At 45.8% G+C, this 69,923-nt stretch overlaps 19 non-coding genes across 19 annotated transcripts; all 19 read left to right on the forward strand.

The window, feature by feature from the left end:
* The first annotated feature begins 10,093 nt into the window (after window positions 1–10,093).
* trnav-cac (transfer RNA valine (anticodon CAC)) lies at window positions 10,094–10,165 on the forward strand. The gene has a single exon. It is a non-coding gene; the product is annotated as a tRNA-Val (tRNA).
* Window positions 10,166–12,308: 2,143 nt separating this feature from the next.
* trnag-ccc (transfer RNA glycine (anticodon CCC)) lies at window positions 12,309–12,379 on the forward strand. Its single transcript has one exon. It is a non-coding gene; the product is annotated as a tRNA-Gly (tRNA).
* A 2,143-nt stretch (window positions 12,380–14,522) lies between these two features.
* On the forward strand, window positions 14,523–14,593 carry trnag-ccc (transfer RNA glycine (anticodon CCC)). The gene has a single exon. It is a non-coding gene; the product is annotated as a tRNA-Gly (tRNA).
* Window positions 14,594–15,548: 955 nt separating this feature from the next.
* On the forward strand, window positions 15,549–15,620 carry trnae-uuc (transfer RNA glutamic acid (anticodon UUC)). The gene has a single exon. It is a non-coding gene; the product is annotated as a tRNA-Glu (tRNA).
* A 1,116-nt stretch (window positions 15,621–16,736) lies between these two features.
* On the forward strand, window positions 16,737–16,807 carry trnag-ucc (transfer RNA glycine (anticodon UCC)). Its single transcript has one exon. It is a non-coding gene; the product is annotated as a tRNA-Gly (tRNA).
* A 2,143-nt stretch (window positions 16,808–18,950) lies between these two features.
* trnag-ucc (transfer RNA glycine (anticodon UCC)) lies at window positions 18,951–19,021 on the forward strand. Its single transcript has one exon. It is a non-coding gene; the product is annotated as a tRNA-Gly (tRNA).
* A 4,358-nt stretch (window positions 19,022–23,379) lies between these two features.
* Window positions 23,380–23,450, forward strand: trnag-ucc (transfer RNA glycine (anticodon UCC)). Its single transcript has one exon. It is a non-coding gene; the product is annotated as a tRNA-Gly (tRNA).
* Window positions 23,451–25,587: 2,137 nt separating this feature from the next.
* trnag-ucc (transfer RNA glycine (anticodon UCC)) lies at window positions 25,588–25,658 on the forward strand. Its single transcript has one exon. It is a non-coding gene; the product is annotated as a tRNA-Gly (tRNA).
* Window positions 25,659–27,801: 2,143 nt separating this feature from the next.
* On the forward strand, window positions 27,802–27,872 carry trnag-ccc (transfer RNA glycine (anticodon CCC)). The gene has a single exon. It is a non-coding gene; the product is annotated as a tRNA-Gly (tRNA).
* A 2,143-nt stretch (window positions 27,873–30,015) lies between these two features.
* trnag-ccc (transfer RNA glycine (anticodon CCC)) lies at window positions 30,016–30,086 on the forward strand. The gene has a single exon. It is a non-coding gene; the product is annotated as a tRNA-Gly (tRNA).
* A 954-nt stretch (window positions 30,087–31,040) lies between these two features.
* On the forward strand, window positions 31,041–31,112 carry trnae-uuc (transfer RNA glutamic acid (anticodon UUC)). The gene has a single exon. It is a non-coding gene; the product is annotated as a tRNA-Glu (tRNA).
* A 1,116-nt stretch (window positions 31,113–32,228) lies between these two features.
* On the forward strand, window positions 32,229–32,299 carry trnag-ccc (transfer RNA glycine (anticodon CCC)). Its single transcript has one exon. It is a non-coding gene; the product is annotated as a tRNA-Gly (tRNA).
* A 2,144-nt stretch (window positions 32,300–34,443) lies between these two features.
* On the forward strand, window positions 34,444–34,514 carry trnag-ccc (transfer RNA glycine (anticodon CCC)). The gene has a single exon. It is a non-coding gene; the product is annotated as a tRNA-Gly (tRNA).
* A 2,142-nt stretch (window positions 34,515–36,656) lies between these two features.
* Window positions 36,657–36,727, forward strand: trnag-ccc (transfer RNA glycine (anticodon CCC)). The gene has a single exon. It is a non-coding gene; the product is annotated as a tRNA-Gly (tRNA).
* A 2,132-nt stretch (window positions 36,728–38,859) lies between these two features.
* On the forward strand, window positions 38,860–38,930 carry trnag-ccc (transfer RNA glycine (anticodon CCC)). The gene has a single exon. It is a non-coding gene; the product is annotated as a tRNA-Gly (tRNA).
* A 944-nt stretch (window positions 38,931–39,874) lies between these two features.
* On the forward strand, window positions 39,875–39,946 carry trnae-uuc (transfer RNA glutamic acid (anticodon UUC)). Its single transcript has one exon. It is a non-coding gene; the product is annotated as a tRNA-Glu (tRNA).
* Window positions 39,947–41,062: 1,116 nt separating this feature from the next.
* On the forward strand, window positions 41,063–41,133 carry trnag-ccc (transfer RNA glycine (anticodon CCC)). The gene has a single exon. It is a non-coding gene; the product is annotated as a tRNA-Gly (tRNA).
* A 2,132-nt stretch (window positions 41,134–43,265) lies between these two features.
* Window positions 43,266–43,336, forward strand: trnae-cuc (transfer RNA glutamic acid (anticodon CUC)). The gene has a single exon. It is a non-coding gene; the product is annotated as a tRNA-Glu (tRNA).
* Window positions 43,337–45,466: 2,130 nt separating this feature from the next.
* On the forward strand, window positions 45,467–45,537 carry trnag-ccc (transfer RNA glycine (anticodon CCC)). The gene has a single exon. It is a non-coding gene; the product is annotated as a tRNA-Gly (tRNA).
* The last annotated feature ends 24,386 nt before the right edge of the window (window positions 45,538–69,923 follow it).

Raw genomic sequence — 69,923 nt, forward strand, 5'->3', positions numbered from 1 at the left:
GAGTTGAATGCGATGGACCGTGCTTTTAGCATAGCACGGATATTGCCATTTACCCATGGTTTCTGGTAGGGAAATGTTCGTAAAACAATCCTCGGAACAACTTCGTCTATGCACTTGTTTATGAAACTAATGACTGAATCTGTATATGTGTTGATGTCATTGTCCAAGGCATTCCGGAACATATCCCAGTCAGTGGAATCAAAGCAGTCTTGTAACATAGCGTCTGATTGATACGACCAGCGTTGTCGAGATCTCATCACAGGCTTTTCCTGTTTCAGTTTCTGCCTATAGGTGGGTAGCAGCAGGATGGAGTTGTGATTTGATTTGTCGAAGGGAGGGCGGGGGAGGGCCTTGTATCTATCCCGGAATGGAGTGTAAATGTGATCTAGTGTGTTCTTGGCTCGAGTTGGGCAGGTGATATGCTGATGGTATTTCGGCAGTACTTTCCTCAGCTTGGCTTTGTTGAAATCGCCAGCCACGATGAATGCAGCCTCTGGATGGGAACTTTCAAGCCTGCTAATGATCCCATACAGCTCGTTTAGTACCCTATTTGCGTTGGCCTAGTGGTGGAATATACACCACTGTAATTATCACGGATGAGAACTCTCTCGGGAGGTAGAATGGTCGGCATTTGATCATCAGGTGTTCAAGATCGGGTGAACAAGAAGATGTAAGTAGTTCCACGTTGGAACACCAAGAATTGTTGATCATAAAGCATACTCCACCCCCTCTATTCCTCCCTGAGTCTTTTGTTTGGTCTAGCCGGTGAATGTTGAATCCCTCTGGTTGAATGGCCGAAGCTGGTGTCGATGGATCAAGCCAATCTCAGTAAAAATCAAGACATTGCAGTTCTTAATGTCTCGCTGTAAGGTGAGCCTCCCTCCTTCGTCCAGCTTATTGTCCAGTGACTGCACATCCGCCAGGAGAATAATCGGAGGGGGGGGTGGTGTTCACGTCGCATCAGCTTCACTAATGCACCTGCTCGTCTGCCCCGCTTGCACCGTCGTCGCGTCCTGATCACAGGAATGAAGTCAGGTAAGCAGGTGGGAGGGTTGATGGTAGTAGCAGCAGAATCACAGTTCGAAAAATCGGGGGTAAGTCCTATATCTCCGGACGATCTTATATCCAGAAGTGATTGACTGTCGTAGCAGACAAGTGAAGAAACAGTACTGACAGAATTGTTTAATAATAACAATAAAATAATTAATAAAGTGGAAAATTGTGGATGAGTTCGTAAAACAGCGGCTACCCTCATGAACCATACAGGTCGTTTAAACAGTAGAATATTTTTTTAAAAACAACTAAACTATTAATAATAAAACTAGAATGCTAAATACTAAACAGTAGAATACAAAAAACAGCCAGGTTGTGGTCAATGGGTCAGTTTCTGTGTGTTAGGACAGGTGTTGGTCTCTGTGTCAGTTTCTGTGTGTTCGGTCAGGTTTTCGCCAGAGGGTCAATTTTTGGTTGCTCTGTCAGGTGGTGATCAGTAAGTCAGATTCAGTGTTTTCAGTAAGTTTATGGTCAGTGTTCAAGTTTCTGTGGGTTCCATCAGTGTGTAGTCAGTGGGTCAGTTTTTGTTCGTTCGGTCAAGTTGCTTCAATGGTTCAGTGTCTGAGTGTTCGGTCAGGATTTGTTCAGTTCGTCAGTTTATCTGTGTTTGGCCAGGTTGTGGTCAATGGGTCAGTTTCGGTGTGTTGGGTCAGGTTTTGGTATGAAGTCCCTTTTCTGTGAGCTCGGACAGGTTCTGGTCAGTGAGTCAGTTTCAGTTTTTTTCATTCAGGTTGTGGTCAGTGGGTCAGTTTCAGTGTTTGTTCAGTCAGGTTGTGGTCCATGGGTCAGTTTATTTGTGTTCGGTCAGATTGTGCTCAGTGGGACATTATCAGTGCTTTCGGTCAGGTTATGTCAGTGGGTCAGCCTCTGTGTGATCGGTCAGCTTGTGTTCAGTGGGTCCGATTCTGTTTGCTCGGACTGGTTGTGGTCAGTAGTTAAGTTTATGTGTGTTCGGTAAGGATTTGGTCAGTGTGTCAATTTCTGAGTCTTCGGTCAGTTTGTGGTCAGTGGGTCAGTTTCTGTGTGTTCGTTCAGGTTGTGGTCAGTGTGCCAATTTCTGTGTGATCGGTCAGTTGTGGTCAGTGGATCAGTTATTTTGTGGTTGGTCAGGATCTGTTCAGTGGGTCCGTTTCTGTGTGCTAGATCAGGTTGTGGTCAGTGGGTTTATTTCTGTGTGTTTGTTCAGGTTGTGGTCATTGTGTCAGTGTCTGTGTGTTTTGTCAGGTTGTGGTCAGTCGTCATTTTCTATGTGTTCACTCAGGTCTAGGTCACTGAGTCAATTTTTGTGTGTTCAGTCAGGTTAAGATCAGTGTGACAGTTTCTGCATGTTCGGTCAGGTTGTTGGCAGTGTGTCATTTTCTGTGTGTTTCATCAGGTTGTGGTCAGTGGGTGAGTTTGTGTGTGTTTGGTCAGGTTGTGGTCAGTGGGTCAGTTACTGTGTGCTCGGTCAGGTTTTGGTCAGTGTGTCAGATTCTATGAGTTCGTTCAGGAGGTGTTCAGTGGGTCAGTTTCTGTGTGTTCAGTCAGGTTGTGGTCAGTGGATCAATTTCTGTCGATATCTTCCGTTTGTGGTCAGTGGGACAGATTCTGTGTGTTCAGTCATGTAATTGTCAGTGTTCCAGGTCATGTGTGTTCGGTCAGGATTTGTTCAGTTGATGACTTTCTGTGTGTTTGGCCAGGTTGTGGCCAATGGGTCAGTTTCAGTGTGCTCGGTGAGATAGTGGTCAGTGTGTGAGATTCAGTGTTTGTTCAGTCAGGTTGTGGTCAACGGGTCAGTGTCTGTGTGCTTGGGCATTTTGAGTTATGTGGGTCAGTTTCTGTGTGTTTGGTCAGGATTTGGTCCGTGGGTCAATTTCTGGTTCTCAGTAAGTATGTGGACCGTGGGTCAGTTTATGTGTGCTCGGAAAGGTGGTGATCAGTGGGTCAGTTTCTGTGTTTTCGGGCAGTAAGTGAACAGTGGGTCAGTTTCTGTCTGTTCAGTCATGATGTTGTCAGTGGATCAGTTTCTGTGGGTTCCGTCAGTGTGTGGTCAGTCGGACATTTTCTGTATGCTCGTTCAAGTTATTGTCATTGGGTCAGTTTCTGTGTGTTCGGTCCGTATTTGTTCAGCTGGCCACTTTCTGAGTGTTTGGCCAGGTTGTGGTCAATGGTTCAGTTTTGTTGTGTACAGTCAGGTAGTGTTCAGTGGGTCAGTTCCTGTGTGTGCATTCATGTTAATTTCAGTGGGTTAGTTTCTGTGTGTTCGTTCATGTTGTGGTCAATGGGGAAGTTTCTGTGTGTTCGGTCAGGTTGTCGCAAGTGGGTCAATTTTTGTTTGCTCGGTCAGGTTGTGGTCAGTTAGTCAGTTTCAGTGTGTTCAGTCAGTTTATGGTCAGTGGATACGTTTCTGTGGGTTCCATCAGTGTGTGGTCAGTGGGTCAGTTTCTGTTTGTTTGGTAAAGTTGTTTCTGTGGTTCAGTTTCTGTGTGTTCGGTCAGGATGTGTTCAGTTGGTCAGTTTCTGTGTTTTCGGCCAGGTTGTCGTCAATGGGTAAGTTTGGTTGTGTTGGGTCAGGTTTTGGTAGGAAGGACCTTTTCTGTGAGCTCGGTAAGGTTGTGGTCAGTGGGTTATTTAGAGTTTTTGTTCATTCAGTTTGTGGTCAGTGGGTCAGTTTCAGTGTTTGTTCAGTCACGTTGTGTTCCATGGGTCAGTTTCTGTGTGTTCGGTCAGTTTGTGCTCAGTGTGACATTATCAGTGCATTCGGTCAGGTTGTGGTCAGTGGGTCATTTCCTGCGTGATCGATCAGGTTGTGTTCAGTGGGTCAGCTTCTGTGTGTTCGGTCAGTTTGTGGTCTGTGGGTCCGGTTATGTATGCTCGGTCCGGTTGTGGTCAGTGGGTCAGCTTCTGTGTGTTCGGTCAGGATTTGGTCAGTGGGTCTGTTTCTGTGTGTTTGGCCAAGATGTAGTCAGTGGGTCAGTTTATGTGTGTTCAGTCAGGATTTGTTCACTGCGTCAGTTTCTGTGTGTTCGTTAAGGTACTGGTCAGCGTGGCAGTTTCTGTGTGATCGGTCAGTTGTGGTCAGTGGGTCAGTTTCTATGTGTTAGGTCAGGATGTGTTCAGTGGGTCAGTTTTGGCGTGCTAGATAAGATTGTCGTCAGTGGGTCCCTTTCTGTGTGTTTGTTCAGGTTGTGGTCATTGTGTCAGTTTATGTGTCTTTTGTCAGGATGTGGTCAGTGGGTCATTTTCTGTATGTTCAGTCAGGACTTGGTCACTGTGTCAGTTTTTGCGTGTTCAGTCAGGGTGAGGTCAGGTTGACATTTTCTGTGTTTTCGGTCAGGTTGTGGGCAGTGTGTCAGTTTCTGTGTGTTCAGTCAGGTTGTGGTCAGTGGGTCCGTTTCTGTGTGTATTTTCAGAATGTTGTCAGTGGGTCAGTTTCTGTGTGTTCGGCCAGGATTTGTTCAGTGGGTCAGATTCTATGTGCTCTGCCAGGTTCTGGTCAGTGGGACAGTTTCTGTGTGCTCAGTCTGGCTGTGGTATATGGGCCAGTTTCTCTGTGTTCCATCAGGTTGGGGTTAGTGGATCAGTTTCTGTGTGTTCGGTCAGTTTGTGGTCATTGGTCAGTTTGTGTGTTTCGGCCAGGTTGTGTTCATGAGTCAGTTTCTGTGTCTTCAGCCAGGTTTTTGTCAGTGTGTCAGTTTCTGTGTGTTCGGTCAGTTTGTGGTCAGTTGCTCAGTTTCTGTGTGGTCGATCAGGTTGTGGTCAGTGGGTCCGTTTCTGTGTGTTTGGTCAGGTTGTGGTCAGTGAGTCAGGATCTGTGTGTTCGGTAAGGTTGTGGTCAGTGGGTGAGTTTGTGTGTGTTTGGTCAGGTTGTGGTCACTGGGTCAGTTACTGTGTGCTCGGTCAGATTTTTGTCAGTGGGTCATATTCTGTGAGTTCGTTCAGAATGTGCTAATTGGGTCAGTTTCTGTGTGTTCAGTCAGGTTGTGGTCAGTGGAACAATTTCTGTCGATTCCTTCAGTTTGTGGTCAGTGGGCCAGTTTCTGTGTGTTCAGTCAAGTTTTTGTTAGTGTTCCAGTTTCTGTGTGTTCGGTCAGGATTTGCTCAGTGTGTCAGTTCCTATGTACTCAGTCAGGTTGTGTTCAATGGGTCAATTTCTGTCTGTTCGGAGAGGATCTGGTCAGTGGGTCAGTTTCTGTGTGTATCGTCAAAACGTTGTCAGTGGGTCAGTTTCTGTGTGTTCGGCCAGGATTTGTACAGTGGGTCAGATTCTATGTGTTCTGTCATGTTCTGGTCAGTGGGACAGTTTCTGTGTGCTCAGTCTGGCTGTGGTATGTGGGCCAGTTTATCTGTGTTCCATCAGGTTGTGGTTAGTGGGTCAGTTTCTGTTTGTTCGGTCAGTTTGTGGTCATTGGTCAGTTTGTGTGTGTTCGGCCAGGTTGTGTTCATGAGTGAGTTTCTGTGTCTTCAGCCAGGTTGTTGTCAGTGGGTCAGTATCTGTGTGTTTTGACAGGTGCTGGTCTATGGGTCACTTTGTGCGTGTTTGGTCAGGTTGTCGCCAGTGGGTCAATTCCTGTGTGTTCATTCAAGTTGTGGTCAGTGTGTCAGTTTCTGTGTGCTCAGTCAGGAGTTGGTCATTGTATCAGTTTCTGTGTGTTCGGTCAGGTTGTGGTCAATGGGTCAGTTTCTGTTTGTTCACTCAGGTTGTGGTTATTTTGTCAGTTTCGGTGTGTTCAGTCAGGTTGTTGTCAGTGGGTTAGTTTCTCTGTGTTGGGACAGGCTGTGGTCAATGGGTCAGTTTCTGTATTGTGAGTCAGGATTTGGTCAGTGTTTCAGTTTCTGTCTGATCGGTCAGGATGTGTTCCATGCGTAAGTTTCTGTGTGTGTGGTCAAACTGTTATCAGTGGGTCACTTACTGTGTGCTTGGACAGGTGGTGGTTAGTGGGTCAGGTTCTGTGTGTTCGGAGAGGCGGTGATCAGTAAGTCAGTTTCTGTGTGTTCTGTCAGGTTGTGGTCAGTGAATCATTATCTGTGTGTTTGCTCAGGTTGTGGTCATTTGGTCGCTTTCTGTGTGTTCGGTCAGGGTCTGGTCAGTGCGTCAGTTTCTCTGTGCACCGTCAGGTTGTTGTCAGTGGTTCAGTTTTGGTGTACTCGGTGAGGTTGTGGTCACTTGGTCACTTTAGGTGTTTGGGTCAGATTGTGGTCAATGGGCCAGTGTTTGTCTGTTCGGACAAGTTGTTTTTAGTGTGTCAATTTCCATGTGTTTGGTCCGAATATGGTCAGTTGGTCAGTTTCTGTGTGTTCAGTCAATTTGTGGTCAGCGGATCAGTTTCTGTCGGTTCCATCATTGTGTGGTCAATAGGTCAGTTTCTGTCTGTTCCGTCAAGTTGTTGTCGGATGTTCAGATTCTGTGTGTTCTGTCAGGATTTGTTCATTTGGTCAGTTGCTGTGTGTTTGGCCAGGTTGCGGTCAATGGGTCGGTTTTTGTGTTCGGTCAGGTTGTGCTAGGAAGGTCAGTTTTTGTGTGCTTGGTCATGTTATGGTCAGTGGTTCAGTTTCAGTGTTTTTTCGGTCAGGTTGTGGTCAATGTGTCAGTTTCTGTTTGTTCGGTCAGGTTGTCGTCAGTTTGTCACATTCTGTGTGTTTGGTCAGGTTGTGGTCAGTGGGTCTGTTTCTGTGTTCTCGGTCAGATTGTGCCCAGTGGGTTTGTTTATGTGTGTTCGGTCAGGCTGTGGTCAGTGGATATATTTCTGTCAGTTTCGTCAGTGTGTGGTCCGTGGATCAGTTTCTGTGTGTTCAGTCAAGTTGTCAGGATTTTATCAGTTGGTCAGTTTCTGTGTGTTTGTAGAGGTTGTGGTCAATGGGTCGGTTACTCTGTGTTCGCTCAGGTTGTGGTTTGAAGGTCAGTTTTTGTGTGCTCTATCGTGTTTTGATCAGTGGGTCAGTTTCAGTGTTTTTTCGGTCAGGTTGTGGTCAATGGGTCAGTTTCTGTGTGTTCGGTCATGTTCTGGTCAGTGAGTCAGTTTCTCTGTGCACCGTCAGGTTGTATCAGTGGTTCAGTTTTGGTGTACTCGGTCAGGTTGTGGTCATTTGGTCACTGTGAGTGTATTGGGTCAGATTGTGGTCAATGGGTCAGTGTTTCTCTGTTCGGACAAATTGTGGTCAGTGTGTCAATTTCTGTGTGTTTGGTCCAAATATGGTCAGTTAGTCAGTTTCTGTGTGTTCAGTCAGTTTGTGGTCAGCGGATCAGTTTCTGCGGGTTCCGTCATTGTGTGGTCAGTGGGTCAGTTTCTGTCTGTTCCGTCAAGTTGTTGTCCAATGTTCATTTTCTGTGTGTTCTGTCAGGATTTGTTCATTTAGTCAGTTGCTGTGTGTTTGGCCAGGTTTCGGTGAATGGGTCGGTTTCTGTGTGTTCGGTCAGCTTGTGGTAGGTAGGTCAGTTTCTGTGTGCTTGGTCATGTTATGGTCAGTGGGTCAGTTTCAGTGTTTTTTCGGTCAGGTTGTGGTCAATGTGTCAGTTTCTGTTTGTTCGGTCAGGTTGTCATCAGTTTGTCAGATTGTGTGTGTTTGGTCAGGTTGTGGTCAGTGGGTCAGTTTCTGTGTGCTCAATCAGTTTGTGCCCACTGGGTTTGTTTATGGGTGTTCGGTCAGGTTGTGGTCAGTGGATAATTTTCTGTCAGTTCTGTCAGTGTGTGGTCCGTGGATCAATTGCTGTGTGTTCAGCCAAGTTGTCAGGATTTGTTCAGTTGGTCAGGTTGTGGTCAATGGGTCGGTTGCTTTGTGTTCACTCAGGTTGTGGTTGGAAGGTCAGTTTCTGTGTGCTCTCTCATGTTTTGGTCAGTGGGTCAGTTTCAGTGATTGTTCAGTCAGGTTGTGGTCAATGGGTCAGTTTCTGTCCGTTCGGTCAGGTTTTGGTCAGTGGATCATATCCTGTGTTTTCGGTCTGGATATGTCAGTGTGTGATACTCTGCATGTTCGGTCAGGTTGTGGTCAGTTACTCAGTCTGGTTGAGTTCGGTCAGTATGTGGTCAGTGGGCCAGTTTCTGTTTGTTCGATCAGGTTGTGGTCAGTGGGTCAGTTTGTGTGTGATTGGTCAGTTTGTGGTCAGTTGCTCAGTTACTGCGTGCTCTCTCAGGTTGTGCTCATTGGGTCAGTTTCACTGTGTTCGTTCAGTATTTGTTCAGTGTGTCAGTTTCTGTGTGCTCGTTCAGGTTGTGGTCATTGTGTCAGGTTCCGTGTTTTCTGTCAGGTTGTGGTCAGTGGGTCAGTTTCTGTGTGATCAGCCAGGTTGTTGACAGTGGGTCAGGTACTTTGTGTTTGGTCATGTTGTGGTCAGTCGGTCAGTTTCTGTGTCTTCGCTCAGGTCATGGCCAGAAGGTCAGTTTCGGCATGTTTTGTCAGGTTGTGGTCAGTGGCTCAGTCTGGTTCAGTTCGGTCAGGTTGTGGTCAATGGGCCAGTTTCTATTTGTTCTGTCATGTGTTGTCAGTGGGTCAGTTTCTGTGTGTTCAGTCAGATTGTGGTCAGTGGGTCAGTTTCGATGTCTTAGGTCAGTTTGTGGTCAGTGTGAGAGTTTCAGTGTTTGTTCCAACAGGTTTTAGTCAATGGGTCAGTTTCTGTGTGTTCTTTCAGATTGTGATCATTTGGTCACTTTCTTTGTGATCGGTCAGCTTGTGGTCAGTGGGTCAGAAGCAAATAGATTTCAGGTGGACGCCTACCCGCACTTGATGCTGTGGGTTCCTGAACATGTCCTTTGTGATCCCGCCTAAAAAATGTCATCTTGTACGAAAAGTTTGCCTGGCGTGGAAGTGACCTGAATTTCAAAGAAGCAAGGAGGAAAGACTGCATTGATCTGCTTGCTGGCAGGACGCTTTTCGCAGTTTCCATGGTGGTATAGTGGTTCGGATTCGGCGCTTTCACCACCGCGACCCGAATTCGATTACCCGGTCAGGAAAATAGTGCGTTTTCTGGCAGTTTAAAATGCCAGCAATCAAAGCCCCCGCGCGAAACAATGCATCAACTTTTCAGCTTTCCACACCGCTGCTGTTGCCTCAACAGTCAGCAGCGCATCATTCGGTACCGAGGTGCAACATTTACTTGCCTTGCCTTCTGTAAAATGCCTGCTGTTTCAAAGTCAGCAGGAAATGACATTGGGAACAAGACACTTGAAATGCCCACATTGATGTGTACCTCACAGTGTCAGAACATTCACGGTTATTATCCGCCTTCCATGTATTATTTTGCCGAATTCATCTCCCTAACAAAGTTAGCTGATCACAGCACGGCTATCAGTCAACTCATTGCCAGTGTGAAGAATGCCACATTAGCTACGTGTGCAAGATTCGAATGACAGAGTACCTGGGCCGTGATAACTTATCCTGATATTCATGAGGCCTTAACATTCGCTGCATAAGACAATTCTACCTCTGGTTACCATCCCTCCTGCCATTGGAAAGCGTTTGTCTTTATTTCCTCTATCAAAAGCCATTGTAATTTTGCAAGCCTTTATTAAATTTCCTCTTAGCCTCCAGAGGAAAGCAATTCCAGCTTGTCCACACCATCAACATAACTGAAGTCGCTTGTCCCTCGGGCCACACTGTAAGACGTCAAACGAGTTCTGTATGTCGGGGAGTCAAGGGTTATGGGGAGCGGGCGGAAATGTTGCGTTGTGTCGAAGATCTCATCAGCCACGAAATTATTAAATGGCGGGGCTCGAGGGGCCGAATGGCCCAATCCTGCTCCTATTTATTCTTTTGGGGAAGGTTAGTTTCTTAATTATGTAATTTTTGAGCAGCTAAACAACGTTGGAAGGAAACTGCCACGGCACCTAGAAAAGTGCAAAATCTTAGCTCTGCCGTGAGCTCATGCACCTGAGAGGTTAACCCTGTAATTCTCTGTCCACAGATCTTCCAGGACCTTCGAAGTGTTTCCAGCATTCAGTCAACAATTCCAGATGCAGTATCTGCTGCATTTTGCTTTTTATGTTAACGCAGTGTCCCCGCTTGTATTAACAAAAGCCAAAAATAAATTGTAGCTACCAGAAAATGGAATTTGTTAACTCGGCGTGCATTGGTGGTTCAGGGGTAGAATTCTCGCCTCACACGCGGGTGACCCGGCGTTCGATTCCCGGCCAATGCAGGTTAACATTTTAAACAATTCATTTCATAGCAAACACATCACTTGAGCATAAATAATATATTAGCTGTATCTGTGCAACTGGATCAAGGGTATGAATGTTCTGCTCCTGTTCCTGTGCAACAGCTTTCTAGGGGCTGAATGGCATCCTGTTCCTATGTAACAGGCTCGATTCTTACTCTGACAGACATTACATTGCTCACTTCCTCGTTAGTATAGTTGTGAGTATCCCCACCTGTCACGCGGGAGACCGGGGTGAAATTCCCCGACGGGGAGGAATTTTAACATCCCCAATTTTAAACCTTTGGGCAGCACCTTAACGTGCTCCTTGGAAAAGATCAACAGCGAAAAATTGAACCTAAAATAATTTTAAACGGTGAGGAACTGTATAAAAAGCTCCTGCATCAATTCCTCGTTAGCATAGTGTTCTCCTTCTGTTTGTCTTTTGTGCGGGGCACTGCGGAACGAGAGAGGACAGGGAAATGCAGATAACAGCGGGAGAAAGCGCGTCTGAGCTTTCAAGGGGACAGCACTGGCACGATTGGCCGAATGGCCTCATACTGTACTGCAAGCTTCCATGAATCATATGGATATCTGAGACATACCCACACAAAGTGAGCACACATCTGTGTTCGTGTATGTGTTTGAGTCTTTGTCTCAAGCAGTGCATTACTATTTCCTCTGTGTTGTCCTTGATATTTTGGTGCTGATTATTCAATATCCCGACGACTTTTCTCTGACTGTGTATCACTGAGAAAAGCACAGAAGCAAATAGATTTCAGGTGGACGCCTACCCGCAATTGATGCTGTGGTTTCTTGAACATGTCGTTTGTGATCTCGCCTAAAAAATGATATCTTGTACGAAAAGTTTGCCTGGTGCGATAGTGACCTGAATTTCAAAGCAGCAAGGAGGAAAGACTGCATTGTTCTGCTTGCTGGCAGGATGCTTTCCGCAGCTTCCCTGGTGGTCTAGTGGTTAGGATTCGGCCCTTTCACCGCTGCGGCCCGGGTTCGATTCCCGGTCAGGGAACCACTGCTTTTTCTGGCTGTTTGAAATGCCAGCAATCAAAGCACCCGCGCGAAACAATGCTTGCACCTCATCAACCTTTCAACTTTCCACGCTGCTGTTGCCTCAACAGTCAGCAGCGCAACATTCGGTACCGAGGTGCAACATTCACTTCCTTGCCTTCTGTGAAATGCCTGCTGTTGCAAAGTCAGCAGGAAATGACATTGGGAACAAGACACCTTAAATGCCCACATTTATGTGTACCTCACAGTGTCAGAACAGTCACGGTTATTATCCGCCTTCCATGTATTATTTTGCCGACTGCATCTCCCTAACAAAGTTAGCTGATCACAGCACGGCTATCAGTCAACTCATTGCCAGTGTGAAGAATGCCACATTAGCTACGTGTGCAAGACTCGAATGACAGAGTACCTGGGCCGTGATAACTTATCCTGATATTCATGAGGCCTTAACATTCGCTGCATAAGACAATTCTACCTCTGGTTACCATCCCTCCTGCCATTGGAAAGCGGTTGTCTTTATTTCCTCTATCAAAAGCCATTGTAATTTGGCAAGTCTTTATTAAATTTCCTCTTAGCCTCCAGAGGAAAGCAATTCCAGCTTGTCCACACCATCAACATAACTGAAGTCGCTTGTCCCTCGGGCCACACTGTAAGACGTCAAACGAGTTCTGTATGTCGGGGAGTCAAGGGTTATGGGGAGCGGGAGGAAAAGTTGCGTTGTGTCGAAGATCTCATCAGCCACGAAATTATTAAATGGCGGGGCTCGAGGGGCCGAATGGCCCAATCCTGCTCCTATTTATTCTTTTGGGGAAGGTTAGTTTCTTAATTATGTAATTTTTGAGCAGCTAAACAACGTTGGAAGGAAACTGCCACGGCACCTAGAAAAGTGCAAAATCTTAGCTCTGCCGTGAGCTCATGCACCTGAGAGGTTAACCCTGTAATTCTCTATCCACGGATCTTCCAGGACCTTCGAAGTGTTTCCAGCATTCAGTCAACAATTCCAGATGCAGTATCTGCTGCATTTAGCTTTTTATGTTAACGCAGTGTCCCCGCTTGTATTAACAAAAGCCAAAAATAAATTGTAGCTACCAGAAAATGGAATTTGTTAACTTGGCGTGCATTGGTGGTTCAGGGGTAGAATTCTCGCCTCCCACGCGGGTGACACGGGTTCGATTCCCGGCCAATGCAGGTTAACATTTTAAACAATTCATTTCATAGCAAACACATCACTTGAGCATAAATAATATATTAGCTGTATCTGTGCAACTGGATCAAGGGTATGAATGTTCTGCTCCTTTACCTGTGCAACAGCTTTCTAGGGGCTGAATGGCATCCTGTTCCTGTGTAACAGGCTCGATTCTTACTCTGACAGACATTACATTGCTCACTTCCTCGTTAGTATAATTGTGAGTATCCCCGCCTGTCACGCGGGAGACCGGGGTGAAATTCCCCGACGGGGAGGAATTTTAACATCCCCAATTTTAAACCTTTGGGCAGCACCTTAACGTGCTCCTTGGAAAAGATCAACAGCGAAAAATTGAACCTAAAATAATTTTAAACGGTGAGGAACTGTATAAAAAGCTCCTGCATCAATTCCTCGTTAGCATAGTGTTCTCCTTCTGTTTGTCTTTTGTGCGGGGCACTGCGGAACGAGAGAGGACAGGGAAATGCAGATAACAGCGGGAGGAAGCACGTCTGATCTTTCAAGGGGACAGCACTGGCACGATTGGCCGAATGGCCTCATACTGTACTGCAAGCTTCCATGAATCATATGGATATCTGAGACATACCCACACAAAGTGAGCACACATCTGTGTTCGTGTATGTGTTTGAGTCTTTGTCTCAAGCAGTGCATTACTATTTCCTCTGTGTTGTCCTTGATATTTTGGTGCTGATTATTCAATATCCCGACGACTTTTCTCTGACTGTGTATCACTGAGAAAAGCACAGAAGCAAATAGATTTCAGGTGGACGCCTACCCGCAATTGATGCTGTGGTTTCTTGAACATGTCGTTTGAGATCTCGCCTAAAAAATGACATCTTGTACGAAAAGTTTGCCTGGCGCGATGGTGACCTGAATTTCAAAGCAGCAAGGAGGAAAGACTGCATTGTTCTGCTTGCTGGCAGGATGCTTTCCGCAGCTTCCCTGGTGGTCTAGTGGTTAGGATTCGGCGCTTTCACCGCTGCGGCCTGGGTTCGATTCCCGGTCAGGGAACCACTGCTTTTTCTGGCTGTTTGAAATGCCAGCAATCAAAGCACCCGCGCGAAACAATGCTTGCAACTCATCAACCTTTCAACTTTCCACGCTGCTGTTGCCTCAACAGTGAGCAGCGCAACATTCGGTACCGAGGTGCAACATTCACTTCCTTGCCTTCTGTAAAATGCCTGCTGTTTCAAAGTCAGCAGGAAATGACATTGGGAACAAGACACCTTAAATGCCCACATTTATGTTTACCTCACACTGTCAGAACAGTCACGGTTATTATCCACCTTCCATGTATTATTTTGCCGACTGCATCTCCCTAACAAAGTTAGCTGATCACAGCACGGCTATCAGTCAACTCATTGCCAGTGTGAAGAATGCCACATTAGCTACGTGTGCAAGACTCGAATGACAGAGTACCTGGGCCGTGATAACTTATCCTGATATTCATGAGGCCTTAACATTCGCTGCATAAGACAATTCTACCTCTGGTTACCATCCCTCCTGCCATTGGAAAGCGGTTGTCTTTATTTCCTCTATCAAAAGCCATTGTAATTTGGCAAGCCTTTATTAAATTTCCTCTTAGCCTCCAGAGGAAAGCAATTCCAGCTTGTCCACACCATCAACATAACTGAAGTCGCTTGTCCCTCGGGCCACACTGTAAGACGTCAAACGAGTTCTGTATGTCGGGGAGTCAAGGGTTATGGGGAGCGGGCGGAAAAGTTGCGTTGTGTCGAAGATCTCATCAGCCACGAAATTATTAAATGGCGGGGCTCGAGGGGCCGAATGGCCCAATCCTGCTCCTATTTATTCTTTTGGGGAAGGTTAGTTTCTTAATTATGTAATTTTTGAGCAGCTAAACAACGTTGGAAGGAAACTGCCACGGCACCTAGAAAAGTGCAAAATCTTAGCTCTGCCGTGAGCTCATGCACCTGAGAGGTTAACCCTGTAATTCCCTGTCCACAGATCTTCCAGGACCTTCGAAGTGTTTCCAGCATTTAGTCAACAATTCCAGATGCAGTATCTGCTGCATTTAGCTTTTTATGTTAACGCAGTGTCCCCGCTTGTATTAACAAAAGCCAAAAATAAATTGTAGCTACCAGAAAATGGAATTTGTTAACTCGGCGTGCATTGGTGGTTCAGGGGTAGAATTCTCGCCTCCCACGCGGGTGACCCGGGTTCGATTCCCGGCCAATGAAGGTTAACATTTTAAACAAGTCATTTCATAGCAAACACATCACTTGAGCATAAATAATATATTAGCTGTATCTGTGCAACTGGATCAAGGGTATGAATGTTCTGCTCCTGTTCCTGTGCAACAGCTTTCTAGGGGCTGAATGGCATCCTGTTCCTGTGTAACAGGCTCGATTCTTACTCTGACAGACATGACATTGCTCACTTCCTCGTTAGTATAGTTGTGAGTATCCCCACCTGTCACGCGGGAGACCGGGGTGAAATTCCCCGACGGGGAGGAATTTTAACATCCCCAATTTTAAACCTTTGGGCAGCACCTTAACGTGCTCCTTGGAAAAGATCAACAGCGAAAAATTGAACCTAAAATAATTTTAAACGGTGAGGAACTGTATAAAAAGCTCCTGCATCAATTCCTCGTTAGCATAGTGTTCTCCTTCTGTTTGTCTTTTGTGCGGGGCACTGCGGAACGAGAGAGGACAGGGAAATGCAGATAACAGCGGGAGAAAGCACGTCTGATCTTTCAAGGGGACAGCACTGGCACGATTGGCCGAATGGCCTCATACTGTACTGCAAGCTTCCATGAATCATATGGATATCTGAGACATACCCACACAAAGTGAGCACACATCTGTGTTCGTGTATGTGTTTGAGTCTTTGTCTCAAGCAGTGCATTACTATTTCCTCTGTGTTGTCCTTGATATTTTGGTGCTGATTATTCAATATCCCGACGACTTTTCTCTGACTGTGTATCACTGAGAAAAGCACAGAAGCAAATAGATTTCAGGTGGACGCCTACCCGCAATTGATGCTGTGGTTTCTTGAACATGTCGTTTGTGATCTCGCCTAAAAAATGACATCTTGTACGAAAGGTTTGCCTGGCGCGATAGTGACCTGAATTTCAAAGCAGCAAGGAGGAAAGACTGCATTGTTCTGCTTGCTGGCAGGATGCTTTCCGCAGCTTCCCTGGTGGTCTAGTGGTTAGGATTCGGCGCTTTCACCGCTGCGGCCCGGGTTCGATTCCCGGTCAGGGAACCACTGCTTTTTCTGGCTGTTTGAAATGCCAGCAATCAAAGCACCCGCGCGAAACAATGCTTGCACCTCATCAACCTTTCAACTTTCCACGCTGCTGTTGCCTCAACAGTCAGCAGCGCAACATTCGGTACCGAGGTGCAACATTCACTTCCTTGCCTTCTGTGAAATGCCTGCTGTTGCAAAGTCAGCAGGAAATGACATTGGGAACAAGACACCTTAAATGCCCACATTTATGTGTACCTCACAGTGTCAGAACAGTCACGGTTATTATCCGCCTTCCATGTATTATTTTGCCGACTGCATCTCCCTAACAAAGTTAGCTGATCACAGCACGGCTATCAGTCAACTCATTGCCAGTGTGAAGAATGCCACATTAGCTACGTGTGCAAGACTCGAATGACAGAGTACCTGGGCCGTGATAACTTATCCTGATATTCATGAGGCCTTAACATTCGCTGCATAAGACAATTCTACCTCTGGTTACCATCCCTCCTGCCATTGGAAAGCGGTTGTCTTTATTTCTTCTATCAAAAGCCATTGTAATTTTGCAAGCCTTTATTAAATTTCCTCTTAGCCTCCAGAGGAAAGCAATTCCAGCTTGTCCACACCATCAACATAACTGAAGTCGCTTGTCCCTCGGGCCACACTGTAAGACGTCAAACGAGTTCTGTATGTTGGGGAGTCAAGGGTTATGGGGAGCGGGCGGAAAAGTTGCGTTGTGTCGAAGATCTCATCAGCCACGAAATTATTACATGGCGGGGCTCGAGGGGCCGAATAGCCCAATCCTGCTCCTATTTATTCTTTTGGGGAAGGTTAGTTTCTTAATTATGTAATTTTTGAGCAGCTAAACAACGTTGGAAGGAAACTGCCACGGCACCTAGAAAAGTGCAAAATCTTAGCTCTGCCGTGAGCTCATGCACCTGAGAGGTTAACCCTGTAATTCTCTGTCCACAGATCTTCCAGGACCTTCGAAGTGTTTCCAGCATTCAGTCAACAATTCCAGATGCAGTATCTGCTGCATTTAGCTTTTTATGTTAACGCAGTGTCCCCGCTTGTATTGACAAAAGCCAAAAATAAATTGTAGCTACCAGAAAATGGAATTTGTTAACTCGGCGTGCATTGGTGGTTTAGGGGTAGAATTCTCGCCTTCCACGCGGGTGACCCGGGTTCGATTCCCGGCCAATGCAGGTTAACATTTTAAACAATTCATTTCATAGCAAACACATCACTTGAGCATAAATAATATATTAGCTGTATCTGTGCAACTGGATCAAGGGTATGAATGTTCTGCTCCTGTTCCTGTGCAACAGCTTTCTAGAGGCTGTAATGGCATCCTGTTCCTGTGTAACAGGCTCGATTCTTACACTGACAGACATTACATTGCTCACTTCCTCGTTCGTATAGTTGTGAGTATCCCCACCTGTCACGCGGGAGACCGGGGTGAAATTCCCCGACGGGGAGGAATTTTAACATCCCCAATTTTAAACCTTTGGGCAGCACCTTAACGTGCTCCTTGGAAAAGATCAACAGCGAAAAATTGAACCTAAAATAATTTTAAACGGTGAGGAACTGTATAAAAAGCTCCTGCATTAATTCCTCGTTAGCATAGTGTTCTCCTTCTGTTTGTCTTTTGTGCGGGGCACTGCGGAACGAGAGAGGACAGGGAAATGCAGATAACAGCGGGAGAAAGCACTTCTGATCTTTCAAGGGGACAGCACTGGCACGATAGGCCGAATGGCCTCATACTGTACTGCAAGCTTCCATGAATCATATGGATATCTGAGACATACCCACACAAAGTGAGCACACATCTGTGTTCGTGTATGTGTTTGAGTCTTTGTCTCAAGCAGTGCATTACTATTTCCTCTGTGTTGTCCTTGATATTTTGGTGCTGATTATTCAATATCCCGACGACTTTTCTCTGACTGTGTATCACTGAGAAAAGCACAGAAGCAAATAGATTTCAGGTGGACGCCTATCCGCAATTGATGCTGTGGTTTCTTGAACATGTCGTTTGTGATCTCGCCGAAAAAATGACATCTTGTACGAAAAGTTTGCCTGGCGCGATAGTGACCTGAATTTCAAAGCAGCAAGGAGGAAAGACTGCATTGTTCTGCTTGCTGGCAGGATGCTTTCCGCAGCTTCCCTGGTGGTCTAGTGGTTAGGATTCGGCGCTTTTGCCGCTGCGGCTCGGGTTCGATTCCCGGTCAGGAAACCAGTGCTTTTTCTGGCTGTTTGAAATGCCAGCAATCAAAGCACCCGCGCGAAACAATGCTTGCACCTCATCAACCTTTCAACTTTCCACGCTGCTGTTGCCTCAACAGTCAGCAGCGCAACATTCGGTACCGAGGTGCAACATTCACTTCCTTGCCTTCTGTAAAATGCCTGCTGTTTCAAAGTCAGCAGGAAATGACATTGGGAACAAGACACCTTAAATGCCCACATTTATGTGTACCTCACAGTGTCAGAACAGTCACGGTTATTATCCACCTTCCATGTATTATTTTGCCGACTGCATCTCCCTAACAAAGTTAGCTGATCACAGCACGGCTATCAGTCAACTCATTGCCAGTGTGAAGAATGCCACATTAGCTACGTGTGCAAGACTCGAATGACAGAGTACCTGGGCTGTGATAACTTATCCTGATATTCATGAGGCCTTAACATTCGCTGCATAAGACAATTCTACCTCTGGTTACCATCCCTCCTGCCATTGGAAAGCGGTTGTCTTTATTTCCTCTATCAAAAGCCATTGTAATTTTGCAAGCCTTTATTAAATTTCCTCTTAGCCTCCAGAGGAAAGCAATTCCAGCTTGTCCACACCATCAACATAACTGAAGTCGCTTGTCCCTCGTGCCACACTGTAAGACGTCAAACGAGTACTGTATGTCGGGGAGTCAAGGGTTATGGGGAGCGGGCGGAAAAGTTGCGTTGTGTCGAAGATCTCATCAGCCACGAAATTATTAAATGGCGGGGCTCGAGGGGCCGAATGGCCCAATCCTGCTCCTATTTATTCTTTTGGGGAAGGTTAGTTTCTTAATTATGTAATTTTTGAGCAGCTAAACAACTTTGGAAGGAAACTGCCACGGCACCTAGAAAAGTGCAAAATCTTAGCTCTGCCGTGAGCTCATGCACCTGAGAGGTTAACTCTGATATCTCTGTCCACAGATCTTCCAGGACCTTCGAAGTGTTTCCAGCATTCAGTCAACAATTCCAGATGCAGTATCTGCTGCATTTAGCTTTTTATGTTAACGCAGTGTCCCCGCTTGTATTGACAAAAGCCAAAAATAAATTGTAGCTACCAGAAAATGGAATTTGTTAACTCGGCGTGCATTGGTGGTTCAGGGGTAGAATTCTCGCCTTCCACGCGGGTGACCCGGGTTCGATTCCCGGCCAATGCAGGTTAACATTTTAAACAATTCATTTCATAGCAAACACATCACTTGAGCATAAATAATATATTAGCTGTATCTGTGCAACTGGATCAAGGGTATGAATGTTCTGCTCCTGTTCCTGTGCAACAGCTTTCTAGAGGCTGAATGGCATCCTGTTCCTGTGTAACAGGCTCGATTCTTACACTGACAGACATTACATTGCTCACTTCCTCGTTCGTATAGTTGTGAGTATCCCCACCTGTCACGCGGGAGACCGGGGTGAAATTCCCCGACGGGGAGGAATTTTAACATCCCCAATTTTAAACCTTTGGGCAGCACCTTAACGTGCTCCTTGGAAAAGATCAACAGCGAAAAATTGAACCTAAAATAATTTTAAACGGTGAGGAACTGTATAAAAAGCTCCTGCATTAATTCCTCGTTAGCATAGTGTTCTCCTTCTGTTTGTCTTTTGTGCGGGGCACTGCGGAACGAGAGAGGACAGGGAAATGCAGATAACAGCGGGAGAAAGCACTTCTGATCTTTCAAGGGGACAGCACTGGCACGATTGGCCGAATGGCCTCATACTGTACTGCAAGCTTCCATGAATCATATGGATATCTGAGACATACCCACACAAAGTGAGCACACATCTGTGTTCGTGTATGTGTTTGAGTCTTTGTCTCAAGCAGTGCATTACTATTTCCTCTGTGTTGTCCTTGATATTTTGGTGCTGATTATTCAATATCCCGACGACTTTTCTCTGACTGTGTATCACTGAGAAAAGCACAGAAGCAAATAGATTTCAGGTGGACGCCTACCCGCAATTGATGCTGTGGTTTCTTGAACATGTCGTTTGTGATCTCGCCGAAAAAATGACATCTTGTACGAAAAGTTTGCCTGGCGCGATAGTGACCTGAATTTCAAAGCAGCAAGGAGGAAAGACTGCATTGTTCTGCTTGCTGGCAGGATGCTTTCCGCAGCTTCCCTGGTGGTCTAGTGGTTAGGATTCGGCGCTTTTGCCGCTGCGGCTCGGGTTCGATTCCCGGTCAGGGAACCAGTGCTTTTTCTGGCTGTTTGAAATGCCAGCAATCAAAGCACCCGCGCGAAACAATGCTTGCACCTCATCAACCTTTCAACTTTCCACGCTGCTGTTGCCTCAACAGTCAGCAGCGCAACATTCGGTACCGAGGTGCAACATTCACTTCCTTGCCTTCTGTAAAATGCCTGCTGTTTCAAAGTCAGCAGGAAATGACATTGGGAACAAGACACCTTAAATGCCCACATTTATGTGTACCTCACAGTGTCAGAACAGTCACTGTTATTATCCACCTTCCATGTATTATTTTGCCGACTGCATCTCCCTAACAAAGTTAGCTGATCACAGCACGGCTATCAGTCAACTCATTGCCAGTGTGAAGAATGCCACATTAGCTACGTGTGCAAGACTCGAATGACAGAGTACCTGGGCCGTGATAACTTATCCTGATATTCATGAGGCCTTAACATTCGCTGCATAAGACAATTCTACCTCTGGTTACCATCCCTCCTGCCATTGGAAAGCGGTTGTCTTTATTTCCTCTATCAAAAGCCATTGTAATTTTGCAAGCCTTTATTAAATTTCCTCTTAGCCTCCAGAGGAAAGCAATTCCAGCTTGTCCACACCATCAACATAACTGAAGTCGCTAGTCCCTCGGGCCACACTGTAAGACGTCAAACGAGTTCTGTATGTCGGGGAGTCAAGGGTTATGGGGAGCGGGCGGAAAAGTTGCGTTGTGTCGAAGATCTCATCAGCCACGAAATTATTAAATGGCGGGGCTCGAGGCGCCGAATGGCTAAATCCTGCTCCTATTTATTCTTTTGGGGCAGGTTAGTTTCTTAATTATGTAATTTTTGAGCAGCTAAACAACGTTGGAAGGAAACTGCCACGGCACCTAGAAAAGTGCAAAATCTTAGCTCTGCCGTGAGCTCATGCACCTGAGAGGTTAACCCTGTGATTCTCTGTCCACAGATCTTCCAGGACCTTCGAAGTGTTTCCAGCATTCAGTCAACAATTCCAGATGCAGTATCTGCTGCATTTAGCTTTTTATGTTAACGCAGTGTCCCCGCTTGTATTAACAAAAGCCAAAAATAAATTGTAGCTACCAGAAAATGGAATTTGTTAACTCGGCGTGCATTGGTGGTTCAGGGGTAGAATTCTCACCTTCCACGCGGGTGACCTGGGTTCGATTACCGGCCAATGCAGGTTAACATTTTAAACAATTCATTTAATTGCAAACACATCACTTGAGCATAAATAATATATTAGCTTTATCTGTGCAACTGGATCAAGGGTATGAATGTTCTGCTCCTGTTCCTGTGCAACAGCTTTCTAGAGGCTGAATGGCATCCTGTTCCTGTGTAACAGGCTCGATTCTTAATCTGACAGACATTACATTGCTCACTTCCTCGTTAGTATAGTTGTGAGTATCCCCACCTGTCACGCGGGAGACCGGGGTGAAATACCCCGACGGGGAGGAATTTTAACATCCCCAATTTTAAACCTTTGGGCAGCACCTTAACGTGCTCCTTGGAAAAGATCAACAGCGAAAAATTGAACCTAAAATAATTTTAAACGGTGAGGAACTGTATAAAAAGCTCCTGCATCAATTCCTCGTTAGCATAGTATTCTCCTTCTGTTTGTCTTTAGTGCGGGGCACTGCGGAACGAGAGAGGACAGGGAAATGCAGATAACAGCGGGAGAAAGCACGTCTGATCTTTCAAGGGGACAGCACTGGCACGATTGGCCGAATGGCCTCATACTGTACTGCAAGCTTCCATGAATCATATGGATATCTGAGACATACCCACACAAAGTGAGCACACATCTGTGTTCGTGTATGTGTTTGAGTCTTTGTCTCAAGCAGTGCATTACTATTTCCTTTGTGTTGTCCTTGATATTTTGGTGCTGATTATTCAATATCCCGACGACTTTTCTCTGACTGTGTATCACTGAGAAAAGCACAGAAGCAAATAGATTTCAGGTGGACGCCTACCCGCAATTGATGCTGTGGTTTCTTGAACATGTCGTTTGTGATCTCGCCTAAAAAATGACATCTTGTACGAAAAGTTTGCCTGGCGCGATAGTGACCTGAATTTCAAAGCAGCAAGGAGGAAAGACTGCATTGTTCTGCTTGCTGGCAGGATGTTTTCCGCAGCTTCCCTGGTGGTCTAGTGGTTAGGATTCGGCGCTTTCACCGCTGCGGCCCGGGTTCGATTCCCGGTCAGAAGAACCAGTGCTTTTTCTGGCTGTTTGAAATGCCAGCAATCAAAGCACCCGCGCGAAACAATGCTTGCACCTCATCAACCTTTCAACTTTCCACGCTGCTGTTGCCTCAACAGTCAGCAGCGCAACATTCGGTACCGAGGTGCAACATTCACTTCCTTGCCTTCTGTAAAATGCCTGCTGTTTCAAAGTCAGCAGGAAATGACATTGGGAACAAGACACCTTAAATGCCCACATTTATGTTTACCTCACAGTGTCAGAACAGTCACGGTTATTATCCACCTTCCATGTATTATTTTGCCGACTGCATCTCCCTAACAAACTTAGCTGATCACAGCACGGCTATCAGTCAACTCATTGCCAGTGTGAAGAATGCCACATTAGCTACGTGTGCAAGACTCGAATGACAGAGTACCTGGGCCGTGATAACTTATCCTGATATTCATGAGGCCTTAACATTCGCTGCATAAGACAATTCTACCTCTGGTTACCATCCCTCCTGCCATTGGAAAGCGGTTGTCTTTATTTCCTCTATCAAAAGCCATTGTAATTTTGCAAGCCTTTATTAAATTTCCTCTTAGCCTCCAGAGGAAAGCAATTCCAGCTTGTCCACACCATCAACATAACTGAAGTCGCTTGTCCCTCGGGCCACACTGTAAGACGTCAAACGAGTTCTGTATGTCGGGGAGTCAAGGGTTATGGGGAGCGGGCGGAAAAGTTGCGTTGTGTCGAAGATCTCATCAGCCACGAAATTATTAAATGGCGGGGCTCGAGGCGCCGAATGGCCCAATCCTGCTCCTATTTATTCTTTTGGGGAAGGTTAGTTTCTTAATTATGTAATTTTTGAGCAGCTAAACAACGTTGGAAGGAAACTGCCACGGCACCTAGAAAAGTGCAAAATCTTAGCTCTGCCGTGAGCTCATGCACCTGAGAGGTTAACCCTGTAATTCTCTGTCCACAGATCTTCCAGGACCTTCGAAGTGTTTCCAGCATTTAGTCAACAATTCCAGATGCAGTATCTGCTGCATTTAGCTTTTTATGTTAACGCAGTGTCCCCGCTTGTATTAACAAAAGCCAAAAATAAATTGTAGCTACCAGAAAATGGAATTTGTTAACTCGGCGTGCATTGGTGGTTCAGGGGTAGAATTCTCACCTTCCACGCGGGTGACCCGGGTTCGATTACCGGCCAATGCAGGTTAACATTTTAAACAATTCATTTCATTGCAAACACATCACTTGAGCATAAATAATATATTAGCTTTATCTGTGCAACTGGATCAAGGGTATGAATGTTCTGTTCTTGTGCAACAGCTTTCTAGAGGCTGAATGGCATCCTGTTCCTGTGTAACAGGCTCGATTCTTACTCTGACAGACATTACATTGCTCACTTCCTCGTTAGTATAGTTGTGAGTATCCCCACCTGTCACGCGGGAGACCGGGGTGAAATTCCCCGACGGGGAGGAATTTTAACATCCCCAATTTTAAACCTTTGGGCAGCACCTTAACGTGCTCCTTGGAAAAGATCAACAGCGAAAAATTGAACCTAAAATAATTTTAAACGGTGAGGAACTGTATAAAAAGCTCCTGCATCAATTCCTCGTTAGCATAGTATTCTCCTTCTGTTTGTCTTTAGTGCGGGGCACTGCGGAACGAGAGAGGACAGGGAAATGCAGATAACAGCGGGTGAAAGCACGTCTGATCCTTCAAGGGGACAGCACTGGCACGATTGGCCGAATGGCCTCATACTGTACTGCAAGCTTCCATGAATCATATGGATATCTGAGACATACCCACACAAAGTGAGCACACATCTGTGTTCGTGAATGTGTTTGAGTCTTTGTCTCAAGCAGTGCATTACTATTTCCTTTGTGTTGTCCTTGATATTTTGGTGCTGATTATTCAATATCCCGACGACTTTTCTCTGACTGTGTATCACTGAGAAAAGCACAGAAGCAAATAGATTTCAGGTGGACGCCTACCCGCAATTGATGCTGTGGTTTCTTGAACATGTCGTTTGTGATCTCGCCTAAAAAATGACATCTTGTACGAAAAGTTTGCCTGGCGCGATCGTGACCTGAATTTCAAAGCAGCAAGGAGGAAAGACTGCATTGTTCTGCTTGCTGGCAAGATGCTTTCCGCAGCTTCCCTGGTGGTCTAGTGGTTAGGATTCGGCGCTTTTACCGCTGCGGCTCGGGTTCGATTCCCGGTCAGGGAACCAGTGCTTTTTCTGGCTGTTTGAAATGCCAGCAATCAAAGCACCCGCGCGAAACAATGCTTGCACCTCATCAACCTTTCAACTTTCCACGCTGCTGTTGCCTCAACAGTCAGCAGCGCAACATTCGGTACCGAGGTGCAACATTCACTTCCTTGCCTTCTGTAAAATGCCTGCTGTTTCAAAGTCAGCAGGAAATGACATTGGGAACAAGACACCTTAAATGCCCACATTTATGTGTACCTCACAGTGTCAGAACAGTCACGGTTATTATCCACCTTCCATGTATTATTTTGCCGACTGCATCTCCCTAACAAAGTTAGCTGATCACAGCACGGCTATCAGTCAACTCATTGCCAGTGTGAAGAATGCCACATTAGCTACGTGTGCAAGACTCGAATGACAGAGTACCTGGGCCGTGATAACTTATCCTGATATTCATGAGGCCTTAACATTCGCTGCATAAGACAATTCTACCTCTGGTTACCATCCCTCCTGCCATTGGAAAGCGGTTGTCTTTATTTCCTCTATCAAAAGCCATTGTAATTTTGCAAGCCTTTATTAAATTTCCCCTTAGCCTCCAGAGGAAAGCAATTCCAGCTTGTCCACACCATCAACATAACTGAAGTCGCTTGTCCCTCGGGCCACACTGTAAGACGTCAAACGAGTACTGTATGTCGGGGAGTCAAGGGTTATGGGGAGCGGGCGGAAAAGTTGCGTTGTGTCGAAGATCTCATCAGCCACGAAATTATTAAATGGCGGGGCTCGAGGGGCCGAATGGCCCAATCCTGCTCCTATTTATTCTTTTGGGGAAGGTTAGTTTCTTAATTATGTAATTTTTGAGCAGCTAAACAACTTTGGAAGGAAACTGCCACGGCACCTAGAAAAGTGCAAAATCTTAGCTCTGCCGTGAGCTCATGCACCTGACAGGTTAACCCTGTAATTCTCTGTCCACAGATCTTCCAGGACCTTCGAAGTGTTTCCAGCATTCAGTCAACAATTCCAGATGCAGTATCTGCTGCATTTAGCTTTTTATGTTAACGCAGTGTCCCCGCTTGTATTGACAAAAGCCAAAAATAAATTGTAGCTACCAGAAAATGGAATTTGTTAACTCGGCGTGCATTGGTGGTTCAGGGGTAGAATTCTCGCCTTCCACGCGGGTGACCCGGGTTCGATTCCCGGCCAATGCAGGTTAACATTTTAAACAATTCATTTCATAGCAAACACATCACTTGAGCATAAATAATATATTAGCTGTATCTGTGCAACTGGATCAAGGGTATGAATGTTCTGCTCCTGTTCCTGTGCAACAGCTTTCTAGAGGCTGAATGGCATCCTGTTCCTGTGTAACAGGCTCGATTCTTACACTGACAGACATTACATTGCTCACTTCCTCGTTCGTATAGTTGTGAGTATCCCCACCTGTCACGCGGGAGACCGGGGTGAAATTCCCCGACGGGGAGGAATTTTAACATCCCCACTTTTAAACCTTTGGGCAGCACCTTAACGTGCTCCTTGGAAAAGATCAACAGCGAAAAATTGAACCTAAAATAATTTTAAACGGTGAGGAACTGTATAAAAAGCTCCTGCATTAATTCCTCGTTAGCATAGTGTTCTCCTTCTGTTTGTCTTTTGTGCGGGGCACTGCGGAACGAGAGAGGACAGGGAAATGCAGATAACAGCGGGAGAAAGCACTTCTGATCTTTCAAGGGGACAGCACTGGCACGATTGGCCGAATGGCCTCATACTGTACTGCAAGCTTCCATGAATCATATGGATATCTGAGACATACCCACACAAAGTGAGCACACATCTGTGTTCGTGTATGTGTTTGAGTCTTTGTCTCAAGCAGTGCATTACTATTTCCTTTGTGTTGTCCTTGATATTTTGGTGCTGATTATTCAATATCCCGACGACTTTTCTCTGACTGTGTATCACTGAGAAAAGCACAGAAGCAAATAGATTTCAGGTGGACGCCTACCCGCAATTGATGCTGTGGTTTCTTGAACATGTCGTTTGTGATCTCGCCTAAAAAATGACATCTTGTACGAAAAGTTAGCCTGGCGCGATAGTGACCTGAATTTCAAAGCAGCAAGGAGGAAAGACTGCATTGTTCTGCTTGCTGGCAGGATGTTTTCCGCAGCTTCCCTGGTGGTCTAGTGGTTAGGATTCGGCGCTTTCACCGCTGCGGCCCGGGTTCGATTCCCGGTCAGGCGAACCAGTGCTTGTTCTGGCTGTTTGAAATGCCAGCAATCAAAGCACCCGCGCGAAACAATGCTTGCACCTCATCAACCTTTCAACTTTCCACGCTGCTGTTGCCTCAACAGTCAGCAGCGCAACATTCGGTACCGAGGTACAACATTCGCTTCCTTGCCTTCTGTAAAATGCCTGCTGTTTCAAAGTCAGCAGGAAATGACATTGGGAACAAGACACCTTAAATGCCCACATTTATGTTTACCTCACAGTGTCAGAACAGTCACGGTTATTATCCACCTTCCATGTATTATTTTGCCGACTGCATCTCCCTAACAAAGTTAGCTGATCACAGCACGGCTATCAGTCAACTCATTGCCAGTGTGAAGAATGCCACATTAGCTACGTGTGCAAGACTCGAATGACAGAGTACCTGGGCCGTGATAACTTATCCTGATATTCATGAGGCCTTAACATTCGCTGCATAAGACAATTCTACCTCTGGTTACCATCCCTCCTGCCATTGGAAAGCGGTTGTCTTTATTTCCTCTATCAAAAGCCATTGTAATTTTGCAAGCCTTTATTAAATTTCCTCTTAGCCTCCAGAGGAAAGCAATTCCAGCTTGTCCACACCATCAACATAACTGAAGTCGCTTGTCCCTCGGGCCACACTGTAAGACGTCAAACGAGTTCTGTATGTCGGGAGTCAAGGGTTATGGGGAGCGGGCGGAAAAGTTGCGTTGTGTCGAAGATCTCATCAGCCACGAAATTATTAAATGGCGGGGCTCGAGGCGCCGAATGGCCCAATCCTGCTCCTATTTATTCTTTTGGGGAAGGTTAGTTTCTTAATTATGTAATTTTTGAGCAGCTAAACAACGTTGGAAGGAAACTGCCACGGCACCTAGAAAAGTGCAAAATCTTAGCTCTGCCGTGAGCTCATGCACCTGAGAGGTTAACCCTGTAATTCTCTGTCCACAGATCTTCCAGGACCTTCGAAGTGTTTCCAGCATTCAGTCAACAATTCCAGATGCAGTATCTGCTGCATTTAGCTTTTTATGTTAACGCAGTGTCCCCGCTTGTATTAACAAAAGCCAAAAATAAATTGTAGCTACCAGAAAATGGAATTTGTTAACTCGGCGTGCATTGGTGGTTCAGGGGTAGAATTCTCGCCTCCCACGCGGGTGACCCGGGTTCGATTACCGGCCAATGCAGGTTAACATTTTAAACAATTCATTTCATTGCAAACACATCACTTGAGCATAAATAATATATTAGCTTTATCTGTGCAACTGGATCAAGGGTATGAATGTTCTGCTCCTGTTCCTGTGCAACAGCTTTCTAGAGGCTGAATGGCATCCTGTTCCTGTGTAACAGGCTCGATTCTTACTCTGACAGACATTACATTGCTCACTTCCTCGTTAGTCTCGTTGTGAGTATCCCCGCCTGTCACGCGGGAGACCGGGGTGAAATTCCCCGACGGGGAGGAATTTTAACATCCCCAATTTTAAACCTTTGGGCAGCACCTTAACGTGCTCCTTGGAAAAGATCAACAGCGAAAAATTGAACCTAAAATAATTTTAAACGGTGAGGAACTGTATAAAAAGCTCCTGCATCAATTCCTCGTTAGCATAGTATTCTCCTTCTGTTTGTCTTTAGTGCGGGGCACTGCGGAACGAGAGAGGACAGGGAAATGCAGATAACAGCGGGAGAAAGCACGTCTGATCTTTCAAGGGGACAGCACTGGCACGATTGGCCGAATGGCCTCATACTGTACTGCAAGCTTCCATGAATCATATGGATATCTGAGACATACCCACACAAAGTGAGCACACATCTGTGTTCGTGTATGTGTTTGAGTCTTTGTCTCAAGCAGTGCATTACTATTTCCTCTGTGTTGTCCTTGATATTTTGGTGCTGATTATTCAATATCCCGACGACTTTTCTCTGACTGTGTATCACTGAGAAAAGCACAGAAGCAAATAGATTTCAGGTGGACGCCTACCCGCAATTGATGCTGTGGTTTCTTGAACATTTCGTTTGTGATCTCGCCTAAAAAATGTCATCTTGTACGAAAAGTTTGCCTGGCGCGAAAGTGACCTGAATTTCAAAGCAGCAAGGAGAAAAGGCTGCATTGTTCTGCTTGCTGGCAGTATGCTTTCCACAGCTTCCCTGGTGGTCTAGTGTTTAGAATTCGGCGCTTTCACCGACGCGGCCCGTGTTTGATTCTCGGTCAGGGAACCAGTGCTTTTTCTGGCTGTTTGAAATGCCAGCAATCAAAGCACCCGCGCGAAACAATGCTTGCACCTCATCAACCTTTCAATTTTCCACGCTGCTGTTGCCTCAACAGTCAGCAGCGCAACATTCGGTACCGAGGTGCAACATTCACTTCCTTGCCTTCTGTAAAATGCCTGCTGTTTCAAAGTCAGCAGGAAATGACATTGGGAACAAGAAACCTTAAATGCCCACGTTTATGTTTACCTCACAGTGTCAGAACAGTCACGGTTATTATCCACCTTCCATGTATTAATTTGCCTACTGCATCTCCCTAACAAAGTTAGCTGATCACAGCACGGCTATCAGTCAACTCATTGCCAGTGTGAAGAATGCCACATTAGCTACGTGTGCAAGACTCGAATGACAGAGTACCTGGGCCGTGATAACTTATCCTGATATTCATGAGGCCTTAACATTCGCTGCATAAGACAATTCTACCTCTGGTTACCATCCCTCCTGCCATTGGAAAGCGGTTGTCTTTATTTCCTCTATCAAAAGCCATTGTAATTTGGCAAGCCTTTATTAAATTTCCTCTTAGCCTCCAGAGGAAAGCAATTCCAGCTTGTCCACACCATCAACATAACTGAAGTCGCTTGTCCCTCGGGACACACTGTAAGACGTCAAACGAGTTCTGTATGTCGGGGAGTCAAGGGTTATGGGGAGCGGGCGGAAAGGTTGCGTTGTGTTGAAGATCTCATCAGCCACGAAATTATTAAATGGCGGGGCTCGAGGGGCCGAATGGCCCAATCCTGCTCCTATTTATTCTTTTGGGGAAGGTTAGTTTCTTAGTTATGTAATTTTTGAGCAGCTAAACAACGTTGGAAGGAAACTGCCACGGCACCTAGAAAAGTGCAAAATCTTAGCTCTGCCGTGAGCTCATGCACCTGAGAGGTTAACCCTGTAATTCTCTGTCCACAGATCTTCCAGGACCTTCGAATTGTTTCCAGCATTCAGTCAACAATTCCAGATGCAGTATCTGCTGCATTTAGCTTTTTATGTTAATGCAGTGTCCCCGCTTGTATTAACAAAAGCCAAAAATAAATTGTAGCTACCAGAAAATGGAATTTGTTAACTCGGCGTGCATTGGTGGTTCAGGGGTAGAATTCTCGCCTCCCACGCGGGTGACCCGGGTTCGATTCCCGGCCAATGCAGGTTAACATTTTAAACAATTCATTTCATAGCAAACACATCACTTGAGCATAAATAATATATTAGCTGGATCTGTGCAACTGGATCAAGGATATGAATGTTCTGCTCCTGTACCTGTGCAACAGCTTTCTAGGGGCTGAATGGCATCCTGTTGTGTGTAACAGGCTCGATTCTTACTCTGACAGACATTACATTGCTCACTTCCTCGTTAGTATAATTGTGAGTATCCCCACCTGTCACGCGGGAGACCGGGGTGAAATTCCCCGACGGGGAGGAATTTTAACATCCCCAATGTTAAACCTTTGGGCAGCACCTTAACGTGCTCCTTGGAAAAGATCAACAGCGAAAAATTGAACCTAAAATAATTTTAAACGGTGAGGAACTGTATAAAAAGCTCCTGCATCAATTCCTCGTTAGCATAGTGTTCTCCTTCTGTTTGTCTTTTGTGCGGGGCACTGCGGAACGAGAGAGGACAGGGAAATGCAGATAACAGCGGGAGAAAGCACGTCTGATCTTTCAAGGGGACAGCACTGGCACGATTGGCCGAATGGCCTCATACTGTACTGCAAGCTTCCATGAATCATATGGATATCTGAGACATACCCACACAAAGTGAGCACACATCTGTGTTCGTGTATGTGTTTGAGTCTTTGTCTCAAGCAGTGCATTACTATTTCCTCTGTGTTGTTCTTGATATTTTGGTGCTGATTATTCAATATCCCGACGACTTTTCTCTGACTGTGTATCACTGAGAAAAGCACAGAAACAAATAGATTTCAGGTGGACGCCTACCCGCAATTGATGCTGTGGTTTCTTGAACATGTCGTTTGTGATCTCGCCTAAAAAATGACATCTTGTACGAAAAGTTTGCCTGGCGCGATAGTGACCTGAATTTCAAAGCAGCAAGGAGGAAAGACTGCATTGTTCTGCTTGCTGGCAGGATGCTTTCCGCAGCTTCCCTGGTGGTCTAGTGGTTAGGATTCGGCGCTTTCACCGCTGCGGCCCGGGTTCGATTCCCGGTCAGGGAACCACTGCTTTTTCTGGCTGTTTGAAATGCCAGCAATCAAAGCACCCGCGCGAAACAATGCTTGCACCTCATCAACCTTTCAACTTTCCACGCTGCTGTTGCCTCAACAGTCAGCAGCGCAACATTCGGTACCGAGGTGCAACATTCACTTCCTTGCCTTCTGTGAAATGCCTGCTGTTGCAAAGTCAGCAGGAAATGACATTGGGAACAAGACACCTTAAATGCCCACATTTATGTGTACCTCACAGTGACAGAACAGTCACGGTTATTATCCGCCTTCCATGTATTATTTTGCCGACTGCATCTCCCTAACAAAGTTAGCTGATCACAGCACGGCTATCAGTCAACTCATTGCCAGTGTGAAGAATGCCACATTAGCTACGTGTGCAAGACTCGAATGACAGAGTACCTGGGCTGTGATAACTTATCCTGATATTCATGAGGCCTTAACATTCGCTGCATAAGACAATTCTACCTCTGGTTACCATCCCTCCTGCCATTGGAAAGCGGTTGTCTTTATTTCCTCTATCAAAAGCCATTGTAATTTGGCAAGCCTTTATTAAATTTCCTCTTAGCCTCCAGAGGAAAGCAATTCCAGCTTGTTCACACCATCAACATAACTGAAGTCGCTTGTCCCTCGGGACACACTGTAAGACGTCAAACGAGTTCTGTATGTCGGGGAGTCAAGGGTTATGGGGAGCGGGCGGAAAAGTTGCGTTGTGTCGAAGATCTCATCAGCCACGAAATTATTAAATGGCGGGGCTCGAAGGGCCGAATGGCCCAATCCTGCTCCTATTTATTCTTTTGGGGAAGGTTAGTTTCTTAATTATGTAATTTTTGAGCAGCTAAACAACGTTGGAAGGAAACTGCCACGGCACCTAGAAAAGTGCAAAATCATAGCTCTGCCGTGAGCTCATGCACCTGAGAGGTTAACCCTGTGATTCTCTGTCCACAGATCTTCCAGGACCTTCGAAGTGTTTCCAGCATTTAGTCAACAATTCCAGATGCAGTATCTGCTGCATTTAGCTTTTTATGTTAACGCAGTGTCCCCGCTTGTATTAACAAAAGCCAAAAATAAATTGTAGCTACCAGAAAATGGAATTTGTTAACTCGGCGTGCATTGGTGGTTCAGGGGTAGAATTCTCGCCTCCCACGCGGGTGACCCGGGTTCGATTCCCGGCCAATGCAGGTTAACATTTTAAACAATTCATTTCATAGCAAACACATCACTTGAGCATAAATAATATATTAGCTGTATCTGTGCAACTGGATCAAGGGTATGAATGTTCTGCTCCTGTTCCTGTGCAACAGCTTTCTAGGGGCTGAATGGCATCCTGTTCTCTGTGTAACAGGCTCGATTCTTACTCTGACAGACATTACATTGCTCACTTCCTCGTTAGTATAGTTGTGAGTATCCCCACCTGTCACGCGGGAGACCGGGGTGAAATTCCCCGACGGGGAGGAATTTTAACAACACCAATTTTAAACCTTTGGGCAGCACCTTAACGTGCTCCTTGGAAAAGATCAACAGCGAAAAATTGAACCTAAAATAATTTTAAACGGTGAGGAACTGTATAAAAAGCTCCTGCATCAATTCCTCGTTAGCATAGTGTTCTCCTTCTGTTTGTCTTTTGTGCGGGGCACTGCGGAACGAGAGAGGACAGGGAAATGCAGATAACAGCGGGAGAAAGCACGTCTGATCTTTCAAGGGGACAGCACTGGCACGATTGGCCGAATGGCCTCATACTGTACTGCAAGCTTCCATGAATCATATGGATATCTGAGACATACCCACACAAAGTGAGCACACATCTGTGTTCGTGTATGTGTTTGAGTCTTTGTCTCAAGCAGTGCATTACTATTTCCTCTGTGTTGTCCTTGATATTTTGGTGCTGATTATTCAATATCCCGACGACTTTTCTCTGACTGTGTATCACTGAGAAAAGCACAGAAGCAAATAGATTTCAGGTGGACGCCTACCCGCAATTGATGCTGTGGTTTCTTGAACATGTCGTTTGTGATCTCGCCTAAAAAATGACATCTTGTACGAAAGGTTTGCCTGGCGCGATAGTGACCTGAATTTCAAAGCAGCAAGGAGGAAAGACTGCATTGTTCTGCTTGCTGTCAGGATGCTTTCCGCAGCTTTCCTGGTGGTCTAGTGGTTAGGATTCGGCGCTTTCACCGCTGCGGCCCGGGTTCGATTCCCGGTCAGGGAACCACTGCTTTTTCTGGCTGTTTGAAATGCCAGCAATCAAAGCACCCGCGCGAAACAATGCTTGCACCTCATCAACCTTTCAACTTTCCACGCTGCTGTTGCCTCAACAGTCAGCAGCGCAACATTCGGTACCGAGGTGCAACATTCACTTCCTTGCCTTCTGTGAAATGCCTGCTGTTGCAAAGTCAGCAGGAAATGACATTGGGAACAAGACACCTTAAATGCCCACATTTATGTGTACCTCACAGTGTCAGAACAGTCACGGTTATTATCCGCCTTCCATGTATTATTTTGCCGACTGCATCTCCCTAACAAAGTTAGCTGATCACAGCACGGCTATCAGTCAACTCATTGCCAGTGTGAAGAATGCCACATTAGCTACGTGTGCAAGACTCGAATGACAGAGTACCTGGGCTGTGATAACTTATCCTGATGTTCATGAGGCCTTAACATTCGCTGCATAAGGCAATTCTACCTCTGGTTACCATCCCTCCTGCCATTGGAAAGCGGTTGTCTTTATTTCCTCCATCAAAAGCCATTGTAATTTTGAAAGCCTTTATTAAATTTCCTCTTAGCCTCCAGAGGAAAGCAATTCCAGCTTGTCCACACCATCAACATAACTGAAGTCGCTTGTCCCTCGGGCCACACTGTAAGACGTCAAACGAGTTCTGTATGTCGGGGAGTCAAGGGTTATGGGGAGCGGGCGGAAAAGTTGCGTTGTGTCGAAGATCTCATCAGCCACGAACTTATTAAATGGCGGGGCTCGAGGGGCCGAATGGCCCAATCCTGCTCCTATTTATTCTTTTGGGGAAGGTTAGTTTCTTAATTATGTAATTTTTGAGCAGCTAAACAACGTTGGAAGGAAACTGCCACGGCACCTAGAAAAGTGCAAAATCTTAGCTCTGCCGTGAGCTCATGCACCTGAGAGGTTAACCCTGTAATTCTCTGTCCACAGATCTTCCAGGACCTTCGAATTGTTTCCAGCATTCAGTCAACAATTCCAGATGCAGTATCTGCTGCATTTAGCTTTTTATGTTAACGCAGTGTCCCCGCTTGTATTAACAAAAGCCAAAAATAAATTGTAGCTACCAGAAAATGGAATTTGTTAACTCGGCGTGCATTGGTGGTTCAGGGGTAGAATTCTCGCCTCCCACGCGGGTGACCCGGGTTCGATTCCCGGCCAATGCAGGCTAACATTTTAAACAATTCATTTCATAGCAAACACATCACTTGAGCATAAATAATATATTAGCTGTATCTGTGCAACTGGATCAAGGGTATGAATGTTCTGCTCCTGTCCCTGTGCAACAGCTTTCTAGGGGCTGAATGGCATCCTGCTGTGTGTAACAGGCTCGATTCTTACTCTGACAGACATTACATTGCTCACTTCCTCGTTAGTATAATTGTGAGTATCCCCACCTGTCACGCGGGAGACCGGGGTGAAATTCCCCGACGGGGAGGAATTTAAACATCCCCAATTTTAAACCTTTGGGCAGCACCTTAACGTGCTCCTTGGAAAAGATCAACAGCGAAAAATTGAACCTAAAATAATTTTAAACGGTGAGGAACTGTATAAAAAGCTCCTGCATTAATTCCTCGTTAGCATAGTGTTCTCCTTCTGTTTGTCTTTTGTGCGGGGCACTGCGGAACGAGAGAGGACAGGGAAATGCAGATAACAGCGGGAGAAAGCACGTCTGATCTTTCAAGGGGACAGCACTGGCACGATTGGCCGAATGGCCTCATACTGTACTGCAAGCTTCCATGAATCATATGGATATCTGAGACATACCCACACAAAGTGCGCACACATCTGTGTTCGTGTATGTGTTTGAGTCTTTGTCTCAAGCAGTGCATTAGTATTTCCTCTGTGTTTTCCTTGATATTTTGGTGCTGATTATTCAATATCCCGACGACTTTTCTCTGACTGTGTATCACTGAGAAAAGCACAGAAGCAAATAGATTTCAGGTGGACGCCTACCCGCAATTGATGCTGTGGTTTCTTGAACATGTCGTTTGTGATCTCGCCTAAAAAATGACATCTTGTACGAAAGGTTTGCCTGGCGCGATAGTGACCTGAATTTCAAAGCAGCAAGGAGGAAAGACTGCATTGTTCTGCTTGCTGGCAGGATGCTTTCCGCAGCTTCCCTGGTGGTCGAGTGGTTAGGATACGGCGTTTTCACCGCTGCGGCCCGGGCTGGATTCCCGGTCAGGGAACCACTGCTTTTTCTGGCTGTTTGAAATGCCAGCAATCAAAGCACCCGCGCGAAACAATGCTTGCACCTCATCAACCTTTCAACTTTCCACGCTGCTGTTGCCTCAACAGTCAGCAGCGCAACATTCGGTACCTAGGTGCAACATTCACTTCCTTGCCTTCTGTGAAATGCCTGCTGTTGCAAAGTCAGCAGGAAATGACATTGGGAACAAGACACCTTAAATGCCCACATTTATGTGTACCTCACAGTGTCAGAACAGTCACGGTTATTATCCGCCTTCCATGTATTATTTTGCCGACTGCATCTCCCTAACAAAGTTAGCTGATCACAGCACGGCTATCAGTCAACTCATTGCCAGTGTGAAGAATGCCACATTAGCTACGTGTGCAAGACTCGAATGACAGAGTACCTGGGCTGTCATAACTTATCCTGATGTTCATGAGGCCTTAACATTCGCTGCATAAGGCAATTCTACCTCTGGTTACCATCCCTCCTGCCATTGGAAAGCGGTTGTCTTTATTTCCTCCATCAAAAGCCATTGTAATTTTGCAAGCCTTTATTAAATTTCCTCTTAGCCTCCAGAGGAAAGCAATTCCAGCTTGTCCACACCATCAACATAACTGAAGTCGCTTGTCCCTCGGGCCACACTGTAAGACGTCAAACGAGTTCTGTATGTCGGGGAGTCAAGGGTTATGGGGAGCGGGCGGAAAAGTTGCGTTGTGTCGAAGATCTCATCAGCCACGAACTTATTAAATGGCGGGGCTCGAGGGGCCGAATGGCCCAATCCTGCTCCTATTTATTCTTTTGGGGAAGGTTAGTTTCTTAATTATGTAATTTTTGAGCAGCTAAACAACGTTGGAAGGAAACTCCCACGGCACCTAGAAAAGTGCAAAATCTTAGCTCTGCCGTGAGCTCATGCACCTGAGAGGTTAACCCTGTAATTCTCTGTCCACAGATCTTCCAGGACCTTCGAAGTGTTTCCATCATTTAGTCAACAATTCCAGATGCAGTATCTGCTGCATTTAGCTTTTTATGTTAACGCAGTGTCCCCGCTTGTATTAACAAAAGCCAAAAATAAATTGTAGCTACCAGAAAATGGAATTTGTTAACTCGGCGTGCATTGGTAGTTCAGTGGTAGAATTCTCGCCTCCCACGCGGGTGACCCGGGTTCGATTCCCGGCCAATGCAGGTTAACATTTTAAACAATTCATTTCATAGCAAACACATCACTTGAGCATAAATAATATATTAGCTGTATCTGTGCAACTGGATCAAGGGTATGAATGTTCTGCTCCTGTTCCTGTGCAACAGCTTTCTCGGGGCTGAATGGCATCCTGTTCCTGTGTAACAGGCTCGATTCTTACTCTGACAGACCATTACATTGCTCACTTCCTTGTGAGTATCCCCACCTGTCACGCAGGAGACCGGGGTGAAATTCCCCGACGGGGAGGAATTTTAACATCCCCAATTTTAAGCCTTTGGGCAGCACCTTAACGTGCTCCTTGGAAAAGATCAACAGCGAAAAATTGAACCTAAAATAATTTTAAACGGTGAGGAACTGTATAAAAAGCTCCTGCATCAATTCCTCGTCAGCATAGTGTTCTCCTTCTGTTTGTCTTTTGTGCGGGGCACTGCGGAACGAGAGAGGACAGGGAAATGCAGATAACAGCGGGAGAAAGCACGTCTGATCTTTCAAGGGGACAGCACTGGCACGATTGGCCGAATGGCCTCATACTGTACTGCAAGCTTTCATGAATCATATGGATATCTGAGACATACCCACACAAAGTGAGCACACATCTGTGTTCGTGTATGTGTTTGAGTCTTTGTCTCAAGCAGTGCATTACTATTTCCTCTGTGTTGTCCTTGATATTTTGGTGCTGATTATTCAATATCCCGACGACTTTTCTCTGACTGTGTATCACTGAGAAAAGCACAGAAGCAAATATATTTCAGGTGGACGCCTACCCGCAATTGATGCTGTGGTTTCTTGAACATGTCGTTTGTGATCTCGCCTAAAAAATGACATCTTGTACGAAAAGTTTGCCTGGCGCGATAGTGACCTGAATTTCAAAGCAGCAAGGAGGAAAGACTGCATTGTTCTGCTTGCTGGCAGGATGCTTTCCGCAGCTTCCCTGGTGGTCTAGTGGTTAGGATTCGGCGCTTTCACCGCCGCGGCCGGGGTTCGATTCCCGGTCAGGGAACCAGTGCTTTTTCTGGCTGTTTGAAATGCCAGCAATCAAAGCACCCGCGCGAAACAATGGTTGCACCTCATCAACCTTTCAACTTTCCACGCTGCTGTTGCCTCAACAGTCAGCAGCGCAACATTCGGTACCGAAGTGCAACATTCACTTCCTTGCCTTCTGTAAAATGCCTGCTGTTTCAAAGTCAGCAGGAAATGACATTGTGAACAAGACACCTTAAATGCCCACATTTATGTGTACCTCACAGTGTCAGAACAGTCACGGTTATTATCCGCCATCCATGTATTATTTTGCCGACTGCATCTCCCTAACAAGGTTAGCTGATCACAGCACGGCTATCAGTCAACTCATTGCCAGTGTGAAGAATGCCACATTAGCTACGTGTGCAAGACTCGAATGACAGAGTACCTGGGCCGTGATAACTTATCTTGATATTCATGAGGCCTTAACATTCGCTGCATAAGACAATTCTACCTCTGGTTACCATCCCTCCTGCCATTGGAAAGCGGTTGTCTTTATTTCCTCTATCAAAAGCCATTGTAATTTTGCAAGCCTTTATTAAATTTCCCCTTAGCCTCCAGAGGAAAGCAATTCCAGCTTGTCCACACCATCAACATAACTGAAGTCGCTTGTCCCTCGGGCCACACTGTAAGACGTCAAACGAGTTCTGTATGTCGGGGAGTCAAGGGTTATGGGGAGCGGGCGGAAAAGTTGCGTTGTGTCGAAGATCTCATCAGCCACGAACTTATTAAATGGCGGGGCTCGAGGGGCCGAATGGCCCAATTCTGCTCCTATTTATTCTTTTGGGGAAGGTTAGTTTCTTAATTATGTAATTTTTGATCAGCTAAACAACGTTGGAAGGAAACTCCCACGGCACCTAGAAAAGTGCAAAATCTTAGCTCTGCCGTGAGCTCATGCACCTGAGAGGTTAACCCTGTGATTCTCTGTCCACAGATCTTCCAGGACCTTCGAAGTGTTTCCAGCATTTAGTCAACAATTCCAGATGCAGTATCTGCTGCATTTAGCTTTTTATGTTAACGCAGTGTCCCCGCTTGTATTAACAAAAGCCAAAAATAAATTGTAGCTACCAGAAAATGGAATTTGTTAACTCGGCGTGCATTGGTGGTTCAGTGGTAGAATTCTCGCCTCCCACGCGGGTGACCCGGGTTCGATTCCCGGCCAATGCAGGTTAACATTTTAAACAATTCATTTCATAGCAAACACATCACTTGAGCATAAATAATATATTAGCTGTATCTGTGCAACTGGATCAAGGGTATGAATGTTCTGCTCCTGTTCCTGTGCAACAGCTTTCTCGGGGCTGAATGGCATCCTGTTCCTGTGTAACAGGCTCGATTCTTACTCTGACAGACCATTACATTGCTCACTTCCTTGTGAGTATCCCCACCTGTCACGCGGGAGACCGGGGTGAAATTCCCCGACGGGGAGGAATTTTAACATCCCCAATTTTAAGCCTTTGGGCAGCACCTTAACGTGCTCCTTGGAAAAGATCAACAGCGAAAAATTGAACCTAAAATAATTTTAAACGGTGAGGAACTGTATAAAAAGCTCCTGCATCAATTCCTCGTCAGCATAGTGTTCTCCTTCTGTTTGTCTTTTGTGCGGGGCACTGCGGAACGAGAGAGGACAGGGAAATGCAGATAACAGCGGGAGAAAGCACGTCTGATCTTTCAAGGGGACAGCACTGGCACGATTGGCCGAATGGCCTCATACTGTACTGCAAGCTTTCATGAATCATATGGATATCTGAGACATACCCACACAAAGTGAGCACACATCTGTGTTCGTGTATGTGTTTGAGTCTTTGTCTCAAGCAGTGCATTACTATTTCCTCTGTGTTGTCCTTGATATTTTGGTGCTGATTATTCAATATCCCGACGACTTTTCTCTGACTGTGTATCACTGAGAAAAGCACAGAAGCAAATATATTTCTGGTGGACGCCTACCCGCAATTGATGCTGTGGTTTCTTGAACATGTCGTTTGTGATCTCGCCTAAAAAATGACATCTTGTACGAAAAGTTTGCCTGGCGCGATAGTGACCTGAATTTCAAAGCAGCAAGGAGGAAAGACTGCATTGTTCTGCTTGCTGGCAGGATGCTTTCCGCAGCTTCCCTGGTGGTCTAGTGGTTAGGATTCGGCGCTTTCACCGCTGCGGCCCGGGTTCGATTCCCGGTCAGGGAACCAGTGCTTTTTCTGGCTGTTTGAAATGCCAGCAATCAAAGCACCCGCGCGAAACAATGGTTGCACCTCATCAACCTTTCAACTTTCCACGCTGCTGTTGCCTCAACAGTCAGCAGCGCAACATTCGGTACCGAAGTGCAACATTCACTTCCTTGCCTTCTGTAAAATGCCTGCTGTTTCAAAGTCAGCAGGAAATGACATTGGGAACAAGACACCTTAAATGCCCACATTTATGTGTACCTCACAGTGTCAGAACAGTCACGGTTATTATCCGCCTTCCATGTATTATTTTGCCGACTGCATCTCCCTAACAAGGTTAGCTGATCACAGCACGGCTATCAGTCAACTCATTGCCAGTGTGAAGAATGCCACATTAGCTACGTGTGCAAGACTCGAATGACAGAGTACCTGGGCCGTGATAACTTATCCTGATATTCATGAGGCCTTAGCATTCGCTGCATAAGACAATTCTACCTCTGGTTACCATCCCTCCTGCCATTGGAAAGCGGTTGTCTTTATTTCCTCTATCAAAAGCCATTGTAATTTTGCAAGCCTTTATTAAATTTCCCCTTAGTCTCCAGAGGAAAGCAATTCCAGCTTGTCCACACCATCAACATAACTGAAGTCGCTTGTCCCTCGGGCCACACTGTAAGACGTCAAACGAGTTCTGTATGTCGGGGAGTCAAGGGTTATGGGGAGCGGGCGGAAAAGTTGCGTTGTGTCGAAGATCTCATCAGCCACGAACTTATTAAATGGCGGGGCTCGAGGGGCCGAATGGCCCAATTCTGCTCCTATTTATTCTTTTGGGGAAGGTTAGTTTCTTAATTATGTAATTTTTGATCAGCTAAACAACGTTGGAAGGAAACTCCCACGGCACCTAGAAAAGTGCAAAATCTTAGCTCTGCCGTGAGCTCATGCACCTGAGAGGTTAACCCTGTAATTCTCTGTCCACAGATCTTCCAGGACCTTCGAAGTGTTTCCAGCATTTAGTCAACAATTCCAGATGCAGTATCTGCTGCATTTAGCTTTTTATGTTAACGCAGTGTCCCCGCTTGTATTAACAAAAGCCAAAAATAAATTGTAGCTACCAGAAAATGGAATTTGTTAACTCGGCGTGCATTGGTGGTTCAGGGGTAGAATTCTCGCCTCCCACGCGGGTGACCCGGGTTCGATTCCCGGCCAATGCAGGTTAACATTTTAAACAATTCATTTCATAGCAAACACATCACTTGAGCATAAATAATATATTAGCTGTATCTGTGCAACTGGATCAAGGGTATGAATGTTCTGCTCCTGTTCCTGTGCAACAGCTTTCTCGGGGCTGAATGGCATCCTGTTCCTGTGTAACAGGCTCGATTCTTACTCTGACAGACCATTACATTGCTCACTTCCTTGTGAGTATCCCCACCTGTCACGCGGGAGACCGGGGTGAAATTCCCCGACGGGGAGGAATTTTAACATCCCCAATTTTAAGCCTTTGGGCAGCACCTTAACGTGCTCCTTGGAAAAGATCAACAGCGAAAAATTGAACCTAAAATAATTTTAAACGGTGAGGAACTGTATAAAAAGCTCCTGCATCAATTCCTCGTCAGCATAGTGTTCTCCTTCTGTTTGTCTTTTGTGCGGGGCACTGCGGAACGAGAGAGGACAGGGAAATGCAGATAACAGCGGGAGAAAGCACGTCTGATCTTTCAAGGGGACAGCACTGGCACGATTGGCCGAATGGCCTCATACTGTACTGCAAGCTTTCATGAATCATATGGATATCTGAGACATACCCACACAAAGTGAGCACACATCTGTGTTCGTGTATGTGTTTGAGTCTTTGTCTCAAGCAGTGCATTACTATTTCCTCTGTGTTGTCCTTGATATTTTGGTGCTGATTATTCAATATCCCGACGACTTTTCTCTGACTGTGTATCACTGAGAAAAGCACAGAAGCAAATATATTTCAGGTGGACGCCTACCCGCAATTGATGCTGTGGTTTCTTGAACATGTCGTTTGTGATCTCGCCTAAAAAATGACATCTTGTACGAAAAGTTTGCCTGGCGCGATAGTGACCTGAATTTCAAAGCAGCAAGGAGGAAAGACTGCATTGTTCTGCTTGCTGGCAGGATGCTTTCCGCAGCTTCCCTGGTGGTCTAGTGGTTAGGATTCGGCGCTTTCACCGCCGCGGCCGGGGTTCGATTCCCGGTCAGGGAACCAGTGCTTTTTCTGGCTGTTTGAAATGCCAGCAATCAAAGCACCCGCGCGAAACAATGGTTGCACCTCATCAACCTTTCAACTTTCCACGCTGCTGTTGCCTCAACAGTCAGCAGCGCAACATTCGGTACCGAAGTGCAACATTCACTTCCTTGCCTTCTGTAAAATGCCTGCTGTTTCAAAGTCAGCAGGAAATGACATTGGGAACAAGACACCTTAAATGCCCACATTTATGTGTACCTCACAGTGTCAGAACAGTCACGGTTATTATCCGCCTTCCATGTATTATTTTGCCGACTGCATCTCCCTAACAAGGTTAGCTGATCACAGCACGGCTATCAGTCAACTCATTGCCAGTGTGAAGAATGCCACATTAGCTACGTGTGCAAGACTCGAATGACAGAGTACCTGGGCCGTGATAACTTATCCTGATATTCATGAGGCCTTAGCATTCGCTGCATAAGACAATTCTACCTCTGGTTACCATCCCTCCTGCCATTGGAAAGCGGTTGTCTTTATTTCCTCTATCAAAAGCCATTGTAATTTTGCAAGCCTTTATTAAATTTCCCCTTAGTCTCCAGAGGAAAGCAATTCCAGCTTGTCCACACCATCAACATAACTGAAGTCGCTTGTCCCTCGGGCCACACTGTAAGACGTCAAACGAGTTCTGTATGTCGGGGAGTCAAGGGTTATGGGGAGCGGGCGGAAAAGTTGCGTTGTGTCGAAGATCTCATCAGCCACGAACTTATTAAATGGCGGGGCTCGAGGGGCCGAATGGCCCAATTCTGCTCCTATTTATTCTTTTGGGGAAGGTTAGTTTCTTAATTATGTAATTTTTGATCAGCTAAACAACGTTGGAAGGAAACTCCCACGGCACCTAGAAAAGTGCAAAATCATAGCTCTGCCGTGAGCTCATGCACCTGAGAGGTTAACCCTGTAATTCTCTGTCCACAGATCTTCCAGGACCTTCGAAGTGTTTCCAGCATTTAGTCAACAATTCCAGATGCAGTATCTGCTGCATTTAGCTTTTTCTGTTAACGCAGTGTCCCCGCTTGTATTAACAAAAGCCAAAAATAAATTGTAGCTACCAGAAAATGGAATTTGTTAACTCGGCGTGCATTGGTGGTTCAGGGGTAGAATTCTCGCCCCTCACGCGGGTGACCCGGGTTCGATTCCCGGCCAATGCAGGTTAACATTTTAAACAATTCATTTCATAACAAACACATCACTTGAGCATAAATAATATATCAGCTGTATCTGTGCAACTGGATCAAGGGTATGAATGTTCTGCTCCTGTTCCTGTGCAACAGCTTTCTCGGGGCTGAATGGCATCCTGTTCCTGTGTAACAGGCTCGATTCTTACTCTGACAGACATTACATTGCTCACTTCCTTGTGAGTATCCCCACCTGTCACGCGGGAGACCGGGGTGAAATTCCCCGACGGGGAGGAATTTTAACATCCCCAATTTTAAGCCTTTGGGCAGCACCTTAACGTGCTCCTTGGAAAAGATCAACAGCGAAAAATTGAACCTAAAATAATTTTAAACGGTGAGAAACTGTATAAAAAGCTCCTGCATCAATTCCTCGTTAGCATAGTGTTCTCCTTCTGTTTGTCTTTTGTGCGGGGCACTGCGGAACGAGAGAGGACAGGGAAATGCAGATAACAGCGGGAGAAAGCACGTCTGATCTTTCAAGGGGACAGCACTGGCACGATTGGCCGAATGGTCTCATACTGTACTGCAAGCTTCCATGAATCATATGGATATCTGAGACATACCCACACAAAGTGAGCACACATCTGTGTTCGTGTATGTGTTTGAGTCTTTGTCTCAAGCAGTGCATTACTATTTCCTTTGTGTTGTCCTTGATATTTTGGTGCTGATTATTCAATTTCCAGACGACTTTTCTCTGACTGTGTATCACTGAGAAAAGCACAGAAGCAAATAGATTTCAGGTGGACGCCTACCCGCAATTGATGCTGTGGTTTCTTGAACTTGTCGTTTGTGATCTCGCCTAAAAAATGACATCTTGTACGAAATGTTTGCCTGGCGCGATAGTGACCTGAATTTCAAAGCAGCAAGGAGGAAAGACTGCATTGTTCTGCTTGCTGGCAGGATGCTTTCCGCAGCTTCCCTGGTGGTCTAGTGGTTAGGATTCGGCGCTTTCACCGCCGCGGCCCGGCTTCGATTCCCGGTCAGGGAACCAGTGCTTTTTCTGGCTGTTTGAAATGCCAGCAATCAAAGCACCGCGCGAAACAATGGTTGCACCTCATCAACCTTTCAACTTTCCACGCTGCTGTTGCCTCAACAGTCAGCAGCGCAACATTCGGTACCGAGGTGCAACATTCACTTCCTTGCCTTCTGTAAAATGCCTGCTGTTTCAAAGTCAGCAGGAAATGACATTGGGAACAAGACACCTTAAATGCCCACATTTATGTGTACCTCACAGTGTCAGAACAGTCGCGGTTATTATCCGCCTTCCTTGTATTATTTTGCCGACTGCATCTCCCTAACAAGGTTAGCTGATCACAGCACGGCTATCAGTCAACTCATTGCCAGTGTGAAGAATGCCACATTAGCTACGTGTGCAAGACTCGAATGACAGAGTACCTGGGCCGTTATAACTTATCCTGATATTCATGAGGCCTTAACATTCGCTGCATAAGACATTTCTACCTTTGGTTACCATCCCTCCTGCCATTGGAAAGCGGTTGTCTTTATTTCCTCTATCAAAAGCCATTGTAATTTTGCAAGCCTTTATTAAATTTCCACTTAGCCTCCAGAGGAAAGCAATTCCAGCTTGTCCACACCATCAACATAACTGAAGTCGCTTGTCCCTCGGGCCACACTGTAAGACGTCAAACGGGTTCTGTATGTCGGGGAGTCAAGGGTTATGGGGAGCGGGCGGAAAAGTTGCGTTGTGTCGAAGATCTCATCAGCCACGAACTTATTAAATGGCGGGGCTCGAGGGGCCGAATGGCCCAATTCTGCTCCTATTTATTCTTTTGGGGAAGGTTAGTTTCTTAATTATGTAATTATTGAGCAGCTAAACAACGTTGGAAGGAAACTCCCACGGCACCTAGAAAAGTGCAAAATCTTAGCTCTGCCGTGAGCTCATGCACCTGAGAGGTTAACCCTGTGATTCTCTGTCCACAGATCTTCCAGGACCTTCGAAGTGTTTCCAGCATTTAGTCAACAATTCCAGATGCAGTATCTGCTGCATTTAGCTTTTTATGTTAACGCAGTGTCCCCGCTTGTATTAACAAAAGCCAAAAACAAATTGTAGCTACCAGAAAATGGAATTTGTTAACTCGGCGTGCATTGGTGTTTCAGCGGCAGAATTCTCGCCTCCCACGCGGGTGACCCGGGTTCGATTCCCGGCCAATGCAGGTTAACATTTTAAACAATTCATTTCATAGCAAACACATCACTTGAGCATAAATAATATATTAGCTGTATCTGTGCAACTGGATCAAGGGTATGAATGTTCTGTTCCTGTTCCTGTGCAACAGCTTTCTAGGGGCTGAATGGCATCCTGTTCCTGTGTAACAGGCTCGATTCTTACTCTGACAGACATTGCATTGCTCACTTCCTCGTTAGTCTCGTTGTGAGTATCCCCGCCTGTCACGCGGGAGACCGGGGTGAAATTCCCCGACGGGAAGGAATTTTTACATCCCCAATTTTAAACGTTTTGGCAGCAACTTAAAGCGCTCCTTGGAAAAGATCAACAGCGAAAGATTGAACCTAAAATAATTTTAAACGGTGAGGAACTGTATAAAAACCTCCTGCATCAATTCCTCGTTAGCATAGTGCTCTCCTTCTGTTTGTCTTTTGTGCGGGGCACTGCGGAACGAGAGAGGACAGGGAAATGCAGATAACAGCGGGAGAAAGCACGTCTGATCTTTCAAGTGGACAGCACTGGCACGATTGGCCGAATGGCCTCACACTGTACTGCACGCCTCCATGAATCATATGGATATCTGAGACATACTCACACAAAGTGAGCACACATCTGTGTTCGTGCATGTGTTTGAGTCTTTGTCTCAAGCAGTGCATTACTGTTTCCTCTGCATTGTCCTTGATATTTTGGTGCTGATTATTCAATATCCCGACGGCTTTTCTCTGACTCTGTATCTCTGAGAAAAGCACAGAAGCAAATAGATTTCAGGTGGACGCCTACACGCACTTAATGCTGTGGTTTCCTGAACATGTCCTTTGTGATCTCGCCTAAAAAATGTCATCTTGTACGAAAAGTTTGCCTGGCGTGAAAGAGACCTGAATTTCAAAGCATCAAGGAGGAAAGACTGCCTTGTTCTGCTTGCTGGCAGAACGTTTCACGCAGTTTCCCTGGTGGTCAAGTGGATAGGATTCGGCGCTTTCACCGCCGCGGCCCGGGTTCGATTTCCGGTCAGAGAACCAATGCGTTTTCTGGCTGTTTGAAATGCCAGCAATCAAAGCACCTGAGCAAAACAATGCTTGCACCTCATCAACCTTTCAATTTTCCACACCGCTGCTGTTGCCTCAACAGTCAGCAGCACATCATTCGGTACCGAGGTGCAGCATTCGCTTCCTTGCCTTCTGTAAAATGCCTGCTCTTTCAAAGTCCGCAGGAAATGACATTTGGAACAAGACACTTTAAATGCCCACATTTATGTGTGATGCGCTATCAATTACTCATAAAAGACGGAGAGTTGGGAGAGTAACTAAAGGCTTTTATTTGCAAAGAACAAAGCATGCCTCTCGTGGTTGACTGGGTTCCAAGAAGGCAGGGGCTGCAGGTCAATCACCTTTATACCTGGGCCTGTGGGTGGAGCCAGCCGAGACATGTTGAGGCATGAATCGGTACAACAGTGAATAACAATAACAGTGTTTTACCACATTCACCCCTTGTTTAAAATTGAGTCCGGCGGGGTGAAGTGCACTAAAGGTTCGTGTAAGTAAGTCTATCAGGTGGCCTTGTATGCCGTCCTGAACGTCGTGGTGGCGGCGGTGATGGTGCAGCATCCAACGTTGAATCTGGCGTCTCATTGAGTGGTTGGGTGGTCAATGACGGGTCCTAGGGCTGCGGCATGCCGTCTAGCGGAGTTGGGTTGTGGGTAGTGGTGGATGGCAATGGTAGTGTTTCAGGGGCACCCGAAGGTGCGAGGTCTCGTATGCAGACTGTGTCCTCCCGCCCGTCTGGGTACACCATGTAAGCATACTGAGGGTTGGCATGGAGGAGGCTCACCCTCTCGACCAGGGGGTCCGTCTTATGGGACCTCACGTGCTTCCACAGTAGGACGGGTCCTGGAGAAGTCAGCCATGTCGGTAACGAGATCGCCGATGTGGACTTCCTGGGGAAGGAGAACATTCTCTCGTGAGGGGTAGCATTGGTGGCTGTACAGAGCAGTGACCGAATGGATTGGAGCGCCGCAGGGAGGACTTCCTGCCAGCGAGAGATCGGAAGGCCCTTAGATTTCAAGTTTAAAAGGAAGGCCTTCCAGACCATCGCATTCTTCCTTTCCACCTGGCCATTCCCCCGGGGGTTGTAGCTGGTGGTCCTGCTTGTAGCGATACCTCTCGAGAGCAGGTACTGCCGGAGTTCGTCGCTCATAAAGGATGAGCCCCTGTCGCTATGAATACAGCTAGGGAAACCGAACAATCCGAAGAGGTCATTCAGACATTTAATGACCGTGGTACTGGTCAAGTCTGAGCAAGGGATGGCAAACGGGAAACGGGAGTACTCATCAATTATGTTGAGGAAGTACACATTGCGGTCGGAGGAGGGGAGGGGCCCTTTAAAATCGACGCTCAGCCTTTCAAAGGGGCGCGTGGCTTTGATCAGGCTTGCTCTGTCTGGCCTATAAAAATGCGGTTTGCACTCGGCACAGACTTGGCAGTTCCTGGCCATGGTCCTGGCCTCCTCGATGGAGTAGGGCAGGTTACGGGATTTCATGAAGTGAAAAAACCTGGTGACCCCCGGGTGGCAGAGGTCATTGTGGAGGGTCTTCAGTCTATCGACCTGCGTGTTGGTGCATGTACCACGTGATAGGGCATATGGGGGCTCATTGAGTTTACCGGGCCGGTACAAGATATCGTAATTGTAGGTGGAGAGTTCGATTCTCCACCTCAAGATCTTGTCGTTCTTGATTTTGCCCCTCTGCTTATTATTAAACATTAAAGCTACTGAACGCTGGTCAGTGAGCAGGGTAAATCGTTTTCCGGCCAGGTAATGCCTCCAATGTCGCACAGATTCCACAATGGCCTGGGCCTCCTTTTCGACAGAGGAGTGTCGAATCTCGGGTCCCTGGAGGGTCCTTGAGAAAAAGGCCACGGGTCTCCCCGCCTGGTTAAGGGTTGCAGCTAGGGCAAAGTCGGATGCATCGCTCTCCACTTGGAAAGGGATGGACTCATCCACTGCGTGCATTGTGGCCTTCGCAATATCTCCTTTTATGAGAGTGAAGGCTGCACAGGCCTCTGCTGTCAGGGGGATGGAGGTGGACTTGATGAGGGGTCTGGCTTTGTCCTTATAGTTGGGCACCCACTGAGCATAGTACGAGAAAAACCCTAGGCATCTCTTCAGTGCTTTTTGGCAGTGGGGGAGGGGGAGCTCCATAAGGGGGCGCATTCTGTCGGGGTCGGGGCCGATGACTCCGTTCTCCACTACACAGCCAAGAATGGCAAGGCGCTTGGTATGAAACATACATTTGTCCTTGTTGTATGTTAGGTTCAGCCGCTGGGCCGTACGGAGGAATTTCTCTAGATTAACATCATGGTCCTGCTGGTCACGGCCGCAGATGGTGACGTTGTCTAGATAGGGGAAAGTGGCCTGGAGCGCGTTCTGGTCAACCATCCGTTCCATCTCCCGTTGGAAGACTGAAACCCCGTTGGTGACGCCGAAGGGAACTCTGAGGAAGTGGTAGAGACGACCGTCAGCTTCAAAAGCTGTGTACTGGTGGTCCTCAGCCCTGATGGGGAGCTGGTGGTATGCCGACTTCAGATCAATCGTCGAGAACACCCGGTATTGTGCTATCTGATTGACCATGTCAGATATGCGGGGGGGTGGGTATGCATGTAGCTGGGTGTTGTGATTGATCGTCTGGCTGTAGTCAATAACTAGGCGCTGTTTTTCGCCAGTCTTCACTACCACCACTTGTGCTCGCCATGGGCTGGTGCTACTTTCAATAATCCCTTCCTTCAGGAGTCTTGCTGCCTCGGATTTAATGAAGCTCCTATCCCCGGCACTGTAACGCCTGCTTTTGGTTGCGATGGGCTTACAGTCGCGGGTGAGGTTAGCGAACAAGGAGGGGGGGACTTTAAGGGTGGAGAGGCTGCAAATGGTGCGCGGCGGGCGATTTAAAAGCTGCTGGCTGCAGACTGTGAGTGGGGGGAGGGGTCCATCGTACGCTAATGTGACACTCTTAAGGTGGCAGTGAAAATCCAACCCCAGTAGAACGGCAGCGCAAAGATGGGGCAGGACCAGGAGTTTAAAATTTTTGTATTCTGTGCCCCTTACTGAAAGGGTCACTACACAGTAGCCACCGACGTCCACTGACTGGGCTTTGGAAGCCAAAGAGATCCGATGTCGCGTCGGCAGGACTGGGAGAGAGTAACTGCGCACCGTGTCGGGGTGGATAAAGCTTTCCGTGCTCCCGCTGTCAAAAAGGCAGGTAGTGGCGCGGCCGTTTACCGTAATGTCCATCATGGACCTGGACAGTTGATGAGGGAGAGATTGGTCCAGCATCACGGAGGCCAGCGTATGGTCGAGCGAGTCGATGTGGTCGTCAGATGAGGCGGTGGTTGAGTCCGGGTCCCCCGTGGTTGAAGTTGGAGACGTCCGAGATGGCGGACAAAATGGCGGCGCCCATGGTCCCGATCCCCACGCGGCTGGGGGAGCCCAAGATGGTGGACAAGATGGCTGCCCCCACAGTTCGCACGCGGCGCTGCTGGCGCTAGCGGTTTTACCTTTGCAGGCGCTGACATAGTGTCCGTTCTTCCCGCAGCCGGAGCAGGTAGCATTCCTCGCCAGGCAGCGTGCTCTGGGGTGTTTTGCCTGGCCACAAAAATAACATTTCTGTGCCTTGGACATTGCAGCAGCAGTTGAATGTGGCAGTCCCATGACCCACGGTTGTGTCGTCAACGTTGCGGAGCGGTTAGGGGAGAAGGCATTCATATTCCTGTGGGCCGCGTCGAGCGAGAGCGCGAGGGACACTGCCTTTCTCAGGTCCATTTCTCCCTTTTCCAACAGTCTCTGCCGGGAGTAGTCGGACCTTAGACCCACAACGAAAGCATCTCGGATCAGTCCCTCTGTGTGTGCTGTGGCTGATACTTCTTTGCAATCGCAGTCTCGGCCGAGTATCTGTTGTGCCCGTAGGAAGGCCTCCACCGATTCCCCGGGCTGCTGTCTGCGGGATCTTAAGAGGTGCCTGGCATAGACCGTATTTACCGGGCGTGCGTATTGCCCTTTTAGCAGATCGATAGCCGCCGCGTAGGTCATCGCGTCCTGGATTATTGTATAAACTTGGTGGCTCAACTTTGAGGCCAGGAATTCCAACTTGTTTTCGTCCAGGGTCACAGTTGAGGCTTGCAGGTAGGCCTCGAAGCAACGCAGCCAATGCGCGAATTTGGTAACCGAACCCGCTTCTTGGGGGTCTAGGTCCAGGCATGTTGGTCTGAGGGCTCGCAGCAGCTCCTGCTGCTCAGCGTTTGGTGCAGCAGCCTGCTGTTCAGCGTTTGGTGCAGCAGCCTGCTGTTCAGCGTTTGTCGACATTTTGTTTTTGCTAATAAAATTGATGCGCTATCAATTACTCATAAAAGACGGAGAGTTAGGAGAGTAACTAAAGGCTTTTATTAGCAAAGAAAAGAGCATGCCTCTCGTGGTTGACTGGGTTCCAAGAAGGCAGGGGGCTGCAGGTCAATCACCTTTATACCTGGGCCTGTGGGTGGAGCCAGCCGAGACATGCTGAGGCATGCATAGGTACAACAGTGTGCAACAACAACAACAGTGAATAACAATAACAGTGGTTTACCACAATGTGTACCTCACAGTGTCAGAACAGTCACGGTTATTATCCGTCTTCCATGTATTATTTTGCCGACTGCATCTCCCTAACAAACTTAGCTGATCACAGCACGGCTATCAGTCAACTCATTGCCAGTGTGAAAAATGCCACATTAGCAACGTGTGCAAGACTCGAATGACAGTAACTGGGCCGTGATAACTTATCCTGATATTCATGAGGCCTTAACATTCGCTGCATAAGACAATTCTACCTCTGGTTACCATCCCTCCTGCCATTGGAAAGCGTTTGTCTTTATTTCCTCTATCAAAACCCATTGTAATTTTGCAAGCCTCTATTAAATTTCCTCTTAGCCTCCAGAGGAAAGAAATCCCAGCTTCTCCACACTATCCCTCGGGCCAGACTGTAAGACATCAAACGGGTTCTGTTTGTCTGATAGACATATATGTCAGCTACAGGGGAGTCAAAGGTTATGGGGAATGGGCGGCAAAGTTGCGTTGTGTCGAAGCTCTCATCAGCCACGAACTCATTAAATGGCGGGGCTCAAGGGGCAGAATGGCCGAATCCTGCTCCTATTTATTCTTTTGGGGAAGGTTAGTTTCTTAATTGTGTAATTTTTGAGCAGCTAAACAACGTTGGAAGGAAACTCCCACGGGACCTAGAAAAGTGCAAAATCTTAGCTCTGCCGAGAGCTCAGGCACCTGACAGGTTAACCCTTTATTTCTCTGTCCACAGATCTTCCAGGACATTCTAAGTGTTTCCAGCATTTAATCAACAATTCCAGATGCAGTATCTGCTGCATTTTGCTTTTTATGTTAAAGCAGTGTCCCCGCTTGTATTAACAAAAGTCAAAAATGAGTTGTAGTTACCAGAAAATAGAATCTGCTATCTCGGCGTGAATTGGTGGTGCAGGGGTAGAATTCTCGCCTGCCACGCGGGAGACCCGGGTTCGATTCCCGGCCAAGGCATGTTAATTTTTTTAACAATTCATTTCACAGCAAACACATCACATGAGCATAAATAATATATTAGCTGTACCTGTGCAACTGGATCAAGGGCCTGAGTGTTCTGCTCCTGTTCATGTGCAACAGCTTTGAGGGGCTGAATGGCATCCTGTTCTCTGTGTAACAGGCTCGATTCTTACTCTGACAGACATTACATTGCACACTTCCTCGTTAGTATAGTTGTGAGTATCCCCGCCTGTCACGCGGGAGACCGGGGTGAAATTCCCCGATGGGGAGGTATTTTAAAATCCCCAATTTTAAACCTTTGGGCAGCACCTTAATGCGCTCCTTGGAAAAGTTCAACAGCGAAAAATTGAACCTAAAATAATTTTAAACGGTGAGGAACTGTATTAAAACCTCCTGCATCAATTCCTCGTTAGCATAGTGTTCTCCTTCTGTTTGTCCTTTGTGCGGGGCACTGCAGAACGAGAGAGGACAGGGAAATGCAGATAACAGCGGGAGAAAGCACGTCTGAACTTTCAAGGGGACAGCACCGGCACGATTGGCCGAATGGCCTCAAACTGTACTGCAAGCCTCCATGAAATATATGGATATCTGAGACATACCCACACAAAGTGAGCACACATCTGTGTTCGTGTATGTGTTTGAGCCTTTGTCTCAAGCAGTGCATTACTGTTTCCTCTGTATTGTCCTTAATATTTGGTGCTGATTATTCAATATCCCGACGGCTTTTCTCTGACTGTGTATCTCTGAGAAAAGCGCAGAAGCAAATAGATTTCAGGTGGACGCCTACCCGCACTTGATGCTGTGGTTTCCTGAACATGTCCAATGTGATCTCGCATAAAAAATGTCATCTTGTACGAAAAGTTTGCCTGGCGTGAAAATGACATGAATTTCAAAGCAGCAAGGAGGAAAGACGGCATTGTTCTGCTTGCTGGCAGGATGTTTCCGATAGCTTTCCTGGTGGTGTAGTGGTTAGGATTCAGCGCTTTCACCACCGTGGTCTGTGTTCGATGCTTGGTCAGGGAACCAGTGTGTTTTCTGGCTTTTTGAAATGCCAGCAATCAAAGCACCCGCGCGAAATAACGCTTACACCTCATCAACTTTCCACACTGCTGCTTGTGCCTCAACAGTGTGGGAAAAACGTATTAAACATTAAGACATGCTGGGATACTTGACCACTTTACTAATTGAACAAAGGACACTAAACTAGTTAAAACTAAAAGAACTGATGACTGCCATAATGAAGTCAAGCTGACCTTTTGGCTTAGGGCATCTGGTGATAAAATGTGAACATGTTAATCTGTTTCTTGAGAGCAAGGGAACCTATGAAACCTTATGTTGAAATGTAATGTAAGCTAATCACCTGAAGCTGTTTAACTTGCTATATAACTATGAGCGCTGTACATTAGTAATTTAGAGTGCTGGTGGGCAGTAGGGACTGCTGCAGACTCTCCGTAATATCATGTAATAAATTCCTAAAGCGAACCTCGAAGTCTCCATCTGATAATTAATTTCCTCAACAGAATTTGGCGTAGTCAGGCAGGGTCCCTAACAACGGGATCCAAAAGAACTAAGAAGGTCTAAGTTGGGTATAGCGTCGACCTTGTATATCACTTGGCCCACTTAGGCTCCAATTAGACAAAGGAAATTTAAAAAGGGACTCTCCTAAAAATAAAAGGAAAGTGCCCGGTGCCTCCCAGCTGAAAGGAGGAGAGCACCTAGCGCGTCCCAGCTGAAAGGGGGAGGGCGCACGGTTGCCCAGTTATCCGGCCGGTGACTCATGCTGAGCCAAGAAGCCTGTCAGGCTGAGGCAAGACTGCTGAGAAGAGAGAAAAGACTATGGCACCGAATTAAGTAGCTACAAAGAAAATAAAGGGTTGACTTCGAGACTCGCGGAAAAAACCGGTGAGCGCTCATTGTATTTTGTGTATATAAAATAACCCGCGGTTGTATAACCAGTACGTTTAAAACTAAGTTACAGGAGTAAGGAGAAGATGGGAAATAACGGCAGTCGAGCGGATTCATCCAAGCCTGCCAAAAAGGAGCCCGAGGCAAGCTAGAACAGGAGGCTGCAAATGGTAAAATCAAGATATGTAAAAGAACGAATGACAGAATAAAAAAGCTCGTGCAACATCGAAAAAAGGTAGGAGATCCCATCGTTCCACCGGGTTCGCCAGCCGAAAATGTAAAAAAAGAAACAGGAGACGTTCGGTATGCGGTAACTTTTAGTAGTGATCTGTATGTATGGTCGGGTGGAGATTGGTCTTATGGGGGAAGTTTTAAAATACCTTTAATAAAAGAATGGGAAGAAATTACTAGAAATGAAGGAGGGGATCCTGAGTGGGACACCCCCTATATGTTATGGTGCTTTGCCAGGTGGATGGAAGTAGCAAAAAGACACCAACCCCCAAAGAAGAAGGGGAAACAGGAAGAGGCAGAGGGTAGTCAGAAAAAGGAAGAGGTGCTGCCTAAGGCTCCTGTTGTGGGAATGTATCCCCGAACTCCAGCAGGAGATCCGGTTGAGATGGGGGAAGAGTTAAATCATTTACTAATGATAGCGGCTGCTCTAAGACAGCAACCGGCACAATTTCCGGCGCCGCCTCCATACAATCCACCCCCACCCGCAGATGAACCCGTAATTGAAAGTCCTCCTCCAGCAGAGGCACTCGGAGCAGGAGCTGCTGCATTGCCTCGTAGTAATGTACAGGACCTAACCTCACGTAACGGACCTACAACTAGGTCACAAACACAACCTGACACTACTACCCATCAACTTCCTCGAGTCATGATAGGAGAGGTGCCAGTGTTAAATCCATGGTCCCCAGCGGAAGCTAGAGCTATGATAGCCGAGGCACCAGTCCCCTTAAAGAAGCCCACTGCCTTTCATAATTGGCTAGAACAAATATGTACCATTTACAGCCCTCTTCCTGGGGATGTGCTAATGCTGCTAAAATGTGCGTATGGGTCCTCATGGTCGACCCTAAGGGACGGATTTTCTGTTCCCCCGGGAGTAAATGGAGATTGGCGACAAGATGATGTACAACTGGACTAGGGAAATGAGTCTGTTGCTCACTGGTTAGAACATAGAGGTAAAGAGGCTATAATGAGAGGAGCCAAGAAGCCTAGTGACATAGGAGAAGTTACTCGATGTCTGCAAAGAAAGGAGGAGACAATTCCTGATTTTGTAGCTCGATTTAAAAGCAAGTGGGAGGAACATGCGGGAGTTCCGTTAGCAGACAATGGACCTTTGGCAGTACAAACACTGCTAAACTGCATGTTACCCTTTCAAGCTCAAGCCTTTAAAATGATTAATCTAAATTGGCAGACTTAGCGCTGGGTGGACGTAGTTACTGCTCTGGTAAATATGGATAGGGAAGGACTCTTTTCTCAGTCGAAAGAGCAAAAGCCAAAAACAGCGGGACAATATTTCCAGCAGAATAGAAGAGGATTTGCACGAAGAGGAGGTTATGGTAGAGGCAGAGGGAGGGGAAGAGGACAATGGCAAATGAGAGATAGATCACAGGATGAATGTCGGAACTGTGGGAAAAGAGGACATTGGGCTAGAGATTGCCGATGCCCCACAAGGCCACAGCAGGAATACCCCCAACAAGGAGGGTATCCAGCTCCAGGGGCAGAAGGAACTTCCTTTTCTTTCAGTAACCCTAATCCATCCGCAAAGGGGTGCCACTGAGAAGCGGTGGTACAGGCGGCTGTGATCAGATTGTCCAAATCCATGAGAGAACAGCCTATGGCTACAGTTAAAATAGGAAATAGCCATTTGGACCTTCTGGTCGATACCGGTGCAACAATGTCCTCTGTAACCCCCTCCGTGGGCATACCCGCCAGTCAATTTAACGTTGTAAGCATGGGAGTAGCCGGTATCCCTATGTTAGAAACCCTCTCCAAACCTACCGAAATTCAAGTGCACGGGCAATCCGTCACAGACACCCTCATAATTTCTCAGACCGCCCCTCTCCCTATGTTGGGAAGACAGGCTTTATGTAAATTGGGAGCAGTTATATACTGCACTCGAGACGGCATGTTCATGGAACTGCCTCAAATGCAAACTCATCAGCTAATTAATTTCATGATAGAGGAAAAGCAAGTAGAAGGAGCCCCCATTTTGTAGTGTTGGCAGCTGAATAGCAATCCTTATGGCCAATTGGTAAAAAATGTATTCCAATCCTTGCAGGAATTGGAAGATCCTCAGGGGCAGTATTTACAATATCTAATTGAAACCAGTAGAGAAAAGAAACGGACCCATTGTACGGCATGGTACACGCATAAAGAAACACCCAATTATCAAGAATTGGTTTGCTCATACCTAAACCAGCCACAATTGCTGCAGATTTCACCTTATTTATTCTTTGGAGATAAAGGCCTGGGAATGTTGGTTCACCTTACACACGAACAAAAAGAAAGATTTAGGATGCATCACACATCCGAACCCCACCTGAATATAGCAGTCAGAGCCCCAGCTAAGGCGAAGGAAGTGGGGGAGATGATAAAAAGAATACAACACCACAAGCCAGTCTATTGCATCACGTTGCCAATCCAAGCTGGAAAGGTGGAGATAGAATTATTTAATGAAACAGAGGGAAAATTTCGCTGGTTAAGAAAAGAATGGGATAATATTTTTGAAAGACAGCAGCCCCCTAAGGAAAATCCACAATTGTTACCATGGTCATTGACTAAAGTACCTTCTGAATTATGGGCAAAGCACAAGAATCATGTGGGAAAAGTCCATTCGGCACCTGAACATAGGGTCCAGCTACAGAAGGATGCTGTTTTGCGCTGTCTAAAGCAGTACCGGTTGGCCCCAGAGGCCGAGGAAGGAATAGCAGCGGTTATACATTCTTTACTGCAGCAAGGGGTTTTAGTCAAAACACAGAGCCCCTGCAATACTCCTATTTTGCCCATCCCGAAAGTAGGAAGACCAAATGACTGGCGTTTTGTGCAAGATCTCCGGGCGATCAATAAAATAGTCATTCCCATTGCTCCCTTGGTGCCAGATACCAACAGCATCCTCTCCTCTATACCAGCTGATGCAACTACCTTTTCGGTTATCGATTTGTGTTCTGCTTTCTTCTCCATACCACTGCATAAGGGCAGTCAATATCTGTTTGCCTTTACTTATAAAAATCAGCAATATACCTGGACCACGTTGCCACAGAGGTATACTGAAAGTCCTGTGGTGTATGCGGCAGCGGTTAAAAATGACTTGGAGGAATGTCAGTTATTGGATCTGTCCACCTTAATCCAGTACGCAGATGACCTTTTGGTTGCCTCCCGAACGGGGCCAGACTGCCAAGAAGATACTGTAAAATTGCTCCAGCATCTGGCTCGCAGGGGACACAGGGTGTCCTCTGAGAAGTTGCAGTTTTGCCAAACATCTGTCCAGTATTTGGGTTTTCAGTTGGAGTTTGGACAGCGAAGATTGGGACTGGAAAGGATAAGAGCAGTGGATAAAGTGCTGATCCCGCGAACAAAGAAGGACATTTTGTCGTTTCTGGGAATGGTGGGTTTTTGTCGACAATGGATATATGACTACAGAGAAATGGATGCGGTCTTACGATCAGCTACGCTGCAGACAGAGCCCCCCATAGTTGAATGGACGCCAGAACGAGATAAGGCATTCAGTGATCTTAAAAAAGCTATGGTCAGTGCTCCCGCGTTAGGACTGCCTAAGTATAATAAGTCTTGTCAGTTATACGTCAATGAAAGAGAAGGCTTTGCAACAGGAGTATTGGCACCAGAACATGGTGGAGGAAAAAGGCCTGTAGCATATTACTCTGTAGCCTTACCAGCCGTAGTGAGAGGCATGCCAGCCTGCTTACGAGCCGTTGCTGCAACCGCCACAATAGTGGAAAAATCCATCCCTATTGTGCTTGATCACCCTTGTGTGGTAATTGTTCCCCACGCAGTGCTGCTATTATTAAATTCGGCAGCTACTCAGCACTTTACGGCGGCAAGAAGGACTGGGTATGAGATAATCCTCTTGTCACACTCTAATTATATCTACCAGAGATCACCAGCTGTCAACCCGGAGACCTTTGTGCCAATAACAACAGAACATCCAGGTGAACCAGAACACGACTGCTTGTTAACTGTTGAAGCCACCACTACACCCAGGCCAGATTTGCTAAGTGATCCTATTGATAATCCTGACTTGATCCTCTTCACGGATGGTTCTTCGCATCGACCTAGTGATGATCAACTATTAGCAGGTTATGCGGTGGTGACTCCTCATGAATTATTGGAAGCTTAAGCGTTGCCACCTGGCACATCTGCACAAGCAGCTGAACTATATGCATTAACCAGAGTCTGTATTTTGGCTAAAGATCAAAGCGTCAATATCTATACTGAATCCCGTTATGCATTTGGGGTAGTGCATGATTTTGGACAATTATGGAAAAACAGAGGTTTTATTACATCCTCAGGAAAATCTATTAAGCATGCGCAAATGGTGTTAAATTTGTTGGAGGCTATTCAGTTGCCAAGTAAAATTGCAGTACTAAAATTTGAGGCCCACACCATGGCAGATGATGAAGTCGTGTGTGGAAATAGGTTTGCTGATAGTGCGGCTAAAGAGTTTGCACTGAGGCAGGCCCCACAGCTTCAAGCCGCCAAAAATACCGTTACTTACTTTCCAGCAGAACTTCATAGTAGCATTGATGCTGATCTACTACGACAGGCCCAAAGTCAGGCAACAGTCAAAGAAAAACGTACTTAGAGTAAGGCTGGTTGCTATCAAGATCATGATATATAGATGCATCCTGATGGCCGAGTGGTTTGCCCACGAAGCTTGTTTTTGCCTCTGTCTCGCCTGGCACATGGACAGGCTCACATGGGCAAAGGAAGGATGGCACATGCATTTTCCCAACAATGGTATGCACCAGGAATAACGGTAACAATTGAAAAAGTTGCCAGAACGTGTTTAGTATGTCAGCAGAACAATAGAGGGAAATCGCCCACAAATTTTGATCACCTACCCCAACCAGAGCTGCCCTTTGAGAATCTACAGATAGATTTTGTACATATGCCCGCAGTAAAAGAATTTAAGTATATAATGGTAATAGTAGATATGTTCTCCAGATTGGTAGAGGCATACCCCACTAGGAGGGATGATGCCAGAACAGCAGTACGCAATCTGCTAAAAGAAGTAATACCTAGATTTGGAATACCTATGGGAATAAACAGTGACAGAGGAACTCATTTCACCAGCAAACAGATAAAAAACTTAAATGAAGCCCTTGGATTTCAATGGAAATTGCACATACCTTACCAGCCACAATCCTCAGGAATAGTGGAAAGACTGAATGGGGAAATCAAGGCCGCCCTAACCAAAGTATGCCAGCAAAATGGGTTGCAATGGTCGGATGCTGTGCCAGTAGTAATGTATGCCCTGAGAAATCAGAAAAATAGAAACACAGGTCTGACACCACATGAGATCTTGATGGGCCAGCTTATGACAACAGGCACATGCCCACCCATGACTCCAGAGAAGGTGGCATTAATTTGGAATGTTGAAAAATCGATAAATTATGCTCAGGCCATGTTTGAAACAGCAGGAAGAATACATGAGAAAGTGAGACAGGCCCAGACGCGCCCCACAGAAGGAAACATGCACCCCTTTAAACCCGGAGATCAAGTTTATGTGAAAGCGCTAAATAAAGAATCTTTTTCTCCTAGGTGGAAAGGACCATATTTGGTGCTGCTTACAACTCGAACAGCTCTCAAATTGAAAGAAAAACCTGATTGGGTACACGCTACAAGGTGCAAGTTGCATCATCCGGAGGAAACACCGGAGGTGGAGTATAAACATACTGCACCAGACACCACTTCAGAAACGGGAAAAGATCCGTGCCCACCATAATTTGGCACTCCATTGAAGGACTGATTACTTTCGGATTGCTATATATGTTTATATTTAATGCTGTATAACAATAATTAGGATAATTTAAAGATTTCTAGGATAAATCAGGAAATATGTTAAACCAGATAATAATAATCGGCCTAAGTGTAATAAGGACAGCCGCCTGGACAATCCTGCCTGCTGAAAAAACAGAATGGGCAGGCCAGTTAGGATGGAAGGCGAGAGACAGTAACCAATCGCAGGGAACTTACACTTGTAACAATGGCACCATTTGTGTAATTGCTAATTGGACGATTAATTGCGAAGCCTGTGGGATGTTCAAAATGAAATCTGGGATGGATAAAATAGTATTTAACCAAGGATCTAATATAACTCTAAGTATAAAATGGGAAAAAGGAGTGAACATAAGTTGTAGGATAGAGAATGACACTGACATATTAAACTATCATACTAAATGATGGAAATGGTATAAAAATGACACAAGAACCGGAGACATGGAACAACCGATATATTTGAAAGGCGGTCAGGCGTACGGATGCATAAATGCAACTCTTATAGAAGGAAGACCTCACTGGTATGGGGAAACATTCTTCGCAAAGAAAACGAAACAGATAGAAAGTCCTATGGACCATTTGCAAAGATTGCATTCTACCTGTACCCTCGTCTTGATCTCCCCATATACTCTAAATTTGACAGTACAGGTACAATATGAGGATAAAAAAGATACTGGATGTAATATTACTGCTATACAAGCCAAATTGAATAAGAGAGTTAGGATCAGGAGAAGGAGAAGGGACTTAGCAACGGTCTTGGGAGGAGTAGGAACTGGTATGGGAGCCCTTAATGCAATAGATATTGAAACATTGCAGAATAAAATACAGCAAGTAGGAGGGCTGAGAGGAGATGCTATAAAATTAAGAAATGCTTGGGACAATGGACTGACAGCAGCAATGTTAACACAGTGGATATCAGATACAATGAGTTGGAAGCAAGTAAATAAGGTAGAAAAGGAACAAGAGAATGTTGCAAAGGGACAAGAGAAAGTCAATAATCATACTCAATGTATGTTTAAAGAAATTACCAAGCAGTCACTGAGGGCTGAGCTAGAGCGAATCGCTATGTCAGGACATGCTCCTAGTTGGATGAGAATTTTCGGATTTGAAGGAAATAATCTAGAAGTAAAACCTGATCGAAGATATACTAAATGTGACCTTATGGGATGTAATTTTACAATGAAAGTGGTAAATGTGACAAAAGCCAAAACCTGGTGTCAGTTCTTGGTATTGCCCCAACAGTTTGGAGAAAACTTTTGGTATCCCGAATTTCATGGTAAATGGATAGATCAGGGGAATAAGACCCACGATGCCTCGGATTGCCAAGATTGGCCGTTTGGAAAAGTGTGCCCATTGCATACCCCTATATATGAACTTTGCTCATTGCAACATAGTAGAGGTACATGTATTTGGAATTTAAAACCTTGTAATGATACTACCTTGCATGAGATAGGCCAGAACTATCTGTGTATTAGCAGTGCCTGGACTATATATGTAGACGGGATTTTGAAAAGGCCCCGTTTAAACAATTGCATAAAAGATGTTTATACTGTGTTTGACCCACATACCAACAAAACATATCAGCTGGGAAAATGGGCTCCGGTAATGCAAAGAAGAACTGTATTGGGGATAGAAAATGCCCCCCCTACAGTTAATTTGGCTAATCTGACGAAATTTTTGAAAAAACAATGAAAAGATAGCAGAATCCTTAGCGAAAAGAGGAAGAGATCTGCACCATTTAAAAGCAGTGATGGATCATGATGAGCAAGGTTTGATTCAAATAGCTACACAAATAACAGATTTGACGGTACACCACTGGTGGGATGTGTTTAAAGGTTGGTCACCTAAAGCATCCGCAGTGCTGGAATTGTTTGTTCACCCGATGGTTATATTTTGTGTAGTGACAGGAGTTTTATTTATATTAATTTGTATAATGTGGATAAGAGTGAGATATCTGCTAGCGCAAACAGTAGAATCAGTAGCATCTGTAAAAAGAGCTACGAAAGTACTAGAGGGAAAGGAAAGAAAAAGAGCAAACCAGGACGAATATGATGAAGAATATTGTCTAAAAATGCATCCTTTCCCAAAGGGATATTATCCTCCCTATGAAAACGAACTGACTACAATGCCGTAAAGCATTGTTGATCAGTAAAGATCAACAAGGAGGGAATTGTGGGAGAAAACATATTAAACATTAAGGCATGCTGGGATACTTGACCACTTTACTAATTGAACAAAGGACACTAAACTATTTAAAATTAAAAGAAATGCTGACTGCCATAATGAGGTCAAGCTGACATTTTGGCTTAGGACATCTGGTGATAAAATGTGAACATGTTAATCTGTTTCTTGAGAACAATGGAACCTATGAAGCCTTATGTTGAAATGTAATGTAAGCTAATCACCTGAAGTTGTTAACCTTGCTGTATAAATATGAGCGCTGTACAATAGTAATTTAGAGTGCTGGTGGGCAGTAGGGACTGCTGCAGACTCTCCGTGATATCACGTAATAAATTCCTAAAGCTAACCTCGAAGTCTCCGTCTGATAATTAATTTCCTCGACAAACAGTCAGCAGCGCATCATTCGGTACAGAGGTGCAACATTCACTTTCTTGGCTTCTGTAAAATGCTTGTTGTTTCAAAGTCAGCAGGAAATGACATTGGGAACAAGACACTTTAAATGCCCACATTTAACTGTACCTCACAGTGTCAGAACAGTCACGGTTATTATCCGTCTTCCATGTATTAACATGCCGACTGCATCTCCCTAACAAACTTAGCTGAGCACAGCACGGCTATCAGTCAACTCATTGCCAGTGTGAAAAATTAGCAACGTGTGCAAGACTGGAATGAGAGAATACCTGGGCCGTGATAACTTATCCTGATATTTATTAGGCCTTAACACTTGCTGCATAAGACAATTCTCCCTCTGATTACCATCCCTCCTGCCACTGGAAATCGTTTGCCTTTATTTCATCTATCAAAAGCCCTTGTAATTTTGCAAGCCTCTATTAAATTTCCTCTTAGCGTTCAGAGGAAAGCAATCCCAGCTTCTCCTCACTATCAACATAACTGAAGTCGCTTATCCCTTGGGCCACTCTGTAAGACGTCAAACGGGCTCTGTATGTCTGGCGGAGATAGACATATATTTCAGCTACAGGGGAGTCAAGCTTTATGGGGAGCGGGCGGCAAAGTGGCGTTGTGTCGGAGATCTCATCAGCCATGAACTTATTAAATGGCGGGTTAGGCTCGAGGGGCCGAATGGCCCAATCCTGCACCTATTTATTCTTTTGGGGAAGGTTAGTTTCTTAATTATGTAATTTCTGAGCAGCTTAACAACTTTGGATGGAAACTCACACGGGACCTTCAAAACTGCAAAATCTTAGCTCTGCTGAGAGCTCATGGACCTGAAAGGTTAACCTTGTGTTTCTCTGTCCACAGATGTTCCAGGACCTTCGGAGGGTTTCCAGCATTTAATCAACAATTCCATATCCAGCATCTGCTTCCTTTTGCTTTTTATGTTAACGCAGTGTCCCCGCTCATATTAACAAAAGTCAAAATTAAATTGTAGCTACCAGAAAATGGAATCTTTCGTCAATGGGAGCATTGGTGGTTCAGGGGTAGAATTCTCACCTTCCATGTGGGAGAACCCGGGTTAGATTTCCGGTCAATGCAGGGTAAGATTTTTTAACAATTTATTTCATATCAAACACATCACATGAAGCATTAATAATATATTAGCTGTACCTGTGCAACTGGTCAATGGTATGAATGTGCTGCTCCTGTTCCTGTGCAACAAGTTTAAGGGGCTGAATGGCGTCCTGTTCCTGTGTAACAAGCTCGATTCTTACTCTGACAGAGATTACATTGCTCACTTCCTCGTTAGAATAGTGGTGAGTATCCCCACCTGTCCCGCGGGGGACCGGGGATAAATTCCCCGACGGGGAGGAATTTTAACATCCCCAATTTTAAACCTTTATTCAGCACATCAAAGTGCTCCTTGGAAAAGAGGAACAGAAAAAAAATGAACCTAAAATAATTTTAAACGGTGAAGAACTGTGTAACATCTTCCTGCATCAATTCCTCGTTAGTGTTCTCCTTCTGTTTGTCTTTTGTGCGGGGCATTGCGGAAGGATAAAGGACCGGGAAATGTAGATAACAGCGGGAGAAAGCACGTCTGCTCTTTCAAGGAGACAGCACTGGCACGACTAGCCGATTGGCCTCACGATTGGTTTCGCGAACATGTCCATTGTGATCTCGCCTAAAAAATGTCATCTTGTAAGAAAAGTTTCCCTGGCGTGAATGTGACCTGAATTTCAAAGCAGCAAGGAGGAAAGACTGCATTGTTCTGCTTGTTGGCAGGATGCTTCCCACAGCTTCCCTGGTCATCTAGTGGTTAGGATTCGGCCCTTTCACTGCCGCGACCTGGGTTCGATTCCCATTCAGGAAAAAGTGCATTTTCAGGCTGTTTGAAATGCTTGCAATCAAAGCACATGCGCGAAGCAATGCTTGCACCTCGTCAACTTTTCACACCGCTGCTGTTGCCTCAACCGACAGCAGCACATCATTCGGTACAGAGGTGCAACATTCACTTCCTGCCTTGCCTGTTGTTTCAAAGTCAGCAGGAAATGACATTGGGAAGAAGACACTTTAAATGACCACATTTAACTGTGTCAGAACAGTCACGGTTATTATCTCTCTTCCATGTTTTATCTATCCGACTGCATCTCCCTAACAAACTTAGCTGATCACAGCACGGCTGTCAGTCAACTCATTGCCAGTGTGAAAAATTAACATCGTGTGCAAAAGTGGAATGAGAGAATACCTGGGCCGTGATAACTTATCCACATATTTATTAGGCCTTAACACTTGCTGCATAGGACAATTCTCCCTCTGCATACAATCCCTCCTGCCACTGGAAAGCGTTTCCTTTTATTTCATCTATCAAAACCCCTTGTAATTTTGCAAGCTTCTATTACATTTCCTCTTAGCCTTCAGAGGAAAGCAGTCCCAGCTTCTCCACACTATCAACATAACTGAAGTCGCTTATCCCTCGGGCCACTCTGTAAGAGGTCAAACGGGCTCTGTATATCTGGAGGAGATAGACATATATTTCAGCTACAGGGGAGTCAAGCTTTATGGGGAGTGGGTGGCAAAGTGGCGTTGTGTCGGAGATCTCATCAACCATGAACTTATTAAATGGTGGGTTAGGCTCGAGGGGCCGAATGGCCCAATCCTGCACCTCTTTATTCTTTAGGGGAAGGTTAGTTTCTTAATTATCTAATTTTTGAGCAGCTTAAGAACTTTGGATGGAAACTCACACGGGAGCTACAAAACCGCAAAATCTTAGCTCTGCCGAGAGCTCATGGTCCTGAAAGATTAACCCTGTGTTTCTCTGTCCACAGATCTTCCAGGACCGTCGGAGTGTTTCCAGCATTTAATCAACAATTCCAGATCCAGCATCTGCTGCATTTTGCTTTTTATGTTAATGCAGTGTCCTCGCTTGTATTAACAAATATCAAAATTAAATTGTAGCTACCAGAAAATGGAATCCGCTGACTCTGCGTGCATTGGTGGTTCAGGGGTAGAATTCTCGCACTGCCACGCGAAAAACCTGTGTTCGATTCCTGGTCAATGCAGCGTAATTTTTTTAACAATTTATTTCATAGCAAACACATCACATGAAGCATTAACAATATATTAGCTGTACCTGTGCAACTGGGTCAAGGGTATGAATGATCTGCTCCTGTTCCTGTACAACAGGTTTGAGGGGCTGAATGGTCATCCTGTTCCTGTGTAACTGGCTCGATCCTTACTCTGACAGAGATTACATTGCTCACTTCACCGTTAGAATAGTTGTGAGTATCCCCGCTTGTCACGCGGGAGACCGGGGTTACATTCCCCAACGGGGAGGAATTTTAACATTCCCGATTTTAAACCTTTGGGCAGCACATTAAAGTGCTCCTTGGAAAAGAAGAACAGAATAAAAATGAACCTAAAATAATTTTAAACGGTGGAGAACTGAATAACAACTTCCTGCATCAATTCCTCGTTAGTGTTCGCTTTCTGTTTGTCTTTTGTGCGGGGCACTGCGGAAGGAGAGAGGATAGGGAAATGTAGATAACAGCGGAAGAAAGCACGTCTGCTCTTTCAAGGAGACTGCACTGGCACGATTGGCCGAATGGCCTCACACAGTGCTGCAAGCCTCCATGAATCATAAGGATATCTGAGACATACGCACACAAAGTGGGCACACATCTATGTTCGTGTATGTGTTTGATTCTTTGCCTCAAGCACTGCATTACTATTTCCTCTATATTGTCCTTGATATTTTAGTCCTGATTATTCAATATCCCGAAGGGTTTTCTCTGACTGTGTGTCTCTGAGAAAAGCATAGAAGCAAATAGATTTCAGGTGGACGCCTCCCCGCATTTGATGCTGTGGTTTCGTGAACATGTCCTTTGTGATCTCGCCTAAAAAATGTCATCTTGTGCGAAAAGTTTGCCTGGCGTGAAAGTGACCTGAATTTCAAAGCAGCAAGGAGGAAAGACTGCATTGTTCTGCTTGCTGGCAGGACGCTTCCCTGGTGGCCTAGTGGTTAGGATTCGACGCTTTCACCGCCGCGGCACGGGTTCCATTCGCGGTCAGAGAACAGTGCATTTTTCGGCTGTTTGTAATACCAGCATTCAAAGCAACCGTGAGAAAAATTGCCTGCACTTCTGAACCTTTCAACTTTCCACACCGCTGCTGTTGCCTCAACAATCAGCAGTGCATCATTCGGTACAGATGTGCAAAATGAGTGCGAGTTGCAGAGAGTGCTGTGAATGTTTGCGTAAATGACATAGTTCTTTAATGGTTATTTCTCTTTAAATCATTTGGAGTGGTGCAAATTGTTCGTGGCATTTGCCAGTAGTATCTTGATAAGATTACTTAAGCAGTTTAAGTAATGGGGAAAGTTAAATATTTGAGATTCTGTTGATTTAAGAAGAGTAATGCAAGGTAACAGTGCAGTCAGAGTTAATTGGCAGTCAGTGAAAACCAGTTCCCTAACGAATCAGCAGGGGTGATTCAATTGGTTACAAACAAACAGTATAAAAAGATGAGTGCGAGTAGCAGAGCGTGCTGTGAGAGTTTGGGTAAGTGAGAGAGTACTTTAATGGTTATTTCTCTTCAAATCATTTGGAGTGGTGCAAATTGTTAGTGGCAATTGCCATTAGATTGTTGATAAGATTACTTAAGCAGTTTAAGTAAAGGGGAAATGTTAAATATTTGAGATTCGGTTGGTTTAAGAAGAGTAAAACAAGGTTAATTGGCAGGCAGAGAAAACCAGTGCTCTAACCACTCAGCAGGGGTGACTCAATTGGCTACAAACAAACAGTATAAATAGACCAGTGCTAGTGCGAGCAGCAGAGTGTGCTGTGAGAGTTTGGGTAAGTGAGAGAGTTAGGGTAATTGGGGTGTGAGGTGCTGTTTCTGTTTTGTTTCTGGCCCTGTTTTTCCTGCCAATCTCAGGATTAGCAGACATCGTGGAGGCGGAGCAGCGAGGTGAGGCCCACTCGAGGCAGCCGGTAGCAGCAGTGGGTGTTGAGTCGAGTCGGAGCAGCGAGGCGAAGCAGCCTAAAAAGGCTCCAAAGGCAACATACCAAGGGGACGTCAGAATTCAAAAGTGACATCACAGCCAAGCTGGTAGGTGATTGGCTGGTTCGTGAGTACTTTTCCTTCCCTTAGAAACCTTTATAAGTTGATAAGTTCAATTAAATAGAGGTGTGATATTCATCATCTAGAATCGGGGCAGAGGATATTTAAAAATAATATTTTTAAATGTAATTAATTACATAGAATGGGAGAGCAGGTGATGTGTTACTGCTGCAATATGTGGGAGCTGGTGGACAGCATTGATGTTCAAAATGATCACATTTGAAGTAAGTGCTGGCTGCTCGAGGAACTCTGGCTCCGTGTTGATGAGCTGGAGACGGAGCTTCAAACACTGCGACACATCAGGGAGGGGGAGAGTTACCTGGACTCTGTGTTCCTGGAAGTAGTCACACCAATTAGATTAACAATTTCAGATGTAGTCCGTGGTCCGGGCAGAATGGTGTGACTATGATTGAGGCAGGGACGAGGAACCAGGAGGTAGTGCTGGACGAGCCACAGTCCTTGCTCTTGTCCAACAGGTTCGAGGCTCTTACTCCCTGTGAGGACGGGAACGGGGACTGCAGGGAGGATGAGCAACCTGGCCACAGCACCGTGGAATGAGGGGCCATTCAAGTGGGGGGAGTAAATAGAAATGTTGTAGTGGTAGGGGATAGCATCATTAGGAGTATAGACAGGGTTCTTTGCAGCTGAGAGCGAGTGTCCCAAAGGTTGTGTTGCCTGCCCAGTGCCAGGTTTAAGGACATCTCCTCTGGGCTGGAGAGAAACTTGGAGTGGGAGGGGGAGAATCCAGTTGTCGTGGTCCATGTTGGTACCAACGACATAAATAGGACAAGGAAAGAGGTTCTGCTGAGGGAGTATGAGCAGCTAGGGGCCAAATTAAAAAGCAGAACCAGAAGGGTAATAATCTCTGGATTACTACCTGAGCCACGAGCAAATTTGGCTTGGGTAAATAAAATCAGAGAGTTAAATGCGTGGCTACAAGACTGGTGTGGGAGAATTGGGTTTTGCTTCTTAGGACACTGGCACTAGTACTGGGACAGGATAGAGCTTTTCCGTTGGGACGGACTTCACTTGGCTAGTGCTGGGACTAGAATACTGGCGAATCGAAAAACTAGGGCTGTAGAGAGGGCTTTAAACTAATTAGTGGGGGGAGGGATGTTTCAAGAGAGTGAAAAATAAAAATGTCAACGGAGAAGGCAATAGAGCAAGGCAGCAGTGGGGGAATTAAAAACCAGATCGTGTCAGGAAGGGACAGAATATATAAAGATAAAGGTAAAGTGGTAAAGGGGGTAAAAGCAGGAATAAATTGTCACAAAGCATATTTAAACGTTCTTTATCTGAATGCATGCAGCATTCGTAATAAAATAGACGAGTTGACAGTACAAATAATTACACATGGGTATGTTCTCCTGGCCATTACGGAGACATGGCTGCAGGTTGACCAAGACTGGGAGCTAATCATCCAGGGGCACTTGACTATTAGGAAGGACAGACAGGAAGAAAAGGGAGGTGGGGTGGCTGTGTTAATAAAGATGGAATCACTGCAATAGTGAGAAATGATATTCGGTCAAATGTTCAGGATAGTGGAACGGTTTGGGTGGAGATAAGGAATAATAAGGGAAAAAATCACTAGTGGGCGTAGTCTATAGGCCTCCTAACAGTGGGATCTCTATTGGTCGGAGTATAAATCAGGAAATAGTTTGGGCTTGTAATAAGGGAACAGCTATAATCATGGGAGATTTTAACTTTCATAATGACTGGACAAATCAAATTGGGCAGGGCAGCCTTGAGGAAGATTTCATAGAGTGTATTAGGGACGGGTTCCTTGAGCAGTATGTTACTGAAACAACCAGGGGGCAGGCAATCTTAGATCTGGTCCTGTGTAATGAGACAGGATTAATAAAAAATGTCCTAGTAAAGGATCCCCTTGGAATGACTGACCATAACATGGTTGAATTCCAAATTCAGTTGGAGGGTGAGACATTTGGAGCTCAAACCAGCGTACTATGCTTAAGTAAAGGAGACTATGAAGGTATGAGAGCAGAGTTGACTAAAGCGGACTGGGAAAACAGATTAAGGTGTAAGGCGGTACGTGAGCAGTGGTGTACATTCAAGGAGATATTTCACAACTTTCAAGAAAAATATGTTCCACTGAGGAAAAAGGGGCATAAAAGAAAAGACAGCCATCCATGGCTAAGGAAAGGAATAATGGATAGTATCCGA

Source organism: Somniosus microcephalus, unplaced genomic scaffold (genome assembly GCF_052327205.1).
Source record: "Somniosus microcephalus isolate GS21.2 unplaced genomic scaffold, FLI_Smic_1.0 unresolved_chr8, whole genome shotgun sequence".
NCBI lineage: Eukaryota > Metazoa > Chordata > Chondrichthyes > Squaliformes > Somniosidae > Somniosus > Somniosus microcephalus.